The sequence below is a fragment of the Convolutriloba macropyga genome, unplaced genomic scaffold (assembly GCF_964194025.1).
Source record: "Convolutriloba macropyga unplaced genomic scaffold, txConMacr16.3 SCAFFOLD_768, whole genome shotgun sequence".
In the NCBI taxonomy this organism is placed as follows: domain Eukaryota; kingdom Metazoa; phylum Xenacoelomorpha; order Acoela; family Convolutidae; genus Convolutriloba; species Convolutriloba macropyga.
This window is the reverse complement of record NW_027453432.1, coordinates 1-72089: the sequence shown is the minus strand read 5'-3', so window position 1 is coordinate 72089 and position 72089 is coordinate 1. Positions and strand designations below refer to the sequence as shown.

The following is a 72089-nucleotide window of genomic DNA, read 5'->3' as shown; positions in this document are numbered from 1 at the left end:
TCATATCAAATTTTTGATTAAAAAGGAAAACTTTTGAAGTCCATTGTACATGGATCTCCCAAAACTTTTGAAAAAGACGGCAACAAAGAGATAGTTTCTTAGATTACAACAATTTGCATTGCACTAAAATTTGTAAGGAAGTAAGTTTAGCAAAACTTAGACACTCTGGGAATGAGTATTGTGAAAGAGTTCTTCATGATAAGAGATAGTGCACTATCTCTACCATGGTCAAGCAATGAAATGGGCACAATTTTTATTTAAACTAAGTGGAACTTCATCAATGTCAGTTGCTCGTCTCGTATTTGGATTCCATATCAATGTTTATACCTGAAATACTCTCAATCATATGAAAAAAGTTCTGTCATCGACTGGCATAATTATATTGCGGCAACTATGAATAGACGAAAAAAAATCACTGAACTTCATATAATCATTAAAAAATGCGAGGTTGACTTGAGCAACGGCTCAGCACCTGACCGAGTTTTTGTCCCCTAAGTTTTATTAAGTTGCTAAGGAATAATCTCTATTAAGTGAAATATTGAGTCTTTTGTTAGTTTAAAGTTCTTTCTTTTTATATTTGACGGTATTGAAAATATCAATCCGTAACCGGGCATATTAACAAAGTTTCAGTTCTTTTGAACACGCTTTGAAAGATTGTACTCCAAAACAACTCATCCCATTTTCAAGAATCTTATCAAATCATTAACTAGACTGACTTAGAGTTGCTTTCTTTCATTATCATTTTGAATTCAGTGAAGAAAATTGAAATAGAGTCGGTTAAAGTTCAAAACTTTAGTTTTGTTTCAATTGTTCCTAAAAATTAACTCAATGTAGTAGTGTTTCTAAAGAACAACAAAGGTGCCTCTTGATGCTCGGAAGGCAATTTTTTTCTGGCCATGGAAAGTGAAATCTATGGTACAAAAAACGGAAATTTCAATATTTTCAATGGAACAGTTCATGTTTTTTAAGCGTTCATTACAAAAGACATGTTCAAAATGAGTTTTTGAGTTTTTTGAGTTGTTAGTTTGCACATTGGACTAGTCCATTTTGGGATATAATAGCTTTATAATCCAAAACTAGGTTTTCTGTTTGTAAAATTTATGCATTGAAATTGCTTTTATTTAGACTTGGATAGCTATATATGCTTGTTATTAGTCAGATCTTTCATGAAATTAAAATGCACAATCTACGCCAGGTATACTAGACTGTTCATAAACACTTGCTACTATACAATTATAAATTTGGAAACAATTTACCGTTTTTACCTACATATGCATTGTCTTTCCTCAATCCCGTTAAATGAAATACTGTTGTGAATATCTAAAGCACCTCCGTTATATTTGCTGATAATGCTTGATTTATAAATATGAAAATACTGGTTGTTTCCTATTATACTCCACCCCAAACCACCAGATTAGTGGTCAGATAACCGACAGCCCCCCCCCCCCCCCCCCCCCCCCCAATTGAGGTAAACATACCATAATTGCGGTGGCTGTAATGGGAAAGACCCAAAATATGTTCTAGTGGGGTCTGTAATTAAACCTTAAGTAATATGTCTATCAAAGACTTGGCTTTCTATAGATCTACAAGAATCTTAGGTTTGGCTAGAATCTTTGGTTTGGCCGTTTTTAATCGGCCGCTTCCCGGGCCGAGGAATTTGGCCAAAATTATGTAAGATCAGCGGCAACTAGCGTTGACAAGTCGGAAAATTCACCGCAATTTTCTTACATAATTTTGCGTTGATTGCGTTGAATTTTTGTATTTAAATTCAATGCATTCAACGCAAAATTATGTAAGAATTGACGGTGAATTTTCCAACTTGTCAACGCTAGTTGCCGCTGATCTTACATTATTAGCGTTGAATTTAGCGTAGATCTTACATATTTAGCGTAGAATTTAGCGTAGATCTTACACAATTAGCGTTGAATTTAGCGTAGATCTTACATATTTTTGCGTTGAATTTTAGCGTAGATCTTACATATTTAGCGTAGAAATTAGCGTAGATCTTACACAATTAGCGTTGAATTTAGCGTAGATCTTACATATTTTTGCGTTGAATTTTAGCGTAGATCTTACAAAAAATCAACGCGTACAGGGTATGGGACTCGAACCACTGACCTCCTGTTTACTTGTCGCCTCTTCTACCATTGCGCCACCGCACCTTGGTTTTGTTAAGAGCCGCAATCCTTATAAAGAGTAGATCTTACATATTTTGCGTTGAATTTAGCGTAGCTCTTACATATTTTGCGTTGAATTTAGCGTCGAACTTGCATATATTTCATTGAATTTAGCACAGATCTTAGCTATTCCGAAAAAAAACTTGAAAAAATTTTAAATCATACACTGGTCTGAATTGGATTTTGAACTATAAAAGGGCACGAAAAAAAAAGATTTTTCTCTGACTTCATGTTACTCACCTTTTCTGTATAGGGTTCGAAACAGTGAAAAAAATTGATTTTTCGAAAAAAAGAATTTGAAAAACTTGAAATCGTAAAATGGTCTGAATTGGATTTTGCACTATAAAAGAGCACTTAAAAATGACTTTTTTCTGACTTCATGTTTCTCACATTTGCTGTATAGGGTTCGAAACAGTGAAAAAAATTGATTTTTCGAAAAAAAAAATTTGAAAAACTTGAAATCGTAAAATGGTCTGAATTGGATTTTGCACTATAAAAGAGGACTAAACATTTTTTTTTCTGACTTCATATTTCTCACCTTTGCTGTAAAGGGTTCAAAACAGTGAAAAAAATTGATTTTTCGAAAAAAAATTTGAAAAACTTGAAATCGTAAAATGGTCTGAATTGGATTTTGCACTATAAAAGAGCACTAAAAAATGACTTTTTTCTGACTTCAAATTTCTCACCTTTGCTGCATAGGGTTCGAAACAGTGAAAAAAAATTCATTTTTTGAAAAAATGAAAAAATTTTGAAATCGTAAAATGATCTGAACCGAATTTTGCACTATAAAAGGGCACTAAAATATGTTTTTTGCTGTCTTCGTTTTTCAAATCTGTGAAGGATAGGTATTCAAACAGTGAAAAAATTGACTTTTTGAAAAAAAAACCAAATCTACGCCAAAATTCAACGCAAATTTATGTCAGATTAGCGTTGAATGCGTTGAATTTATGTAAGATCTACGCCAAATTCAACGCTAATTATGTAAGATCTACGCTAAAATTCAACGCTAAATATGTAAGATCTACGCCAGAATTCAACGCAAAATTATGTAAGATTAGCGTTGAATGCGTTGATTTTATGTAAGATCTACGCTAAAATTCAACGCTAAATATGTAAGATCTACGCCAAAATTCAACGCAAAATTATGTAAGATTAGCGTTGAATGCGTTGAATTTATGTAAGATCTACGCTAAATTCAACGCTAAATATGTAAGATCTACGCTAAAATTCAACGCTAAATATGTAAGATCTACGCCAAAATTCAACGCAAAATTATGTAAGATTAGCGTTGAATGCGTTGAATTTATGTAAGATCTACGCTAAATTCAACGCTAAATATGTAAGATCTACGCTAAAATTCAACGCTAAATATGTAAGATCTACGCAAGAATTCAACGCAAAATTATGTAAGATTAGCGTTGAATGCGTTGAATTTATGTAAGATCTACGCTAAAATTCAACGCTAAATATGTAATATCTACGCCAAAATTCAACGCAAAATTATGTAAGAGAAGCGTTGAATGCGTTGAATTTATGTAAGATCTACGCTAAAATTCAACGCTAAATATGTAAGATCTACGCCTAAATTCAACGCAAAATTATGTAAGATTAGCGTTGAATGCGTTGAATTTATGTAAGATCTACGCTAAATATGTAAGATCTACGCTAAAATTCAACGCTAAAAATGTAAGATCTACGCCAAAATTCACTGCAAAATTATGTAAGATTAGCGTTGAATGCGTTGAATATATGTAAGATCTACGCTAAAATTCAACGCTAAATATGTAAGATCTATGCCAAAATTCAACGCAAAATTATGTAAGATTAGCGTTGAATGCGTTGATTTTATGTAAGATCTACGCTAAACTCAACGCTAAATATGTAAGATCTACGCTAAAATTCAACGCTAAATATGTAAGATCTACGCCAAAATTCAACGCAAAATTATGTAAGATTAGCGTTGAAGGCGTTGAATTTATGTAAGATCTACGCTCAAGCGTAGATCTTACATAAATTCTACGCATTCAACGCCAATCTTACATAATTTTGCGTTTTTTAGCGTTGACACCTCGACCCGGGTTCATTGATTTGGCGCAGCACATAATTTCAAGAATGAGAGCACACTTGTTGGTAAATTATGATGAAGAAGTGCTTTCCCATTTTTATTTTTTATTCTTTGGTGGGCCAACTCTATAATCGGTGATTTAAGTTATATCAAGCAGGGACTTACCTCTATTGATAAACTCTAAACCAATTATCAAATACTTTTGGGAGTTATCATTGAAATGTAGTAGAAGTAGTAGTAGTAGTAGTAGTAGTAGTAGTAGTAGTAGTAGTAGTAGTAGTAGTAGTAGTAGTAGTAGTAGTAGTAGTAGTAGTAGTAGTAGTAGTAGTAGTAGTAGTAGTAGTAGTAGTAGTAGTAGTAGTAGTAGTAGTAGTAGTAGTAGTAGTAGTAGTAGTAGTAGTAGTAGTAGTAGTAGTAGTAGTAGTAGTAGTAGTAGTAGTAGTAGTAGTAGTAGTAGTAGTAGTAGTAGTAGTAGTAGTAGTAGTAGTAGTAGTAGTAGTAGTAGTAGTAGTAGTAGTAGTAGTAGTAGTAGTAGTAGTAGTAGTAGTAGTAGTAGTAGTAGTAGTAGTAGTAGTAGTAGTAGTAGTAGTAGTAGTAGTAGTAGTAGTAGTAGTAGTAGTAGTAGTAGTAGTAGTAGTAGTAGTAGTAGTAGTAGTAGCAGTAGTAGTAGCAGTAGTAGTAGTAGACCTAGTTTCCAGCTTCAAACATAGGGAGCGTATTTGTGTCATCGGTGACCTCAATGCAGAGCCTGGACACCAGTTGAATGACACCATGAGCTGCAGAGGCCCGTTTGGAATGGGCGAAGAAAATGAAAACTCGGAAAATTTGTTATCATTTTGCACTTCACACAAATTGCTCGTAGGTGGTACATGGTTCCAGCATCGACAAGTGCATCGGTACACCTACAACCCTCCCGATCCGAGTTGTCGAAAAAAGATGCTGGATCACATTCTGTTTGCAGAGAGATACAGAGGATGTCTGACGAATTTGAGGACCAGAAGAGGGAAAACCACAATTACCGATCATGAACTGGTCATTGCGGAAGTATCTATGAAACTTTTGTCTAAAAAGCCATGTTTCACGCCCAGAATCAGTTCTGCAAAGCTGCAAGATGAAACAACGCGTGACTTATTCACGCAGGAGGTCAAGTTACATCTTGATAAGAGCGGCGATTTCGAGAATACAGAGCAGTCTTGGGATTATTTTCGAAAAGCCCTGAACCAAGCAGCAGTGAAATGCCTCCTTCCGGACAAGCGAGTGAACAAACCTTGGATTTCTCCAGATTCTCTGGAACTTATCCGAAAACGAGCTGATCTACAGTTGAAGAAACACAGCAGCGCGGTGGCGTTGTTAGAGTTCACAAACTGCTGTAAGGAAGTCAGAAAAGCTCTACGTGCAGACAAACGGGCATGGCTTGAACGCAAAGGCCAAGAAGTGCAGAGCTTTGCGGACAGAGGCAACTTGAAGGAGGTTTTTGGGGCATCACAGCAGATTTGCCGAAACTGGAGTCCCCAGTTGACCAAATTAGTTTCAAGCACTGGCGTCAACTTACGGACGAAAGAGGAACGACTTGAACGCTGGACGGAACATTTTAGTCAACTCCTGAATACCTCAACATCCAGTTGCAGTACGAGATTGGATCCCGAAGAAGCAGCTGAAAGCTTGTCGATTGACCTGAGCCCAATTCGATTTGAAGAAGTGCTTGAAGCTGTCCGCAGGTTGAAGAATGGCAAGGCAAGTGGACCCGATAACATTTCCTGTGAGATGTTGAAAGCACACAAGGGTATTGTCGAGTGGCTCTGGGACATCATAGATAAGTGTTGGTCGACGGAAATTCTGCCCGATGACTGGAAGGTAGCAGAAATTGTCCCATTATACAAGAGTAAAGGAAAGAGGTCAGAGTGTTCGAACCACCGAGGGATCTTTCTATTGTCAGTACCAGGCAAAGTGTTCGCTTCCGTTATTCTCAATCGATGCAAAGATTCAGTGGATCGCGTCTTAAGGGAAGAACAGTGCGGCTTCAGAAAAAGCAGAGGATGCGCCGATCAACTCTTTGCCCTGCGTCAAATAATAGAGAAATCAATGGCGTTTCAATTGGATATTAGCTTTTGTTTCATAGACTTTCGAGCGGCATTCGATTCTGTCGATCGTGAGCAGATGTACCAGATAATGAAACACTATGGTCTTCCGCAAAAAGTGATAAACATCATAAGAAACAGCTATGATGGATTCAAATGTCGAGTCAAAGCCGAAGGTGAGAAAGGACGCTTATTTGATGTCAGAACGGGCGTTAGGCAGGGTGATGTGTGGTCCCCAATCCTATTCGGCCTTGTCATCAACTACATTTTGGCTAACTCGGTGCATGGAGGATTAGACATTGGGAGATTGGTGGCTGACTTAGATTTTGCTGATGATGTTGCTCTCGTGGGGGTCTCAGACAGTGAGGTGCAAGAAAACCTACATCGAATCGGGGCCCTTGCGGAAGCCGCTGGTCTGAAGATTAATGTGGCCAAAACAAAGAATATGGGCGTAAAATAAGACAGCCCAAATGTTGTTGCAGTGCCTAGTTTCCAACAGAACGTGGAGATACTCACTGGAACACATAAAGGCAAACTAGGACTCCTGGCAGAGACATCTAGCCAGTCACGACTAACCATCAGCACGGAGGTGCTGCTGGGAACGAAAAAGAAAGCGGGCTGGTTCGAAACACAAGATGGCCGGAAGCTAAGATTGAAAAGCTTAGCGGTGGCTAAGCCAGCGTTGGTAGCTTCACAACAACAATCTGCGGTAGCCGATTCAGAGTCGCTAGAAAATGAGAGTCGGTCTGTGGTGAACCAAGAGTCTTTAAGATGTCAGAATTGTCAGCGGCAATTCAGTACAGTTACCGGACGCAAAGTGCCCCAAACAAGATTCTGCAAAGCCGGTTTGTCAAAGAATGTCGTCGACAAGTCAAAGTTCGAGCAACTAGAGGCGAGCCTTACCTGTGACAAGTGTGAAAGAAAGTTCAAAACAGTCAATGGCCGAAAAGTTCACCAATCGAGATACTGTGGCAAACCTAAAGCAGTTGCCACACGCGTGTTTTCCTGCAAAATACAAGATGTTCTCGGAAACGAGTTTGAAAACATAGAAGCGTTCAAGTATCCCGGATCATATGTCAGCCTCAAGCATGGAGACCTGCAGGAAGTCAATTGCAAACTTGCAGAAGGTAGACAACGGTTTGCTAACTTCCAAAATCTCTGGAAGAGCAAGCAGCTCAGCGTGCACCTCAAGTGCAATTTGTACAAAGCACTCGTTTTATCAGCCGTGCTGTACAGCTCAGAGACTTGGACTCTTTCGAAATTAATGGAGAGAAAACTTGAGAGTTTCCACTGTGGTTGTCTTCGGAGAATTCTACGTGTGTCATATCTGGAGAAGGCAACGAACGAAGAAATTATGTCAAGATCACGAATGCCCCAACTATCCACGATGATCATGCTCAAACAGATAAAATGGTACGGACACATCCAGAGAATGGAACCAGGAAGATTAGCCCGCAGTGCCTTCGATTGGGACCCGCCCGATCAATACGTCCATGCTAGACGCGCTCCTGGGGGGCAGCGGAAAACGTGGATGAGTCAAATCGAAGGAGACTGTGTACGAAACAAAGTATCGTTCACCAGATTGCAGGAGAAAGCAGCAACCGGGTCAAAGAATGCCTTCAACAATTTCGTCGTACAGCACTTCACAGAATAACCAAACAAATAACTCTTCTTGTTTTGTTTGTATTTCTTGCCAACCGTGCCTTTATTTCATATTTGGAATTAAAGTGTTGAAACAGTAGTAGTAGTAGTAGTAGTAGTAGTAGTAGTAGTAGTAGTAGTAGTAGTAGTAGTAGTAGTAGTAGTAGTAGTAGTAGTAGTAGCAGTAGTAGTAGCAGCAGTAGTAGTAGTAGTGGTAGCAGTAGTAGTAGTAGTAGTAGTAGTAGTAGTAGTAGTAGTGGTAGTAGTAGTAGTAGTAGTAGTAGTAGTAGTAGTAGTAGTATTAGTAGTAGTAGTAGTAGTAGTAGTAGTAGTAGTAGTAGTAGTAGTAGTAGTAGTAGTAGTAGTAGTAGTAGTAGTAGTAGTAGTAGTAGTAGTGGGGGGCAAAATCCAACCTCCCTCCCCGCGGTGTCCCCTGGGGTAAGTGGTGCAGCAGCTGCCCGTAGGGCAGATGCATAGTACCACCGAGCTAACGAGGCAACGGTCCTCTAGTTGGTGGCGCGACTAGTTGTATATTAGCCTTAAAACCCAATGCAATGAGTTCAAACACAAATGTTCCCGAGTCCCGGGTGAGGGGTGCGAAGAATCTCCCGTGAAATAATCTCAGAATTGGAACCCTCAATGTCAGGACACTGGCTCAATCAGGTTCACTGGAAAGCCTGAAAATGGACCTGAAGAAGTACAAGTTGGACGTTCTGGGAGTGCAAGAAACGAGACTGGAGGAGCAGGAAATAGATCTTGGCGACCACAAGCTCTTCCTCACTGACTCCTGGCTATCGACTGCAAAAGCGAGACAAGGAGGAGTTGGTATTGCAGTGACGAAAAGACTTGTCGGTAGCTTAATTGAGCAAGTTGCTGTTAGTGAGCGAATGGCTTATGTGAAGTTTGCAGCTCAGAGACGAGCTAACCTTGTTGTGATTGTGTGTTATGCGCCCACAAATAAAGCTGACGACTTAGCGAAAGACAATTTTTGGAATCAGTTGAGCAGCTTGGTATCCAGTTTCAAACAAAGGGAGAGAGTCTGCCTCGTCGGAGACTTCAATGCGGAACCTGGTCAACAATCAGATGTCAACATGCCTTGCCGAGGCCCCTTTGGAATGGGCGAGGAGAATGATAACTCAGAAAAATTGTTGTCCTTTTGTGTCTCTCATGACCTGTTGATTGGTGGAACCTGGTTTCGACACCGGTTAGTGCACCGGTATACATTTAACCCACCTGACCAACAGATGCGAAAGAAGATGTTAGATCATATCTTATTCGGTTCGAGGCACAGGAGTTGTTTGCACAACGTTAGGACAAGGAGGGGAAAGATCACTCTCACCGATCACGAAATGGTCATTGCCGAAGTGCGATCCAAAGTAGTGGCACATAAGCCACGCAGTCAACCGAAAGTCTGCTCTACCAAGTTGCGCGATGAAGTCACGCGTGAAGCTTTCTGCGCAGAAGTGAAACGCTATCTTGATGAGAGCGATATTGTTGAAGGCGTAGAACAATCTTGGGCAAATTTTCGAACGGCTCTTAATGCAGCGGCAACAAAACTACTCATCCCCAAAAAGCGTGTTCACAAACCCTGGATTAGAGTTGAAACGCTGGCTTTGATTAGGAAACGGGCCGAGTTACAGTTGAGGAAGCATAGTAGCGCGGAGACGCTGCTAGTGTTCTCTAACTGCTGCAAAGAAGTACGAAAAGCGTTAAGATCTGACAAAAGACAGTGGCTGAAAGACAAAGGTGAAACAATACAAGATCACTCAGACAAAGGTGACCTGAAAGAAGTGTTTGGGTAGTCAAAACAGTTATGCCGGAAGTGGAGTCCTCATATAAATAAACTAGTTTCAACCACAGGCGAGCCTCTGAAAACAAAAGAAGAAAGGTTGGAACGTTGGACCGAGCACTTTAAGCATCTGTTAAATCCAACCACGACAAGCGGCAATTCTGTATTGAGCATAGTGGAAGCATCCGAGAGTCTTGAAATAGACCTCGGTCCAATTCGGTTTGATGAGGTTCTAAATGCCGTGCGTAAACAGAAAAACGGTAAAGCAAGTGGACCAGACGATATTTCTGCCGAAATGCTAAAGTCGCATATTGGAATCGCTGAATGGCTTTGGGACATTGTCAACAAGTGCTGGACTGAAGAAAATCTTCCACAAGACTGGAAGTTAGCAGAAGTTGTCCCGCTATACAAAAGCAAAGGAAAAAGATCTGAGTGTGGGAACTATCGCGGAATCTCACTGCTCTCGGTACCTAGAAAAGTTTTTGCGTCAATCATCCTGAATAGATGCAAAGATGCACTTGATCAAGTGCTCAGAGAAGAACAATGCGGATTCCGAAAAAGCAGGGGCTGCACTGACCAACTGTTTGCGTTGAGGCAAATACTAGAGAAATGCATGGCCTTCCAATTGGACGTCAGTTTTTGTTTCATTGACTTCCGCGCTGCATTCGATTCGGTGGACCGCGAGATGATTTACAAGATAATGAAACATTACGGGCTCCCACAAAAACTTGTGAATGTCATCCGCAACAGTTACGAAGGCTTCAAGTGCTGCGTCAAGACAGAGGGCGAGGAGGGCCAGATGTTCGACGTAAAAACTGGTCTTCGCCAGGGTGATGTATGGTCGCCTATTCTCTTTGGCCTTGTGATAAACTATGTGTTCGCTAATTCAGTTCAAGGAGGAATCGACATTGGACGCTGTGTTGCTGATCTCGAATTCGCCGATGATGTTGCCCTATTGGGCGTCTCTGATTCCGAAGTTCAAGCAAATCTACATAGAATTGAATCTTTAGCCGAGGCTGTTGGCCTAATGATCAATGTTGGCAAGACAAAGAATATGGGTGTTAAATGCGAAAAACCCGCAGCCAGTGTACCCATTGCTCAAAGGAACGTGGAAGTTCTTACAGGAAACCGCAAAGGCTGTTTTGGGACTCTCATTGAGGCCGAAAACCAATCCCGACTACTCATTGGCAGAGAGGTGCTGGCGGGCAAAAAGAAGAATGCGGGCTGGTTCGAGACACTAGCTGGTGAGAAACTGAGACTGAAGAGTTCAGCGGAGGCTGAGCTTGTGACAGTTAGCAGCGACGAGAGGTCAGTGGTTGCTGATCTAGTGTCTACGGCGAATAAAAGATCATCTGCGGTCTCTGATGACGATAGTTGTGTATGTTCAGGTTGTAAACGTCGCTTCGACACTGCAAGAGGCTGCAAAGTGCATGACGCCAGATTCTGCAAGTCTAAGAATTCGAAGAGGGTCGAAGACAGCGCGTCAAAGTTTGTTGGGCTAGAGAAAAGCCTAACTTGTCAGAAGTGCACTAGGAAATTCGCAACTGTGAAAGGCCGACGAATTCACGAGTCACGATACTGCGGCAGAGAAAAGGCTGGAAGATCTCGCATTTTCTCCTGCAATGTCCATGATCGAGATGGAGTGGAGTTCGAAAATGTAGAAGGTTTCAGGTATCTCGGTTCCTTCGTGAGCTTGCAACATGGTGACCTAAAGGAAATCAGTGTCAAGCTGGCGGAAGGGAGACAGCGATTTGCGAGCTTTCAGAAGCTTTGGAAGAGCAAACAACTTAGTATTCCCCTCAAATGCAAGTTATACAGAGCTCTCGTGTTATCAGTGGTCTTATATAGCTCTGAAACGTGGACCATGAATAAATCAACGCAAAGGAAACTTGAGAGTTTTCACACCAGTTGTCTGCGAAGGATACTATGTTTTTCATATCTGGAGAGGGTGACAAATGAAGAAGTACTGGCTAGATCACGTATGTCAACACTTTCTGCAATGATCATGATTAAACGGTTGAAAGTGTTTGGCCATATCCTGAGGATGAATGACGATCGTCTAGCGCTCCGAGCCTTCACCTGGGAGCCAGAAATTATCGATATGCTAAACGAGCTCCAGAGGGTCAACGCAAGACGTGGATGGATCAACTTGAAGAAGATTGCTCAAGGAACAACATGAGCTACATCACCTTACGACAGAAAGCGAAAAGAGAGTCTAAATCCCGCTTCAACAGTTTTGTCGAACAGCATTTCCTGGATTAAATAAACCCAGATAAGCTCAAACTTATATGCATTCTATTAACTTGTTTGTACTTATTGTCATTGTTCCTTTATTTCTTTATGGAATTTAAGTGTTCAAACAGTAGTAGTAGTAGTAGTAGTAGTAGTAGTAGTAGTAGTAGTAGTAGTAGTAGTAGTAGTAGTAGTAGTAGTAGTAGTAGTAGTAGTAGTAGTAGTAGTAGTAGTAGTAGTAGTAGTAGTAGTAGTAGTAGTAGTAGTAGTAGGAAGCTGACGACTTAGCGAAAGACAATTTTTGGAATCAGTTGAGCAGCTTGGTATCCAGCTTCAAACAAAGGGAGAGAGTCTGCCTCGTCGGAGACTTCAATGCGGAACCTGGCCAACAAACTGATGTCAACGTGCCTTGCCGAGGCCCCTTTGGAATGGGCGAGGAGAATGGTAACTCAAAAAAATTGTTGTCCTTTTGTGTCTCTCATGACCTGTTGATTGGTGGAACCTGGTTTCGACACCGGTTAGTGCACCGGTATACATTTAACCAACCTGACAAACAGATGCGAAAGAAGATGTTAGATCATATCTTAATCGGTTCGAGGCACAAGAGTTGTTTGCACAACGTTAGGACAAGGAGGGGAACGATCACTCTCACCGGTCACAAAATGGTCATTGCTGGAGTGCGATTCAAAGTAGTGGCACATAAGCCACGCAGTCAACCGAAAGTCTGCTCTACCAAGTTGCGTGATGAAGTCACGCGTGAAGCTTTCTGCGCAGAAGTGAAACGCAATCTTGATGAGAGCGATATTTTTGAAGCCGTAGAACAATCTCGGGCAAATTTTCGAACGGCTCTTAATGCAGCGGCAACACAACTACTCATCCCCGAAAAGCGTGTGCACAAACCCTGGATTACAGTTGAAACGCTGGCTTTGATTAAGAAACGGGCCGAGTTACAGTTGAAGAAGCATAGTAGCGCGGAGGTGCTGCTAGTTTTCTCTAATTGCTGCAAAGAAGTACGAAAAGCGTTAAGATCTGACAAAAGACAGTGGCTGAAAGACAGAGGTGAAAAGGCGACCTGAAAGAAGTGTTTGGGGAGTCCAAATAGTTATGCCGGAAGTGGAGTCCTCATATAAGTAAATTAGTTTCAACCACAGGCGAGCCTCTGAAAACAAAAGAAGAAAGGTTGGAACGCTGGACCGAGCACTTTAAGCAACTCTTAAATCCAGCCACGACAAGCGGCAATTCTGTATTAAGCATAGTGGAAGCATCCTAGAGTCTTGAAATAGACCTAGGTTCAATTCGGTTTGATGAAGTTCTATATGCCGTCCGTAAACTGAAAAACGGTTCGTAAACTGAAAAACGCATAATGGAATCACTGAATGGCTGTTGGACATTGCCAACAAGTGCTGGACTGAAGAAAATTTTCCACAAGACTGGAAGTTAGCAGAAGTTGTCCCGCTATACAAAAACAAAGGAAAAAGATCTGAGTGTGGGAACTATCACGGAATTTCACTGCTCTCGGTACCTGGAAAAGTTTTTGCATCAATCATCCTGATTAGATGCAAAGATGCACTTGATCAAGTGCTAAGAGAATATCAATGCGGATTCCGAAAGAGCAGGGGCTGCACTGACCAATTGTTTGCGTTGAGGAAAATACTAGAGAAATGCACGGCCCTCCAACTGGGTGTCAGTTTTTGTTTCATTGATTTCCGCGCTGCATTCGATTCGGTGGACCGCGAGAAGATGTACAAGATAATGAAACATTACGGGCTCCCACAAAAAGTTGTGAATGTTATCCGCAATAGTTACGAAGGCTTCAAGTGCTGCGTCAAGGCAGAGGGCGAGAAGGGCCAGATGTTCAACGTAAAAACTGGTGTTCACAAGGGCGATGTATGTCGCCTATTCTCTTTGGCCTTGTGATAAACTATGTGTTTGCTAATTCAGTTCAAGGAGGAATCGACATTGGACGCTGTGTTGCTGATCTTGACTTCGCCGATGATGTTGCCCTTTTGGCGTCTCTGATTCCGAAGTTCAAGCAAATCTACACAGAATTGAATCTTCAGCCGAGAATGTTGGCCTAATGATCAATGTTGGGAAGACAAAGAATATGGGTGTTAAATGCAAAAAACCCGCAGCCAGTGTACCCATTGCTCAAAAAAACGTGGAAGTTCTTACAGTACGGGCTGGTTCGAGACACTAGCTGGCGAGAAACTGAGATTGAAATGTTCAGCGGAGGCTGAGCTTGTGACAGTTAGCAGTGAGGAGAGGTCAGTGGTTGCTGATCTAGTGTCTAAGGCGGGTAACAGATCATCTGCGGTCTCTGATGACGAGAGGTGGTTATGTTCAGGTTGTAAACGTCGCTTCGACACTTCAAGAGGCTGCAAAGTGCATGAAGCCAGATTCTGCAAGTCTAAGAATTCGAGGAGTGTCAAAGACAGTGCATCAAAGTTTGTTGGGCTACAGAAAAGTCTCACTTGTCAGAAGTGCACTAGGAATTTCGCGACTGTGGAAGGCCGACGAATTCACGATTCACGATTCTGCGGCAGAGAAAAGGCTGGAAGATCTCGCATTTTCTCCCGCAATGTCCACGATCGAGATGGAGTGGAGTTCGAAATTGTAGAAGCTTTCAAGTACCTCGGTTTTTTCGTGAGCTTGCGACATGATGATCTAAAGGAAATCAGTGTCAGGCTGGCGGAAGGGAGACAGCGATTTGCGAGCTTTCAGAAGCTTTGGAAAAGCAAACAACTTAGTATTCCCCTCAAATGCAAGTTATACAGAGCTCTTGTGCTATCAGTGGTCTTATATAGCTCTGAAACGTGGACCATGAATAAATCAACGCAACGGAAACTCGAGAGCTTTCACACCAGTTGTCTGCGAAGGATACTATGTTTATCATTTATGGAGAGGGTCACAAATGAAGAAGTACTGGCTAGATCACGTATGTCGACACTTTCTGCAATGATCATGATTAAACGGTTGAAATGGTTTGGCCATGTCCTGAGGATGAATGACGATCGTTTAGCGCTTCAAGCCTTCACCTGGGAGCCGACAGAAAAAAATCGTAATGCTAAACGAGCTCCAGGGTGTCAACGCAAGACGTGGCTGGGCCAACTTGAAGAAGATTGCTCAAGGAACAACATGAGCTACATCACATTACGAAAGAAAACGAAAAGAGAGTCTAAATCCCGCTTCAACAGTTTTGTCGAACAGCATTTCCTGGATTAAATAAACGCATATAGGCTCAACTTATATACATTTTATTAACTTGTTTGTACTTATTGTCTTTGTTCCTTTATTTTTTTATGGAATTTAAGTGTTCAAACAGTAGTAGTAGTAGTAGTAGTAGTAGTAGTAGTAGTAGTAGTAGTAGTAGTAGTAGTAGCAGTAGTAGTAGTAGTAGTAGTAGTAGTAGTAGTAGAAGTAGTAGTAGTAGTAGTAGTAGTAGTAGTAGTAGTAGTAGTAGTAGTAGTAGTAGTAGTAATAGTAGTAGTAGTAGAAGTAGTAGTAGTAGTAGTAGTAGTAGTAGTAGTAGTAGTAGTAATAGTAGTAGTAGTAGTAGTAGTAGTAGTAGTAGTAGTAGTAGTAGTAGTAGTAGTCTCCAAGAGAAGGATTTGTTTTGGAGTCAAGTTTCCAGTTTCAAACATAGGGAGCGTATTTGTGTCATCGGTGACCTCAATGCAGAGCCTGGACACCAGTTGAATGACACCATGAGCTGCAGAGGCCCGTTTGGAATGGGTGAAGAAAATGAAAACTCTGAAAAGTTGTTATCATTTTGCACTTCACACAAATTGCTCGTAGGTGGTACATGGTTCCAGCATCGACAAGTGCATCGGTACACCTTCAACCCTCCCGATCCGAGTTGTCGAAAAAAGATGCTGGATCACATTCTGTTTGCAGAGAGATACAGAGGATGTCTGACGAATGTGAGGTCCAGAAGAGGGAAAACCACAATTACCGATCACGAACTGGTCATTGCGGAAGTATCTATGAAACTTTTGTCTAAAAAGTCATGCTTCACGCCCAGAATCAGTTCTGCAAAGCTGCAAGATGAAACAACGCGTGACTTATTCACGCAGGAGGTCAAGTTACATCTTGATAAGAGCGGCGATTTCGAGAATACAGAGCAGTCTTGGGACAATTTTCGAAAAGCCCTGAACCAAGCAGCAGTGAAATGCCTCCTTCCGGACAAGCGAGTGAACAAACCTTGGATTTCTCCAGATTCTCTGGAACTTATCCGGAAACGAGCCGATCTACAGTTAAAGAAACACAGCAGCGCGGAGGTGCTGTTAGAGTTCACAAACTGCTGTAAGGAAGTCAGAAAAGCTCTACGTGCAGACAAACGGGCATGGCTTGAACGCAAAGGCCAAGAAGTGCAGAGCTTCGCGGACAGAGGCAACTTAAAGGAGGTTTTTGAGGCATCACAGCAGATTTGCCGAAACTGGAGGCCCCAGTTGACCAAATTAGTTTCAAGCACTGGCGTCAACTTACGGACGAAAGAGGAACGACTTGAACGCTGGACGGAACATTTTAGTCAACTCCTGAATCCCTCAACATTCAGTTGCAGTACGAGATTGGATCCCGAAGAAGCAGCTGAAAGCTTGCCGATTGACCTGAGCCCAATTCGATTTGAAGAAGTGCTTGAAGCTGTCCGCAGGTTGAAGAATGGCAAGGCAAGTGGACCCGATAACATTTCCTGTGAGATGTTGAAAGCACACAAGGGTATTGTCGAGTGGCTCTGGGACATCATAGATAAATGTTGGTCGACGGAAGTTCTGCCCGATGACTGGAAGGTAGCAGAAATTGTCCCATTATACAAGAGTAAAGGAAAGAGGTCAGAGTGTTCGAACCACCGAGGGATCTCTCTATTGTCAGTACCAGGCAAAGTGTTCGCTTCCGTTACTCTCAATCGATGCAAAGATTCAGTGGATCGCGTCTTAAGGGAAGAGCAGTGTGGCTTCAGAAAAAGCAGAGGATGCGCCGATCAACTCTTTGCCCTGCGTCAAATAATAGAGAAATCAATGGCGTTTCAATTGGATATTAGCTTTTGTTTCATAGACTTTCGAGCGGCATTCGATTCTGTCGATCGTGAGCAGATGTACTAGGACTCCTGGCAGAGACATCTAGCCAGTCACGACTAACCATCGGCACGGAGGTGCTGCTGGGAACGAAAAAGAAAGCGGGCTGGTTCGAAACACAAGATGGCCGGAAGCTCAGATTGAAAAGCTTAGCGGAGGCTAAGCCAGCGTTGGTAGCTTCACAACAACAATCTGCAGTAGCGGATTTAGAGTCGCTAGAAAATGAGAGTGGGTCAGCGGTGGCTGATCAAGAGTCTTTAAGATGTCAGAACTGTCAGCGGCAATTCAGTACAGTTACCGGACGCAAAGTGCACCAAACAAGATTCTGCAAAGCCGGTTCGTCAAAGAATGTCGTCGACAAGTCAAAGTTCGAGCAACTAGAGGCGAGCCTCACCTGTGACAAGTGTGAAAGGAAGTTCAAAACAGTCAATGGCCGAAAAGTTCACCAATCGAGATACTGTGGCAAACCTAAAGCAGCTGCCACACGCGTGTTTTCCTGCAAAGTACAAGATGTTATCGGAAACGAGTTTGAAAACATAGAAGCGTTCAAGTATCTCGGATCATATGTCAGCCTCAAGCATGGAGACCTCCAGGAAGTCAATTGCAAACTTGCAGAAGGTAGACAACGGTTTGCTAACTTCCAAAATCTCTGGAAGAGCAAGCAGCTCAGCGTGCACCTCAAGTGCAATTTGTACAAAGCACTCGTTTTATCAGCCGTGCTGTACAGCTCAGAGACTTGGACTCTTTCGAAATTAATGGAGAGAAAACTTGAGAGTTTCCACTGTGGTTGTCTTCGGAGAATTCTACGTGTGTCATATCTGGAGAAAGCAACGAACGATGAAATTATGTCAAGATCGCGAATGCCCCAACTATCCACGATGATCATGCTCAAACGGATAAAATGGTACGGTCACATCCAGAGAATGGAACCAGGAAGATTAGCCCGCAGTGCCTTCGATTGGGACCCGCCCGATCAATACGCCCATGCCAGACGCGCTCCTGGGGGGCAACGGAAAACGTGGATGAGTCAAATCGAAGGAGACTGTGTACGAAACAAAGTATCGTTCACCAGATTGCAGGAGAAAGCAGCAACCGGGTCAAAGAATGCCTTCAACAATTTCGTCGTACAGCACTTCACAGAATAACCAAACAAATAACTCTTCTTGTTTTGTTTGTATTTGTATTTGTATTTGTTGCCAACCGTGCCTTTATTTCATATTTGGAATTAAAGTGTTGAAACAGTAGTAGTAGTAGCAGTAGGGGGGCAAAATCCAACCTGTCCTCCCCGTGGTGTCCCCTGGGGTAAGTGGTGCAGCAGCTGCCCGTAGGACAGATGCATAGTACCACTGAGCTAACGAGGCAAGGGTCCTGCAGTTGGCCCCGATTCCCGGATAAGGGCTGCAAAGAATCTCCCGTGGAATAGAAATCTCAGATTTGGAGCACTCAATGTCAGGACACTGACTCAATCAGGTTCAATAGAAAGCCTGAAAATAGACTTGAAGAAGTACAATTTGGACGTTCTGGGAGTGCAAGAAACAAGACTGGAGGAGCAGGAAAAGATCTTGGCGCCCACAAGCTCTTCCTCACTGACTTTTTACTATCGACCGCAAAAGCGAGACAAGGAGGAGTTGGTATTGCAGTGACGAAAAGACTTGCCGGTAGCATAATTGAGCAAGTTGCTGTTAGTGAGCGAATGTCTTATGTTAATTTTGCAGCTCAGAGACGAGCTAACCTTGTTGTGATTGTGTGCTATGCGCCCATAAATGAAGCTGACGACTTAGCGAAAGACACTTTTTGGAATCAGTTGAGCAACTTGGAATCCAGTTTCAAACAAAGGGAGAGAGTCTGCCTCGTCGGAGACTTCAATGCGGAACCTGGCCAACAAACTGATGTCAACGTGCCTTGCCGAGGCCCCTTTGGAATGGGCGAGGAGAATGATAACTCAAAAAAATTGTTGTCCTTTTGTGTCTCTCATGACCTGTTGATTGGTGGAACCTGGTTTCGACACCAGTTAGTGCACCGGTATACATTTAACCAACCTGACAAACAGATGCGAAAGAAGATGTTAGATCATATCTTAATCGGTTCGAGGCACAAGAGTTGTTTGCACAACATTAGGACAAGGAGGGGAACGATCACTCTCACCAATCACAAAATGGTCATTGCTGGAGTGCGATTCAAAGTAGTGGCACATAGGCCACGCAGCCAACCGAAAGTCTGCTCTACCAAGTTGCGCGATGAAGTCACGCGTGAAATTTTCTGCCAAGAAGTGAAACGCTATCTTGATGAGGAGAGTTGTGTATGTTCAGGTTTTAAACGTCGCTTTGACACTGCAAGAGTCTGCAAAGTGCATGAAGCCAGATTCTGCAAGTCTAAGAATTCGAAGAGTGTCAAAGACAGTGCGTCAAAGTTTGTCGGGCTAGAGAAAAAACTCACTTTTCAGAAGTGCACTAAGAAATTCGCGACTGTGAAAGGCCGACGAATGCACGAGTCACGATACTGCGGCAGAGAAAAGGCTGCAAGGTCTCGCATTTTCTCCTGCAAAGTCCACGATCGAGATGGAGTGGAGTTCGAAATTGTAGAAGCTTTCAAGTACCTCGGTTTTTTCGTGAGCTTGCGACATGATGATCTAAAGGAAATCAGTGTCAGGCTGGCGGAAGGGAGACAGCGATTTGCGAGCTTTCAGAAGCTTTGGAAAAGCAAACAACTTAGTATTCCCCTCAAATGCAAGTTATACAGAGCTCTTGTGTTATCAGTGGTCTTATATAGCTCTGAAACGTGGACCATGAATAAATCAACGCAACGGAAACTCGAGAGCTTTCACACCAGTTGTCTGCGAAGGATACTATGTTTATCATATATGGAGAGGGTCACAAATGAAGAAGTACTGGCTAGATCACGTATGTCGACACTTTCTGCAATGATCATGATTAAACGGTTGAAATGGTTTGGCCATATCCTGAGGATGAATGACGATCGTTTAGCGCTTCAAGCCTTCACCCGGGAGCCGAGAGAAAAAAATTGTAATGCTAAACGAGCTCCAGGGTGTCAACGCAAGACGTGGCTGGACCAACTTGAAGAAGATTGCTCAAGGAACAACATGAGCTACATCACATTACGAAAGAAAACGAAAAGAGTGTCTAAATCCCGCTTCAACAGTTTTGTCGAACAGCATTTCCTGGGTTAAATAAACCCAAATGAGCTCAAACTTATATGCATTTTTTTAACTTGTTTTACTTATTGTCATTGTTTCTTTATTTCTTTATGGAATTTAAGTGTTCAAACAGTAGTAGTAGTAGTAGTAGTAGTAGTAGTAGTAGTAGTAGTAGTAGTAGTAGTAGTAGTAGTAGTAGCAGTAGTAGTAGTAGTAGTAGTAGTGGTAGTAGTAGTAGTAGTAGTAGTAGTAGTAGTAGTAGTAGTAGTAGTAGTAGTAGTAGTAGTAGTAGTAGATTCTCAATCGATGCAAAGATTCAGTGGATCGCGTCTTAAGGGAAGAGCAGTGCGGCTTCAGAAAAAGCAGAGGATGCGCCGATCAACTCTTTGCCCTGCGTCAAATAATAGAGAAATCAATGGCGTTTCAAACATCATAAGAAACAGCTATGATGGATTCAAATGTCGAGTCAAAGCCGAAGGTGAGAAAGGACGCTTATTTGATGTCAGAACGGGCGTTAGGCAGGGTGATGTGTGGTCCCCAATCCTATTCGGCCTTGTCATCAACTACATTTTGGCTAACTCGGTGCATGGAGGATTAGACATTGGGAGATTGGTGGCTGACTTAGATTTTGCTGATGATGTTGCTCTCGTGGGGGTCTCAGACAGTGAGGTGCAAGAAAACCTACATCGAATCGGGGCCCTTGCGGAAGCCGCTGGTCTGAAGATTAATGTGGCCAAAACAAAGAATATGGGCGTAAAATAAGACAGCCCAAATGTTGTTGCAGTGCCTAGTTTCCAACAGAACGTGGAGATACTCACTGGAACACATAAAGGCAAACTAGGACTCCTGGCAGAGACATCTAGCCAGTCACGACTAACCATCAGCACGGAGGTGCTGCTGGGAACGAAAAAGAAAGCGGGCTGGTTCGAAACACAAGATGGCCGGAAGCTAAGATTGAAAAGCTTAGCGGTGGCTAAGCCAGCGTTGGTAGCTTCACAACAACAATCTGCGGTAGCAGATTCAGAGTCGCTAGAAAATGAGAGTCGGTCTGTGGTGGCTGACCAAGAGTCTTTAAGATGTCAGAATTGTCAGCGGCAATTCAGTACAGTTACCGGACGCAAAGTGCCCCAAACAAGATTCTGCAAAGCCGGTTTGTCAAAGAATGTCGTCGACAAGTCAAAGTTCGAGCAACTAGAGGCGAGCCTTACCTGTGACAAGTGTGAAAGAAAGTTCAAAACAGTCAATGGCCGAAAAGTTCACCAATCGAGATACTGTGGCAAACCTAAAGCAGTTGCCACACGCGTGTTTTCCTGCAAAGTACAAGATGTTCTCGGAAACGAGTTTGAAAACATAGAAGCGTTCAAGTATCTCGGATCATATGTCAGCCTCAAGCATGGAGACCTGCAGGAAGTCAATTGCAAACTTGCAGAAGGTAGACAACGGTTTGCTAACTTCCAAAATCTCTGGAAGAGCAAGCAGCTCAGCGTGCACCTCAAGTGCAATTTGTACAAAGCACTCGTTTTATCAGCCGTGCTGTACAGCTCAGAGACTTGGACTCTTTCGAAATTAAAGGAGAGAAATCCTGAGAGTTTCCACTGTGGTTGTCTTCGGAGAATTCTACGTGTGTCATATCTGGAGAAAGCAACGAACGAAGAAATTATGTCAAGATCACGAATGCCCCAACTATCCACGATGATCATGCTCAAACGGATAAAATGGTACGGACACATCCAGAGAATGGAACCAGGAAGATTAGCCCGCAGTGCCTTCGATTGGGACCCGCCCGATCAATACGCCCATGCTAGACGCGCTCCTGGGGGGCAACGGAAAACGTGGATGAGTCAAATCGAAAGAGACTGTGTACGAAACAAAGTATCGTTCACCAGATTGCAGGAGAAAGCAGCAACCGGGTCAAAGAATGCCTTCAACAATTTCGTCGTACAGCACTTCACAGAATAACCAAACAAATAACTCTTCTTGTTTTGTTTGTATTTGTTGCCAAGTGTGCCTTTATTTCATATTTGGAATTAAAGTGTTGAAACAGTAGTAGTAGTAGTAGTGGTAGTAATAGTAATGGTAGTAGTAGTAGTAGTAGTAGTAGTAGAAGTAGTAGTAGTAGTAGTAGTAGTAGTAGTAGTAGTAGTAGTAGTAGTAGTAGTAGTAGTAGTAGTAGTAGTAGTAGTAGTAGTAGTAGTAGTAGTAGTAGTAGTAGTAATAGTAATAGTAGTAGTAGTAGTAGTAGTAGTAGTAGTAGCAGCAGTAGTAGTAGTAGTAGTAGTAGTAGTAGTAGTAGTAGTAGTAGTAGTAGTAGTAGTAGTTTAGACTTCAGTGTCGTGGCACTAGAGTTGACATCCCTTTATTGGTTGGCTAATTTGACCTTCTGTACTGGATTGCAGTTGTTGCAGTTGCACAAAGAGGTCCACGTATAAGAATTGTCTTCAGAGTAATGTCTAGCGAAATAATTCCAGTATAACTCGGTTAATAGTTTTTTGCATAAACTTTCAATAGCTAAATTTGTGATTTTACAGATAATAATTAAAAGTTGACTAGAACGCCTCCAGAAATTTTCATCTGCTTTTTTGTTCTTGTTTGATTTATTTTTATTTGCTCAAATTGTCTGGTATTTGGTTAATCATCACAGTTTTGGTTTCTAGTGATCGGAATTTTGATATTGTATTTTCCTGAGAGAAAAGCAATTAAAAGAACTAGATTGTGTAGTTCTTTATATAAGGAGAGAGGAAGTGATCTTTCCAAACCTCTTCTTGTAATTCAATTCCCAGTTGTTTAGGATCCAACTGGTAACTTTCTTTTGAACACGATCAATCTCTTCCGTCTCCATTTTGTTAGCGAACCAGGCTTGAGTTGCACATGTAACAATTCGTGCGACATATCCTGCGTACGCATTGAGTTTTGCGCTTAGTTTCGTGGACGTTGAAGTGTTTCTCTCTAAGAAGTAGAACGCTTTCAGTGCCTTTGAGCACCTTTTTTCGACCTTAGGTTTGCAATTCATTGGCGCCAATGTAATGCCTAGATCTTTTTACTCGTTCTGGTAAAGTAAAAATCTGTTGTTTAAACTTAACTTGGATTGGTCTTTACTTTTGATTGTTATGATATAACACTTATTTTCATTAAATGTCATTCTATTGTTTAAACACCATTCTTCTATTCTATCTATACAACAGCATTATATCGTATTTCATGTTTTCACTATTCGTTGCAACAAGCCTGAAATCGTCTGCATAACCAAAGTCTTCACACTTAGTTACTTGTAGAGGAAGATCATTAACAAAAGTGATGAAAAGAAGTGGACCTACTAGTGATCCTTGTGGAACAGCACTTGTTACTTGCACTGTTTCAGAGTTAAAATCCTTAAGCTTTACATATTGTTTTCTTTTACTTAAGTAGCTGGCAATAATTCTCAAGAAGTTACCGCCAATGCCTAGCATTTCAATTTTCTGTAGCAGGATGGCATGTGGAACGCTATCGAAGGCTTTTTTGAAGTCGATACAAAAGTTCTTCATTACCGTCAAATTTGTTGTAGAGATGATTTAGGAATAGCAACGTCTGTTTTACCACCGACCTGTGTCTTCGAAAACCATGTTGTGCATTGGGTAGTGTGGTTTTTACAATGTCATATAGTTCTTTAAATATAGCTTTTTCGAAAACATTTGATGTGTTGCAGAGAAGGCTTATAGGTCTGTATTGCTTCACGTCTGCTATGTCTTCGTCTCTAAAGACGGGAATAACTTCACGTATTTTCCAAAACGATGGAAAACAACCTTTTGATAGCGCAGCCTTAAACACTATCAGTAAGCATTTCGAGAGGGCAGGGAGGTTTTTGAGCACAAGATTACCTATGTTGTCCGGGCCGCATGCTTTTTCTAAGTCATTATCTCAGGGTGGCTAAGATGATTGTTCCTTTATATTAAAAAAAAATGATGTTCGTTGTCATCAATTTGTTCTGTTAATAAGTTATTATTTAGAGCATTATCACAGGAAATCTCTGTGCAATCGTAAGGCGTTTTGTTCAATGCGTCAAAGTGAAGGTGTCGAGAAGATTTATACTATGTATTGCTCCGTCACTGTAACACTTTCACTAATGACATCTTTGATTAGTTGTAGAGAGGAAGACGTGGGTCATAAAGAGTTTCAATTATTGCTGTCGAAGAGTTTTTGAAGCATTTTTAAGTCTTTTTACCTAATGGACGGAACAGTGAACACACTACGAAACATAACAACAGCGTTTTCAAATTTACCGCAAAAACATTGTATTTTAAAGTTACCTCAACATGCTAGGCTCTAGGAGCCGCGTCCGAAGGTTTAAATAATACTATGCTAATTAGGAATGTAGTCTCCCCTTCCGCACAGCACTATAGGTTTTATTACCCTCAGTTACACATTTAGTACCACGGCAGCCTCTGAGACAGGTAATTGCGCTGCATAGGAGTGCGAAAATTATCTTCGTTCGAATTAATGTTTTTGCGTCCAAGTATGTGTCGTCTTTTATTTCTAGAGATTTTTGTTGCCAATTGCTTTTTACTGCGTGTTGCAGAGGGCCCTACCCCTTCCATGCAGTAAAACACGAGGGGAACAAAAATACTTTTTATTTCCAAATTTCGTTGTTCATATTTTAGATTTTTAATTGCCTCGTGTTATTTGTAGGCTTCCTTGGCTTCTTTTGGGCATGACTCTGCAAACGGATTAAAAAATTTTCACGTCGAAGTCAGTCCTGGTGAATCTAGACCCGTTTGCTTTGATATCAAGTCGAGCGTTTCTGATTGCCTTTTTTAGCCTTTGGTTCGACTCATGGGGATTTGAGTGATGCCAATTGCTATCTCATTCTCAATTCTAATAAGCTGAACTCAATTGACAGTAGATAGTCGTGTACACTGGCATGTACTTATGAGGACAAACAAAGGACAATGATATCTGGAAAACACTTTAATGATGATGAACTGGCGGCAGTTTAGTTTATTTGGAGAATATTAAATTTGCTTGTATATTAGGGAAATTGCAGCAAATGGCGAAGGACGGCGTACGCTTGTAAGACGGAAGGGCCATCACCTCTATTACATTGACTTGCATAGACACAAATTATGGTCTCTGAAAGGTTCTGTGAACGGTTCATTCTTGTCTTCCAGCGAAAATTATAATTCAGCAGTTTAAATTTGCAGACGAACATTTTCTGCTACCGCATATCTGTATTCATAGTTGAAAGATGATCTATTATTGTCGACTGACTTGTAATGCTTTGTATATGATTGCTACTATTTTGTCATAGTTAAAAATAGTTACTTAGATTGATGATCATTTGCGTGATATGATACTGGTTTTCAGATAATTTAGATGGCTAAAACTTATGATCAGTTATATAAGCTGCTTTTGATCGGTGACTCAGGAGTAGGGAAAACATCTTTGCTCTTTAGATTCGCAGAGGATGCGTTTAATGCGACTTTCATTTCGACCATTGGTGAGTATATATAATATTTTTTGGCTATGACAGTTTTCTTTGTACACTTCAATGAAAACGACAAAACTGGCTAGTGTAAATACGGATTATAATTGTTTTAATCCAGGACTTTAAAAGGGTGCAAACCCCAGGCAAATTGCTTCAATTCTATCCTAAGACTACTAAAGATCGTTTAAATTTTTAACATTGTTTCTTTGCTAGGGATTGATTTCAAAATCAGAACAATAGAAATAGAAGGCAAGAAGATCAAACTACAAGTATGGTAAGTAAATTAAATTCATTTACAGCCAAATTACGGTTTTCAATTGTTTTACGCAAACAAAAGTTAATTTGGAACATTTGAAGGGATACGGCTGGACAGGAGAGATTCCGCACTATTACCACTGCTTACTACCGGGGTGCTATGGGGATCATATTGGTCTATGACGTCACCTGTCAGGCGTCTTTTGACAACATCAGCAACTGGATCAAAAACACAGAAGAGGTCAGTTAATGTAGATTAGATTCACTTGTATTGAAAGAAGGCAAACTTGTTTAGATGCTTTGACACAAAAGACCCAGAAGCCGACTTTGTTACCAGTATTAGTACTTTAAGTTGATATGTAGATATAGTTAAGAGTGATATACTGAGTTAGATTGTCAAATACTCATTTGGTATCATGTATTTTATAGCGTGATAGTATCAGAAATGTGATGAACATATATTTATGCGTCGTATCCCCGTAAAAACGAGGGTTTGAGACGAAAATCTTAATATTTTGTCAAAAAACTATCTGCTGATGCCAGATGAACGTCAGCAGCGTGAATTGTTTTCTAAAAAGTGAAGTAGATTAGGTGGAAGCCTGCCTGAAAACAGCTTCATTTGCTCAAAAAGAACCAAAACTGCATGGTGAACTAAAGATAAGCTGATATGCTGATGGTGTTAAATGCTATATTCAAGTTTTTTCAAACCATGAGCTTGAATTAATCAGCGGTTAGCTGATTTTTTTGAAAGGTGGAAATGAGTAGTGGTTAAAACTTGTATGCAAATATAATTTGTCACCTAAATTTAGCCAAAGTTTGTGGTTTCCGCCTAGTTTTGGTCCAGCTGGTGCTCTTTGATAAGTATCAGAGGATTGTTGTTTAGTTGGTTGTTCTTTTAGCACGCCTCAGCAGATGTTGAGAAGATGATTCTGGGAAACAAATGCGACATGGAGCCGAAGCGAATGATCACAACAGAGAAGGGCCAGCGGCTAGCCGACAACTATGGTGTCAAGTTTTTCGAAACGAGCGCCCGCGACAGTGTCAACGTCGAGCAGGCCTTTTTCGAGTTCGCGAAAGCCATCAAAGCGAAAGAAGACAAAAAGAATCTGGACAACCAAGCGAATGGAGCCAGCAAAAAGCAGCCTGGAAAGAGCGGTGGCGTGAACATCAATGTCCCCGGCACAAAGGGCCCAAATTCATTTTTCAAAAATCTTTGCAACATTTTATAATTAATCCGACGAATGAACATGCATTGTTAGATGAGTTAGTTATTTACTGATCGCAAAAATGCTCGATTGAATGCACTCAATGTGTTCTGTGCTGTGTGAACTTGGACTTGAAACAATTCGAGCAACAACCGGTGTCATGCTTATGTTAATGTTTTATAGTTCGATTACAACACATTGTCTCATCCGATCTCTGAACTCATGTAAATCTGAATTATTGTCTCCATTTTCTACCAGGAAAGTCGATATCATTCAATAAAAAATTTCATTCTAATCAATTCTGGTGGAAATGATAAATGTAGGTTACTCGCCAAAGTAAAGTTAGCAAAGCTGGAACTCTTTCAAACTTTAATGACTCAAAAAGAGATTGATGCTGATTTGAAAGAGCTATGCTAATTTGTGGTGTTTGATACTTGTTTGAAAGTACTGCTAGTTATTTCCATGTTCTATTATTTAAAATTAATGCTGTAATTGATCAAATCAAGCTGGAATTTGCGTTAATCAAATCTTTGTTATGCCGAAAATTTAATCGTATAATTTATAACTCAGAGGGCTATATCTACCGTGGCTTCCGTGCGTGTGTGGAACAGAAAGCAATGGACTGATAGAGAGCCAATGTATCAATAAAATCGAATTGTTGTATTCATTTTTTACAGTGTTTCAATTGTTTATTTCCAATTCGAATTTCTCTCGGCGCGGTATATGTAGAAATGCTTTTGATTAACTGCAGAGAAATTATTTTGATTTGAACAATATCCAGTTGTTCAGAATTAGAAAGTTTTATTTATCACTCAAACTTTTTACATTTGATATTTTCTCAATAACACTTTTATAGAGGAAATGAGAAAGGTCAATCTGGTTTAAGGTAGTGTTGAGTATTTGATACGTAATGTCTTTACTTGCCTCAAAAGTTTCTCAGCACCAATCAACATTCTTTTTAACTTCAATCATTTGAGAGCGCTTATTTCACGTTTCAGCCTTACATAGCATAAATTATATGCAATCCCTTCAATGACTTTTGATGCCAATGGACAATTATTCGATCCCGTCAAATTTTTTGGGTGAAGAATCGTTTTCTTATAAACGCTGAAATATTGAATTTCATTTCATCTCTTTAATCAAGCAGAAGACGGATACCTCGAGTTTCTCATACTTTTCCAACATGCATCCTTACAAGACTTTCAATAATTTTAACGGCTTTTGCACAAGTCAATTCTCTCCTGGAATTTTTCTATCGTGTACCAAATTATTACTTTTCTGAGAGTGAAACACATTTCCTTGATCCTTTCGAAGTTGACCTGTATAATTGCTCTTGAACGAAGCAATTATTTTAAACGTGTTGGTCTTTTTTATGTAAAATTTTTGCTTGACCGATTTGACTTTTTTTTGAAGTGACTTCTGCACTCTTGCTTTTTTCGTTATGCGTGATATAAACTTCTCTCATTCAGAATTTTAAGCAGCTGAACTGAAGCGGCAGAATTTCACTACTAGAAGTTAAATTGAAAGGGAGCTGAAAAACCAACTTTGCGAAAAACCAACGTTTGTTCATAAATTTGTTGCATATTAAATTGCTTTCCTGGTTTTTTGTTATACACGTGTTGTGTCATTCGAGGTAAAATTTAGTGCTCTGAAAACGTCTTCGCATTCCGTTTGTTCTTTTTTATTGACTAATTCATCCTGTCTTTCTGAAGCCCAAATTTGTGAAATTCTGCGTAATCATCTGTCCGATTGTTTCAACGAAGTTGTTGTATTGAGGTAACAAGCTAGCTGTTCAGACAAACTACATTTTGTTATCACTTAGTTTTCTCATAATTTAATTTATTTTATTTTGTTAAAATATTTTGAATTATGTATTTTCCATTTTCAAGTTATAATTGTGATAGATTTTTATCAAGTAAGTGAGAGTCTGCAAAACTTATTTTTGTCAAAGTAGCTATAGTTTTGGTCGAAAAAAGAAACGATCTGTCATTAGGGTTTTTGCTCGTTATCCCAAACCGTATAAATAATGGCCAAATTTTTCACGTATATCTGCGTCAAAAAATGTGAAAAAACTTGATCCGAGTTGGTTCTTGCAATATAAGTGTTTTCTTTATTTTCAGACTGTGAGAATTCAAAGATTGTTATCTCGAAAAAAAATATTTATCAATTTTTAATCAGGCCTTGGCTCAACTTCATAGCTCAAAAAACAGATTGAAAAAAAGAATCATTAAAAATTTTCTTCTCAAAAAAGATAGAACTCAAAAGCGAGCAAACTCCTCAGACATCTCAAAAACAGCAGTAAACTTGTAATTATTTTTTTGTTAACAAATTCAAGACCAGTGATTACTTTCTAAAATTCCATTGCAAATAACAGACAAATGGTTTTCTGCTTCCGTGGAAAAGGTAACTGGCTCCACAAGTTTAAACAACCGGGCAGAATAAATTCAGGAAAAACATGCCCTTTCTCTGTCATAATAACATGCGAATTTAACACACGCACTTGAATTTATCTTATAAGCTTAGCATTAGAAGTTCTATCCATAAAAGTCAGGTCGTTACAATTGAGTGATAACAAAAGAAAACTGGTTGCATTCAGGCGCCATTTCTGCTTAAATGTCAAATTGACTAAAATAAAGCGATTTTTGTACAATTGGTCAAAAAGGCAAAAATACTAAATTTTATTTGACAAAAGGAAAAAAATAATTGCGATAAAAATAATTCCACATTATTTATCGTATAGCGGATGAGAACGTGAAAGAGATACTATGTTTTTGCTGGCCCTCTTTTTTAGCTTTAAATTTTTTAGACAGTGATATGTCGGAACTTGTGAGAACAGGAAAGTAGTCCAGGTTCTCTAACGCTAATGATAGAAGAGTGTTGCTGAACTGTTTGATCCATTCTCTTCGAGTACAATTTTCGCAAAGTTTTAAGCAAGTGTTTTTCATCAAAATTGCCAAGAAATAAGCTTCTTTAGTCCACTTAAATTTTCCGGATTGACACACTAAAAGTTGCTGACACAATTTGTGTTTGCTCCAAAGAGGGCGAGATCTACTTGTGCTTACTTTGAGAGTGTTCTTGCCATTATGATCATTGTTAAATGCTCTCGAAGGATATTTGAAGAAATTCCGGTAAACGTGTGTCTTTTAATGTAAATTGTTGGTTTGACCGTCTTCACTCTAAAACTTTCCTTCGATTTCACTTTCCATTGATTTGAGTTGCGCTCATTTAGAAAGTTAAGAAAGTTGCGCTCTAGAACTTTCCTTTGATTTGAGTTGCGCTCATTTAGAAATTAGTTCTGCTGTTAAAATGAAAGCGATTGAGACGAGACTTTATGTAGCCCGTGTAATGTAATGGTTAATGTACGCGACGCTTATCTGAAAGTTGGCGTGTTCGAATCCCTCCTTGGTCAGAACTTTTCACCATAAGTTTCTTTAGCCTGTGCCCCCTTCTAATTTGTTTGCCTCAGCAATCGTTCGAGCGCAATTCTTCGACGCTAGTTGGTTTATTTGCGTTTTTGGTTCTTTGATACAGTTTTAGTCTGTATATGTAGTCCAACACGCACATCTGTGGTTCGGTTTTGGAAGAAATACGTTATTGATGAGGCGAAAAAACACCGTTTGTTCATAAGTTTGTTGCATCTTGAAATACTTTTCTGGTTTGTTTTTTATACACGTGTTTGTCATTCGACGAAAAATTTAGCGCTCAGAAAACGTCTTCGCATTCCGTTTGTTTTTTTTTGACCAATTCATCCTGATGTCATTTTGGTGCCCAAATTTGTGAAATTCTTGTGAGGTAACAAGCTAGCTGTTCAGACGAACTACATTTTTTTATCACTTAGTTTCCTCATAATTTAATTTTCAGTTTATTTTGTTAAAATATTTGAATTATGTATTTTCTAGTTGTTGTAAAGTTTAACATATTTTTGATAGATTTTTACAACGTAAGTGAGAGTCTGTAAAACTTATTTTTGTCAAAATAGCTATAGTTTTGGTCAAAAAAAGATTTGACATTAGGGTTTTTGCTCGTTATCATACGCCCTTGAATTTATCTTATGAGCTTAAAATTAGAAGTTTTTTTTATTGAAATCAAAAATTATAAAAGTTAAGTCGTTATAACTGAATGAAAACAAAAAAACCTGGCTGCATTCAGGCGCGATTTTGCTTAAATGTCAAATTGACTAAAATAAAGCGAGTTTTGTACCATTGGTTAAAAAGGCAAAAATACTGAATTCTATTTGATAATAGAAAAAAAATAATCGCGATGAAAGATACTAATTTTTAGCTTTAATTTTTTTAGACGCTGATATATGTCGGAACCTATGATAACAGGAAAGTAGTCTAGCTCCTCTAACTCTGCCGATAGAAGAGTGTTGCTGAACTGTTTGATCCATTCTCCTCGAGTACAATTTTCGCAAAGTTTTTAGGAATTGTTTTTCATCAAAATTGCCACAAAATTATCTTCTTTAGTCCACTTAAATTTTCCGGATTAAAACACCAAAAACTGCTAAAAAACAATTTTCGTTAGCTCCAAAGAGGGCTAGTTCTACTTGTGCTTAATTTGAGAGTGTTCTTGGATTAAAATTTCACTCAATAATTATCCAAAATGCATTATTTGGTTTTAGTATATTGACTTTTTCTTCAAATTATCCATATCCAAAATATTTGGAACAAATACTTGTTTCTAATGGACGAACAGTAATAGCGTGGCTAGTTTTGGTTTTATCGTTGTTTTTTATAGTCGAAAAATAGTTCGGGTTGTAATCAGTCTTTTTAAATTTTTTAAGCATTATTGCTTTTTTCATGTTACTTACAGAACACAGAATAGAAAAGTTCAAATCTAGGCTTACTAGTGATAGTTCTATAGGCTTATTTAGGAATTTCGAGGAAACCTATCTAGTTTTGAAGTCGAACTCTTATGGTAGTTCTTACTTGTTTTCAAAGTTTCCCTTTTTTTGGTCAACTTATAGCTCATGGTCAACAAAGACAGTTCGCATCGTCTTGCTAATTGACATTGACTTTGAAATCAATTGTTTTAAATAAAATGGACGTGTTTTGTAACTTTTCTTAGTGTTCCTTTTGTCTACTTGTTGCCTAGTCTCACTAATTACAGGTCGCATATCACATTATTGGCGTTGAAAAGGCATAATTGAACTTGTCTAATGTTTTAGTGCAATGCTCATTGTTAGATCAAGGAGCTAAGATCAAGGAAATGAAATGTAACGACAAATTTATCAATAGATGTAATTTTTCGTTCTAGAGACAACCTGCGGTTAAAATTAATTCCCATTCTTCCAGAGCCTGATTTTGTTGTTTTGCTTCTACGATGTTTAAACATAATCTCATTGTTATTGGTCAATAATTTTTGAACAAGCTCAAAACTCGGAGGGAGAGATCTGAAAAAGAGTTTTTGCTATTTTTCAAATTCTTTTTTTGTGCTAATACGAACAATGGTTACAAACGAAACAGATTTTGATTAATTGGTTTAAAAAAATAAGGGTACGCATAGAAACAGTTGGTACAAAGGATCGTAAAATTATTGGAATTTTATTAATTTTCTGAATGCGCTTTGGTGACAGTTGAGCTGAAATATAATGACTAGTTTTCTGAATAAAAACGTTTTTTCACTATTATTGATTAAAATTTGAATTGAGGCTAAAAGCCTGCGACAACTCATTCTTAGCCAAATCATTTGAATCAGAAAGTCTAATAATTCTTTTGTTGGTCCAATAAAATTGTCGAGGTGGTTTTGAAAGTTAAATCTGGGTACACATTGGCTTCTCATTTTGGTAAATTTTTAAAAATAGCCCCCCGTTGTAAGAACTGGATTGTCGAAAAGTGAAGAAATTGAAGTCTGTTAAAATAGTAATGGACAATTTTTTATAAAGTTGCCGAAATGGGCGATTCCATGAATTCAAAATTAAACTAGTTGTGCCTTTACAATGTAGGCGCACTTCTTTTCTGTCGGTATTAAAAACCGTTACTCAAATTTAATACTCAGATGGGTTTTTTAATAGAACGATGTTGGAATCTGTTAGTTTGTGTTAAACAATCCTCCAGTTTTTTTATTCCGACCCCCTCTTTACTGGGGAGGGAGGAACTATATACTCAATTGGTTCTTTTTTGTTCAGATAATTTTGGCCGATCAATATACTCCTCGTAGAAAGCTGTGAGTGGTATCATTGAAAAGCTCGTATATCCCAGAATTGGAATTTAAAAGATTTTTTCGAATTTTGTTTTTTACAGGGAGTTACCGAGCTTTTAAGTTTTGTGAATATTCGACTGTTTTTATTCACATTTTCAGTAGTTTTTGCTGAAATTTTGCACAATTTTGCTAATATAATATAAAGTGAGTTAAAGATTTTTAACGGCAGAATGTTATTGTTACAGTTGCAGATAAAAGAGCGTTGCTCAATTGTTCGATTGGTATTTCTTTGGCTAATCATTCTTGATAAATTTTTCAAAATTCACGACTTTTTTAATCAAAAATCGCACAAAATATGCTTTTTTGGTCCACTTTGTTTAATTTTGCCGAAAATGAAGACATAGAAACCGCTGACACAATCTCTTTAAACTCCCTCAAACAACTAGTTGCAACTGGGTACACATTGGCCTCTAGTTTTGGTAAATTTTTAAAATTATCCCTCTGTTGTGAGAACTGGATCGTCGAAAAGTGAAGAAATTGTTGAAGTCTGTTAAAATAGTAATAGACAATTTTTTTATGAAGTTGCCGAAATGGGAGATTCCACGAATTCAAAATCAAACTTTTTGTGCCTTTATACTGTAGGCGCACATCTTTTTTTATCTTGTCGGTATTAAAAACCGTTACGCAAATTTTATAACTGATGTGTTTTTTAATAAAACACTCTTGGAATCTGTTAGTTTGTGTTTAGCAATCCTCCAGTTTTTTTGTTCCGACCCCCACTTTACTGGGGAGGAACTATATACTAAACGGGTTCTTTTTTTGTTCAGATAATTTTGGCCGATCGATATAATCATCGTAGAATGTTGTGAGTGGTATCATTAAAAAGCACGTACATCTTAGATTTTGGAATATAAGATTTTTTCGAATTTCGTTTTTTACAGGGAGTTATCGAGGTTCTAAATTTTGTGAAAAGTCGACTGTTTTTTTCACATTTTCAGTTGTTTTTGCTGAAATTTTGCACAATTTTGCTAATATAACTCAAAGTGAGTTAACGATTTTTAGCGGCAGAATGTTTTTGTTGCAGTTGGAGATAGAAGAGCGTTGCTCAATTTTTTGATTGGTGTTTCTTTGGCTAAAAATTTTTGATACATTTTGCAAAATTCGGACTTTTTCATCAAAAATTGCACAAAATGCGTATTTGGTCGGCTTTGTTTAATTTTGCGAAAGTGAAGACACAGAAACCGCTGACACAATCTCTTTAAACTCCCTATAACAGTACTAGTTGAAACTGGGTACACATTGGCTTTTCATTTTGGTTAAATTTTTAAAATTAGCCCTCAGTTATAAACTGGATCGTCGAAAATTGAAGAAATTGTTGAAGTCTGTTTAAATAGTAATGGGCAATTTTTTATGAAGTTGCCGAAATGGGAGATTCCACGAATTCAAAATTAAACTTGTGTCTTTATACTGTAGGAGAACATCTTTTATCTTGTCGGTATTAAAAACCGTTACTTCAAATTTTCCACTCAGATGTGTTTTTTTAATAAAACACGGTTGGTATCTGTTAGTTTGTGTTAAACAATCCTTCATTTCTTTTGTTCCGACCCCCACTTTACTGGGGAGGGGGAACTATATACTCAATTGGTTCTTTTTTGGTCAGATAATTTTGGCCGATCAATATATTCATCGTGGAAAGTTGTGAGTGGTATCATTAAAAAGCACGTACATCTTAGATTTTGGAATATAAGATTTTTTCGAATTTCGTTTTTTACAGGGAGTTATTGAGATTCTAAATTTTGTGAATAGTCGACTGTTTTTTTTTCACTTTTTCAGTTGATTTTGCTGAAATTTTGCACAATTTTGCTAATATAACTCAAAGTGAGTTAAGGATTTTTAGCGGCAGAATGTTTTTGTTGCAGTTGGAGATAGAAGAGCGTTGTTCAATTTTTTGATTGGTGTTTCTTTGGCTAAAAATTTTTGATACATTTTGCAAAATTCGGACTTTTTCATCAAAAATTGCACAAAATGCGTATTTGGTCGGCTTTGTTTAATTTTGCGAAAGTGAAGACACAGAAACCGCTGACACAATCTCTTTAAACTCACTAAAGCATTGCTAGTTGAAACTGGGTACACATTGGCTTCTCATTTTGGTTAAATTTTTAAAATTAGCCCTCAGTTATAAACTGGATAGTCGAAAAGTGAAGAAATTGTTGAAGTCTGTTTAAATAGTAATGGGTAATTTTTTATGAAGTTGCCGAAATGGGAGGTTCCACGAATTCAAAATTAAACTTGTGTCTTTATACTGTAGGATCACATCTTTTATCTTGTCTGTATTAAAAACCGTTACTCAAATTTTCCACTCAGATGTGTTTTTTAATAAAACACTGTTGGAATCTGTTAGTTTGTTAAACAATCCATCGTTTCTTTTGTTCCGACCCCCACTTTACTGGGGAGGGGGAACTATATACTCAATTGGTTCTTTTTTGTTCAGACAATTTTGGCCCATCGATATATTCACCGTAGAAAGTTGTGATTGGTATCACTGAAAAGCACGTACATCCTAGAATTTGGAATTTAAAAGATTGTGAATTTCGTTTTTTACAGGGAGTTATCGAGGTTTTAAGTTTTGTGAATATTCGACACTTTTTATTCACATTTTCAGTAGGTTTTGCTAAAATTTTGCACAATTTTCCTAATATAATTTTAAGTGGGTTAAAGATTTTTAACGGCAGAATGTTATTGTTACAGTTGGAGATAGAAGAGCGTTGCTCAATTGTTTGATTGGTGTTTCTTTGGCTAAAAATTTTTGATAAATTTTTCAAAATTCAGACTTTTTCATCAAAAATTGCACAAAATATGCTTTTTCGGTCCATTTTGCCGAAAATGGAGACATAGAAACCGCTGACACAATCTCTCTAACTTCCCTAAAACTAAAACAGAACTGTTAGTAACTGGGTACACATTGGCTTCTCTTTTTGGTTAAATTTTTAAAATTAGCCCTCAGTTATAAACTGGATCTTCGAAAAGTGAAGAAATTCTTGAAGTCTGTTAAAATAGTAATGGACATTTTTTTTATGAAGTTGCCGAAATGGGAGATTCCACGATTTCGAAATTAAACTTGTTGTGCCTTTTTACTGTAGGAGCACATATTTTATTTATCTTGTCGGTGTTAAAAACCGTTACTAAAATTTTCCACTCAGATGTGTTTTTTATTAAAACAATGTTGGAATCTGTTAGTTTGTGTTAAACAATCCTTCAGTTTTTTTTGTTCCGACCCCCAATTTACTGGGGAGGGAGGAACTATATACTCAATTGGTTCTTTTTTTTTGTTCAGATAATTTTGGCGGATCGATATATTCACCGTAGAAAGTTGTGAGTGGTATCATTGAAAAGCACGTACATCCTAGAATTTGGAATTTAAAAGATTTTGAATTCCGTTTTTTACAGGGAGTTATCGAGTTTTTAAGTTTTGGGAAACTCTAACATAATCTCTTTAAACTCCCTAAAACAGAACTGTTAGTAACTGGGTACACATTGGCTTCTCATTGTGGTAAATTTTTAAAATTAGCCCTCAGTTTTAAGAACTGGATCGTCGAAATGTGAAGAAATTGTTGAAGTCTGTTAAAATAGTAATGACAACTTTTTTTATAAAGTTGTCGAAATTCGAGATTCCACAAATTCAAAATTAAACTTTTTGTGCCTGTATACTGTAGGCGAACATCTTTTGTTGATCTTGTCGGTATTAAAAACCGTTACTCAAATTTTATACTGAGATGTGTTTTTTATTAAAACACTGTTGGAATCTGTTGGTTAGTGTTGAACAATCTTCCAATTGTTTTGTTCCGTCATCCACTTTACTGGGGAGGGAGGAACTATATACTCAAATGGTACTTTTTTGTTCAGATAATTTTTGCCGATCGATATATGCATCGTAGAAAGTTATGAGTGGTATCATTAAAAAGCACGTACATCCTAGAATTTGGAGTATATAAGATTTTTTCGAATTTCCTTTTCTGCGGAGTTATCGAGGTTTTAAGTTTTGTGAATATTCGACTGTTTTTCACATTTTCAGTTGTTTTTGCTGAAATTTTGCTAATATAATTCAACGTGAGTTAAAGATTTTTAACGGCAGAATGTTATTGTTACAGTTAGAAATAGAAGAGCGTCGCTCAATTGTTTGATTGCTGTTTCTTTGTCTAAATTTTTTAAAATTCAGACTTTTAAATTTTTTAAAATTCAGACTTTCAAAAATTGCACAAAATATGCTTCTTTGGTCCACTTTGTTTAATTTTGCCGAAAGTGAAGACATAGAAACCGCTGACACAATTTCTTTAAACTTCCTAAAACAGAACTAGTTGAAACTGGGTACACTTTGGCTTCTCGTTTTGGTAATTTTTTAAAATTAGCCCTCAGTTGTGAGGACTGGATCGTCGAAAATTGAAGAATTTGTTGAAGTCTGTTAAAATAGTAATGGACAATTTTTTATGAATTTGCCGAAATGGGAGATTCCACGAATTCAAAATTAAACCTGTTGTGTCTTTATACTGTAGGAGCACATCTTTTATTTATCTTGTCGGTATTAAAAACCGTTACTCAAATTTTATACTCAGATGTGTTTTTTAATAAAACTCTGTTGGAATCTGTTATTTTTTGTTAAACAATCCTCCATTTTTTGTTTTGACTCCCACTTTACTGGGGAGGGAGGAACTATATACTCAATTGGTTCTTTTTTGTTCAGATAATTTTGGCCGATCGATATATTCACCGTAGAAAGTTGTGAGTGTTATCATTGAAAAGCACGTACATCCTAGAATTTGGAATTTAAAAGATTTAGAATTTCGTTTTTTACAGGGAGTCATCGAGGTTTTAAGTTTTGTGGAATTCTAACACAATCTCTTTAAACTCCCTAAAACATAACTGTTAGTAACTGGGTACACATTGGCTTCTCATTGTGGTAAATTTTCAAAATTAGCCCTCAGTTTTAAGAACTGGATCGTCGAAATGTGAAGAAATTGTTGAAGTCTGTTAAAATAGTAATGACAACTTTTTTTATAAAGTTGTCGAATTCGAGATTCCACAAATTCAAACTTAAACTTTTTGTGCCTTTATACTGTAGGCGAACATCTTTTGTTGATCTTGTCGGTATTAATAACCGTTACTCAAATTTTATACAGATGTGTTTTTTATTAAAACACTTTTGGAATCTGTTGGTTAGTGTTTAACAATCTTCTAATTGTTTTGTTCCGTCATCCACTTTACTGGGGAGGGAGAAACTATTTACTCAAATGATTCTTTTTTGTTCAGATAATTTTGGCCGATCGATATATGCATCGTAGAAAGTTATGAGTGGTATCATTAAAAAGCACGTACATCCTAGAATTTGGAATATAAAAGTTTTTTTCAAATTTTGTTTTTTGTGGGGAGTTATCGAGTTTTTAAGTTTTGTGAAAGTTCGGTTGTTTTTATTCACATGTTCAGTAAATTTTGCTGAAATGTTGCACAATTTTACTAATATAATATAAAGTGAGTTAAAGATTTTTAACGGCAGAAATTTAGTGTTACAGTTAGAGATAGAAGAGCGTTGCTCAATTGTCTGATTGGTATTTCTTAGGCTGAAAATTATTCATACATTTTGTAAATTTCAGACTTTTTCATCAAAAATTGCACAAAATATGCTTTTTTGGTCCACTTTGTTTAAGTTTGCCGAGAGTGGAGACATAGAAACCGCTGACACAATCTCTTCAAACTCCCTAAAACAGAACTAGTTAAAACTCGGTGCCCTATAAAAGTCTTCTGGGATTAAAATTTTGCCTTCTTCTGGAATTAAAATTGTGCCGCAAATTCAACTCGATAATTATACACAATGCTTCATTTTAATATTTGAAGTATTTCACTCAACAATTGGCCTAATTTGCAAACATTTGGAACACTGGGGCAGTTTTTTTGGGCGCGCGGCAATATCAGAGATAGATTTGATATTATCATGGATTCTAACAATCATAAATTTTTTAATTTTTGTTTTGGTAATGCCTTTTTCAATATTTCGCTTGTTTTTTTGGTGTTAATTACTGAAAAATTTTTTATTCGTGGCTCCATTTGGGAAAGCTCACATTTACGTAAGAATGAGTCAGAATGTAGATATAGTTTGTTTTCAGAGAACATAAATTTTTGTGTGGGTTTAAAGACTTGTTTTAGTAAACTTTAACTAAATTATTGTTTTGCTTTTAGTTGTTATTCTTTTTTGTAGTCTTTTTGTAGTTTGTTACTTAATGTCTCTTATGTCATTGAATTTTTAATATTTCTGTCAACTTTTAGATTATTCTCAGTAAATGTTGGTCAAGCTTTCTTATAGAGTGAAAATTAATTTTGTGGCGGATTGTTTAAAAAGAACGGTTTCCTGGTTTCGGTGCTACGAGTTTTCTTATAAAATTTTGTGATTTTTGTGCATAATTGCTGTTTTTGTTTGTTTGGTAAATTGTCATTTTACTTAACAATCTAACTGAAAAAAGGTTTACAAAATTCGTAACTGAAAAGATTTATTGTTTTCATAACATATAGTTTTTAGGGCTGCGACACAGTTCTGTTTCAGAATTTGGTAGTTTTTTTCGCCCTCTGTTTATTTTTAATTTTTGTTGCCGTATGCCAAATATTGGGTAATTAAAGGTCTCAGTGACCAACTATAAATACATAAATGAACTTAATAACTGATATTGGTATATATAGCTAATGCTTTTATTGACTTTCAAACTAAATTTTTTCAAAGTTTAGTTTTTCAAAGGATAAGTATTCTTCAACTTATCCCTTTTTGATCTGGTTTGCGTTTTTTCAAGTCTTTTTCGTTTTTTGCAAGTTTGTAACATTTTGTTAACTTATTCTCATAATTGAGAGATCTCTTGAATGTTTTTTTGAACCAAACAATAATTTTACTGTTGGTTAAACGTTTTAACTGATGTCTTCAGGGCTTAGACAATTTGTTTCTGAAAAATTTTGTGAAATTTAGATACTGTTCGTTTTTTGTGCTTCTTTTCGCTTTCATTTGAAGATGGTCTGTTTTTTAGGTTCGCCCTGATATTAAAAGGAGATGCAAATGAAGATTTAATTTTCTTGCGGTTATTTTATCAATTGAATGGCTTCAACACTGTGGTTTTGTAAAGTTGTTTGAAATTTTTTAGTTCAGTTTGTATTATATGTTATTTTGTAGTCTTATGACCTAGTCTCACTAATAACACGCGCAAATAGTTTTCGAAGAAGTTGCAAAAGAAACTATCTACTCTTCAAGTCGAAAGCTTATGTTGGCCATGAGTTTTGAAATTTTTTGTTTAAAAAAGGACAGTTTTGCTAATCTTATTTTTGTTAACTTGTACATTAGCATCTCTATAGACAAGTCACCAAGTCACATCCCTTATATTTTGAACTGCAAGTTGCTCTGAATAACGGTTTTATCTTCCACAAATAGTCTTTGTTCTTGGTACAACCAGGTTTCATTAAATATTCAGGATTTTTGCCTATTTGTCTTTCTTTGTAGGTTTTTGTTTTCTTTTCACTGTATCACAATAATGGGAGAATCAAACAATGAAAAAATTTTAATGCTTTCAGTGAAGAGTTTACTGTTTAGGTGGCTGGGACATCGTTTTCCTGCAATTTTTCTAGTGCAATTTTCGTGCAATTTTCTTTTTTTCTGTTTTTGTTCTTTTTGTTGTGTGACATATCCTGGATAATAAAAGGTCTCAATGGCTCTCTGTGGAGGTAGAAAAGAGTCTCTCATTGATTTTGATTTGATGCATAATGTTTCTAATTAGTTTTACCATGATTATTTTCAAAAAAGTAATGTTTTATTAAACTTTCGCCTTTAGCTTATTTGTCAACTTGTTACCAAGTCGCATTGAGGAAAAGTCCCGTATTTTTTCTCATGAAGTAGAGTTTAATCTACTTGAGTACAATTTTTATCTGATGCCATTTTGATTTGGTTATTAACGGTTTTCAGAAAATGGACAACGAGTTTTGGTCGTAACTAATATTTGTAATCATTTGATTTTTATCGCCGTCTTTTCTGGTAGTCATATTATGGTAGTCGCAGGTGTCATGGGCACCCTAAAGTAGATTGTTTTATTCATTTAGTAGTTTGGTGAACGATATGTTGGTATGTTCATTTTTTTAATCTCTTCTCCATTTGGTACACAATTAAGTGAAAAATGTAGATGAGCGGGGTCGGAACTTTGTGCGACCGCACATTACCGAGCCTCCTCGTTGCTTTTGAAGTTTTGTATAGTTTAAAATTTCCTTGTTAGCGTTTTCGTTTTGCTCTTTGTTTGGTTTCGTTAACACCTTTTCGATTTTTTTTCTGCATGCTTAAATATTGAAATATTTGTAGCACAAGGGTTTTCCTAATAAATCATTATATCTTGATTTTTTTAAAACGTCAAATGATATCCTTTGAGAGAAAAACAATTGAGAAGGTTTTTCTGTTGCTAGTAGTTACGGTTAAGAAAGTTGGAAGGCAGCACGAAAACTTTCTGCTGGTAATCTGGATTCATGAAGCAATTTTTTAAATCTAAATTTTTGTTCGGGAATTGTCCTAAATTTTTATTCGTTAACATTTGTCAGCTCACGATTAACTGAGATCCTAGTTTCGATTTTAGAGAATCTATTTATTGTTTATGTTAAAAAAAGCTTTTAAAAGGTTATTGTAACCACTAAAGAAAGTTATGGAGGAGTTCTGTATAATAAGATTATCTTGTCATAGCGCAGCGGACTAGAAACAAATTAACAGTTGTGCTTGCCCCCAAACGTGTCCTATTTTTCTGCTATTTCACAATAATTGCAAGTCGGTCTGTTGCAAGTAGCTCAATATCACTCAATCAGGAAATGTTTTTTACAGCAAGATATCTTGAATACACTTTTTGCAGAAAAAAATAGGGGGCAACATACTGGTCTAGAAAAAGAAACAGAAAATTGATTTTATAAATTTGTTGTGTTTTATTTATTTTTCATAGAATTCAATTATTTTCAGATATTAAATAGAAATAAAAGTTATCAGGTTGCGTCTAAATAAATAGAACATCAGATGTGCTCACTGTTGATTAAAAAATTGATTATCACCGGTTCTGATGTAAAAATACATTATTTTTCTTTGCATAAAAAGTAGAAGGTTTTCTAGTTCTGTTGAATTTGACTCCTTTGTGGTCAACATGTTTCATGTGACATAAAACTTAAATTTGTAACGGGGAGCAAGTGCACAAATTCTTAAATAAACTCAAACTCTTAAATATACTTAGTCTTAAAACTCTTAAAAACATATTTCGTGTTTTCGTATTACTCGAATTTGCTTATCAGTTCTCAAGAAACTATTTATTGAACCTGCGCAGTGTTAATTAGGGCTTAGGACCTTGTTTATCGTCCTCTCTGATGTGATGATCATTTATAATTTTTTACAATTGTGTGATTTGCATAACAATTATACTTAAAGAATAATATTGTAACATAATTTGTCAGAGAAATTAATTCTTTCTTTCTTAAAGCATGCAAAACGAAATTTTTAAATTGCTTTGCTGAAAATTTTAGTTTCTCTGTTTTCTCAAACCAAAGAGGCGTTCTCCTTTTTGTGGGTCTAGGAAATAAACCCCCACGGAAAAAAAGCCTACTTAACTTTAGATAGGAAATAAACCCCAACGGAAATAAATCCCCATTTGAAAATTGAATTTTGGACGTGATAATTTGTTCGGTTGTGATAGTTTCGTATCAAGTCACATGTGCCGCGAGGCATGGCCAAACGCGCTAAACGCTCTAATTGTAAAGTGGGGGTTTATTTCCGTGGGGGTTTATTTCCTATCTAAAATGAAGTAGGTTTTTTCCGCAACCCCCTTATTGTTTGTACGCAACTGAAAATTTACATGTTCAGTTCAACAAAAAAATTCGTTTACGACGTATCCGAGGTAAAAAAATATTTGAAATTTTAACTTTCGCGGGATCTTAGCATATCTTTTTAAGAAAATTTTATCTTCCTCTTTAGTTGGTTGCTGGAGATGCCGATTCCTTGGCAATAAAATTTGAAATTTCTCATGCATTTTATGAAATAATTTTTTTTGGAAAATACAAAACAGTTTACTGCGGATAAATCTTAAGTAGCCTTTAATGGAGCCGTCTAGTTGTTACTTGTTTTCTTTTAAAGACTTTCTGTTTCTCTATGTTTCAATCAATGGAAGTTTTTGCAGTTCGAAAATTGTTTTGTAAATTTATTCGCATGAAGCTTGCAGCGTGCCAGAGCAGTTTTTGGAATAGCTGTATCAAAAACCTCAAAGATTGTTTGATAGTATCAAAATGCCCGATACTTGAAAGCGAATAAGAACAGTTGGAAACCTAATGTTAATTCTTCTAGTCTCAATTGGAGACATTAAATTAAATAGAACAATCCTAATTTCTAGCCTTGTAATGTGGTTGTTTTCCCTTCAGTGTGGCCATGTGTGACAGGTGATTGTTGGTAACGAAAAGGAAGAAGCGCGAGTTGGTCAAATGTTTGTTTCTCATAACTGAAAGAGTACAGCTAATGCAGGAATTCTGGAACACATGCGATGGTTTGGCCAGAGTTGTTCTATTTCTCGTGCCACTGCTACCTTGTGCATAGTATTAGCAGGATTTGATTATTATGTGGACCATTAATGTACAGAATGATATGCCAATTACGAGCCAAAAGTCATAACTGAAAGCGTCTGTTGGTAAATGTCTGCCTCTAATGACGTTAGTGAACACTTGATCGAAACTAGCACTGCTGCTGCGGCTGTCACTGTTTCTGGTGCTACAGAAACAACTGAGGCGGTATCAGATTTCACTGCTAAAGAGTTGGCGCCCGAAAACAGCAGCACTCAGCACAACAACCAGGTGCAACCTTCCTGTTCGAAGAACTTCGCGGCGGACAATCAAAGGAATCTTATTTATGACAAGTTATAAATTAATGAATTATACAACTTTAATTTATCCGGATTTTGTTGAACTCTGAGCATTTTAACTGAGATCTGCTCATTTGCGCCTTATTTGGCTCTGACTTGGTGACGTTTTTTGGGAAATACAGCGGATAAAATTTTAAGGTGAAAACAGTGGATGTTGATAGAAATTTTCTCCACTTCTAACCAACCCGTATGACCTGACTGGATGAATAACCGTCATTTGTTATCTAAATTAGTATTGGTGTTTCTGTTTAAGTTGGGCTTTTCAATGTATGCAGACTGCTTTCATGACTAGCATTACATTGTTGCAATGAATGCAGAGGCAATTTAGGCAATCATTGTTTAGCTACAATGAACATTATTTTGTCTAGCCTTTACGTCAAATTTTGTCTGCCGAGGTTAGGTGAAATTATGTCTAGCGGTTTTCATGTGATTCTAAATTTGTGTAGTGTCCTATTTCATTACTATTAGATTTTATATTAAGCTGTTACGTGACCTCATCATGTTTCTAAACAAAGTAGTTATAACTAGATAACCGTTTAGATTAACATTGTTTTGTTCGGCGTGGGGGTTGTTATCGATTTTGAATTGAACTTACGTTTCAGTTTTCCCCGTACAAGCCAAGCAATTGTTTTTAAGCGGCAGTTATTCCATTTCAAGTGTACATGGTTTGAGAGCTTCGAGTTTATTCAAACGGCATTTTGTTAGGAAATTAGTTCATTCTGACGTTGCTGCTGGCAATTTAATACACGTTGCTGAAGCGTATTTTGTAAAGATAAAAGAATAGAGCTTATGTATTAATTAGAATAAGATTCCCTTCTTATGCATCTTAATTGTGCAGTGAAGCAATGACAGTCCCGGTAGTGGAGGGATCTTTAGCTGTGGAGAATCAGCCCAGCCTACCAGTTGGGGTAGGAGTGGGAACAAGTGTGGGAGGTGCTACAACTAGTGGGAACAGTAGCACTGCTATGGGATCTCCCGTTACTTCAGGTGAGATAAATATTTTGAGGTTTCATAGAAACAATTAATGTTCTAAACTGTCGCAAATTAACAGGACGCTAAAAAGACCCAGAACTGAAATATTAGTAAAGGAAGCTGAGAAATTAGAGTTTTCAGGACAAGAATGATAAGATTAAGTTAATAATTGCAAAACGAGACGTTGAGTAATTTCGCCCATTCAAGAGAACCGATAAGATTTAATTTTCTGTAACATTAGTTTAAGTTTTCTGGCATTTTGGCATCATTTTGACTAGTTTAATTGCTCTCGAAATTTGTTTCCATTATATTAAATCCGTCCATCTTTTTTGCGAATTTTTGTACTACCGACTTTACTTGCTGATAGTATTCTTCTAACCTTTTGATTTTTCGTCCTCAAAAATGGTTAAAACAGGCAAAACCAGAAGGGCATTAAAGCGCTGGGAAGTTATTTTAGAGCTTTACTAGTCTCAAATCATGGTGTAATCTGCATTTTTTTGTCGATTTAGACCCCCTTTCACCCCACCTCATTCCACTCCTAACATTGCAAACTCTGCCACCCCTCAATTACAATAGCTTACACCTTTCTCTTTTGCTTATCGAACCCTCTGGTTTAAGTTTGTAATAGTCTGTATTTTGTTTCGTTTTGCGAGATGAATGCTGTAAGTATAGTTCGTACCCCATGAGCGTCTGATTGATTTGGCGTCAGCTTCTATAATTATAATTTATATTAGTCTTGTCGGTCTTTCCTTATTTAATAGCCGCACAGCGATAGCTGGGGCAATTATTGGCCTTCTCTTGTTTTTTTCCAATTCAAAGAAATTTATTTGTATTGGGGCGCTGTCTTTTTTTTAAGATCTGTTCTTACTTTTTCATGATTTTTGGAATCAAATTGGAGTAGAAAAAGCGAGTAATTATGCGGCGTGAATTTTTTGCGCTCTAATTTTAAAGTAGAGTGAGAAAACGGTGTTTGAACAAAAATTCGCTTTCTCGGTAGTGGTTTTTTGTTCACATGCGGCAAATTCACTTTGATTTTTACTGTTTTTTTCAATTTTTTGGATTGGATTTTTTTCTAAATGGTTTTCTGAATCCATTAACAGTACCTTCTATGTATAGTTTTCTGTTTAGTCAATGAAAGTTCTTTGAGTTGTACGTCAGGACTTGTCCTGCTATGTTTTTTATTTCGTCGTCAAGATTTTTGTTACGACCATATGACGTAACAACCACTTCAAATCTGCTTTTTGTTCATTCTGTCATGCAATTTCAACTGAAGTACGTGCGTGACGTCATTTTTTGCTCTTAGTGGAGCGAGTTTTTTTGTTGATTCGCGTGATTAAATTTTTGGTCTCATGTGACTTACCTCACTATCAAATATGACTTCCTGACTGAAATTGACTTTTATTTACTTAAATCCAAAGAGATAAGGTCAAGTGATTGTGTCACTCGAAATGAAGGTTATTTGAGAGCTGCTAATAGAGGCAGCAATAACGGGGCAATAACTTTTACAGATTCTCAATCAAAATATAACATCTCAGCCCTTAATGAAAAGAATATCTTTTTCTGGTCTGTCTTACTGATTTTTTGAGACTGCAGATCTACAAAGTTATTGCGGCTATTTTCTGACAATCTGCCAGCTATGTTATGCAAATTTTTGTAATACCGACTGATGGCTTTCTTCGTCCTTTTCACTTTTCGTCCTCAAAGTGGTATAAACAGGTAAAGTCCAGAAGCCAGTAAGTTGCTGAGCAGTTACCTGAGCAGTTTTAGGATCTTCCGTTTGTGCCCTCCCTGTATGTTATGCACCCTCCAGGTACTCAATACGTGCCCTTAAATAGTAAATCAGTATTTAAAAATATGGCACGTGCGTCTTGGGGGTGCAAATAATGTACACCCCCTGAGTTGGGATGGGGCACAAACGAAGAAGATCCGAGCTATACTAGTCTCTTAGTGAATATGTGATACATCGCGAAGATCAAAACATAAGTTAAAACTTCGAAATAAACAAAACTTTTTAAACTGATGTTGGTGAAGTAAATTTAATTAATGGCTACTAATTTGAACTGAATCGTGGACCAATATCAGTTTATCTTTATCTAGACGGTTCTTTAACTTTTCATACTGATAACAACTATAAAAACTTGTGAATTTTTGTACTTTTAGGCCATTTTGAGTTCAATTTTAAAAAAAAAATAAAATTCTTGTTACACGTGCTCGAGACCTCGACAATGGTGTCCAGACCACCGACTGACCGACAATTTTTGGATCTGCAAAATGCTGAATGCTGCGTGGATTGTCTTCTGTAGCGAAATGTCGCACAGAGAAGTAAGAAGAGCTACAGGTAACAAATCTCTTCCTTAGTATGTGCGGACAAGACGCACTTCTGAAATTTAGGAGTCTTATGAGCCCCAGGAAACTACTAGACACTCCTTTTAAGGAGATCAGACTAGTAATTCAAAACTATGGTTCTCCCAAAGAGAGGGTAATAACGGCAGAAATGACTAAATTTCTGTCCGTTGTCCATGGCGTCGGAGAATCCGACGATGATTTCTTAACGCGCCTAAGAGGCACGCTATTGTGACTTCCAGAAACTAAAAACAGTGACCAATCCCGAGGAAGAGTTGGTAAAAGTAAAGTTTATTTCAGGTTTGAGAGACCTTGAGGCAAAATTAGGACTATTAGACGGCATCAAAGCTAAGCCAACGAGGACTTTCTGAAATGACAGAAAGCCTACAGTTCAGAAAAAAAAGCAATGGCTTTTGCGGTTTCTTCAACAGGTAATAAACCGGTTATGCTGAAAGAAGTGGGATACAACTTCCAAAAGACCTTCAGGAAACCGAGTGAAAAGTTCACTTGTAGCAAAGGCAACTTTGCAAAAATGTGCAAAAGTTAAACCCAGCCTAGGTCAAGTAAATCCGACCAGCACAACATCTGCGAGGAAGAGGGTAATTTGTCGTGAAAACGTGTTTAACTTGTCAGCGAAATGGGAGTACATTACAGTAAAAGACCAGCAAATATAAATGCAAGTTGATACCGGTGCTGATAGTACTGTGATATCATCTTTCATCTGGAATGAGTTTGTTAAACCTCATTTAGATGGGAAAATCAGACGTCTTGAGGCCTATGATGGTCATCAACTGACGCTTTTGGGATCATTACCATGTGATGTTGAGTGAAACGGAATTAAGTATATGCAACAAGTTGCATTTGTGCAATCCGACAAAGAATTTGGACTACTCGGGAAAAACATATTACCCCAAGAAGGCATCAACAGTGTGTGATGAAAACTACCTGCAGTCAAAGGATACAAAACGCTTGTGAAAATCATACCGGGATCACAGCCGATGTTCTGCAAGGCTGGAAAGATACCTCTACCTCTACAAGACAGGGTCAAGGAAAAACTTGAGACTATGGTGCGACAGGGCATCCTGAAGCCAGTGCAACCAGATGGGGTCACAAATGCATCCCCAGTATTTTGGAAGCGGAAGAAAAATGGAGCTCTAAGACTATGCGTGTACCTTGAAGTTCACATTAACGGCCCGACATGGAAAGCATATTCCATAATCTGTATGGGGCCTCTTACTTTGACAAAATTGACGTATCAGACGCATATTATCAAATGAAATTGGACGAGGACGCAAAACAAATATGTACAATCAACACATCGCAAGGATTGTTTTAGATGTGCAGGCTTCCTCCGGGCTTGAAGAATTCCTCATCAATCTTCCAGAATTCCATTGAGTCAACTCTCAAAAGAATCAAGAGCGTGGTCATCTTTCAAGGGTGTGATCAGCATACTTGTATATGGAACGACAAAAGAGCAATACGAGAAACGAATGCTTGCGGTCAACTGTCGACTACTTGAAGAATTTCGCCTTCATTGAAATCCAACTCTAAACCATTCTCAATTGTTAGTTTTCTTGAATACTCAGTTTTAAAGGAAGGACTAGCACCCGATTCTAAAATTGTTGAGCAAATCAAAAATGCAAAACCATTATCAAATATGAAACAACTAGAGTCTTTTGTCGGCCTAGCAAATTTTTATGGACGGGTGGTTCCAGATTTTGCTACAACAATGTTACCTTTGGATGAAATGCGAAAAACAAAAATGACGTCTTCAGATGGGAAAAAGAACAGAACGTTTTCGAAAACATAAAAAATGAGTTATGTGCTTACCCACTCGTTCAGCTTTACAGCTTGCCGAAAGAAGCAACCGTGACAACAGACGCCTCTGAAAAAGCAATAGGCGGGGTCATCTCACAGGGAGGACATCCTGTGATCTATGTCTCAAGGAAGTTGTCACAAGCGGAACAAATTTACTCCAATATTGAGCGAGATGCACTTGCAATCGTCTTTGTGGTCACAAGACTGAAACAACTCCTGCGCGAAAGGAGGTTCGCTTTACAAACTGACCACAGACCTCTCAAATATCTCTTTGCACCAGACAAGGAAATTCCTATAACAGCATCAGCAAGAATCACGAGGTGGGCTATATCGCTGATGGGATTTGACTTCGGATTGAAATATACACCCGGAGAGCAGATCTCCCACGTTGATGCCTTGAGCAGACTAGGTTTTGATGATAACGACAATGATTGGGTCTGCTTTGATCTCGACAATATCTAATTTGTCCAATCCGACCTGGTGACGCAGTCAGAGGTTGCAACTGAACACGGATCAAGTCGACTCTTCCAAGATGTCATCAGAAGCATAAAAAGTGGAAACTGGAAACAGTACTCAGAAGCAGAGAAAGGTTTCGGACAACAGAAAGACGCATGTGGTGATGGCCAAAGCCCATGAGACAAACTTAGGCAAAAATGCACCTGAAACAGCAGTCCGAGTAATAACATGGTGGCCCGGCATCAGTCAAGAAGTTCTTCGATATTTTAAGTAAATGTAAGGAATGCCAAGAAAACAGGCCTAGCCTGGGGAAAACAGTATCTACTTGGCCAGAAGCAGAAGTTTGGGAAAGACTCCATATGGACTGCGGTTACGTTAAGGACGAAGGTAGTATCTTAGTAAAAGTAGACGCGGGATCATGCTGGATAGAAGCTTTCCCTGCGGGAAATAGAACCTCACAAACAGTGAAGGCGTACTTGAGGCAAATCTTTGCAAGATTTGGGATACCAAAAACGTTAGTATCAAACTATGGTACCGAGTTTGTAAGCGGTGACCTAAAATGGGGTGAATCACTTGTTCATTCTTGGAAAAAACTTGTTCATTCTTAAGTTGTAAATTAACCAATATCAGTTTATCTATATCTAGACGGTTCTGTAAATTTTCATACTGATAGCAACTATGAAAACCTGTGAATTTTCACATGTAGGCCATTTTGGGTTCAATTATTAAAATAATAAAATTCTTATTACTCGTGCTCGGGACCACGACAGCAAAAATTTCCGAATCTAATGAGAGTGAAAAATCATTGCGTGGGGGTTGTCCGCCTTAGTTATTTCTACCTTGCTGCTATGAAGCGAGTGGTGGTGCTGCTTACAAAGGCTGATATTATAGTTCCTTTCGGCTCGATATGCCTGGACTGCCCTTTGCCAAATGTTGTTCTTCGGCAACAGTTTCGAACTTCGTGAGATTTGCTTCACAAATTTTCGTTCGCTACCATGAAAAAGAACCATTTCTGATTCCATTTCTGGTTCTGATTAAGAACCAGTTCTAAATTTGTACATAGAAATCAACATTATCCTTTTGTTTCAACAAAATTGACAGTTTTGAATATTGCTCGTGTCCTCAAGGTGTGGGTGGCTTACATTTGCCAACAGCTTGCCTGATGTTGGCGAAGAATTCGCCCGACCTTTCGTTTTATCTTGTGAGGAAGGTTACTGGATTTGAATTATATTTAACTTGGCGTCCCAAAACTGTAATATAACTTTTAATTCCAAAGAGATTCTCTGGATATTATTTAGGCTGTCTGAGCCCGATGAAACTTTGACCAAAATACAGCAGACAGGTGGTACATTCCAGAAAATCAAGAGGTTTTTGAAAAATACAAGAAAAATTGAGAACTCTGTGAGCTTTTTATGTATTTTGGCAGCAGATTGTTCTCTATACCGCCGTGAATTTTTATTCTCTATTCACACTCAATTTTATAATTCAATATTTTTCTGATATCTTTTTTTTCTGATGTGAAATTTTACGTGTAAGGTAGCTTTTATGTTCGAAGCTTCACGAGGTCCGAATTGTTGAAGTCAGAGCCGTTCATAATTAGTCTGTGTTTATTATTTGCAAGGTTTGATTTTAAAAAACATTCTACAGAAGTTCTGGTTGGCAGATTAACGATCTGTACATTGAGATAGGTTTTAGCGATCATTTGAGCACTTAGCGATCGTTCTATCAAAAGCCCGTATCTGCCGCTCAAGAACGCATGGAACTCAGGAAGAAGTAAGTGATTGCGTGATGTCATTTGCTAAACTCTTGAGCACCCGTTTTCAGTCCATTTGAATGGTTATTTTAGCGATCATATGTGACTTGACTACAATAAGTAGACTGTTCTTGACCACACAAAATTTCTAATTGCATACCAGATGATTGCATCGAAAGTACTGCTCCTGTTTAACAAGACTCTTTCTGAAAAACTCGGCAAATTTTTTGTACCGCATCAAAACAATTAAGGTTGCTTGACTTTTTAAAAAAGAGGCTTTCAGATTCTTCGTTTCTTTGGCTGCTTGTCAATGAAAGTCAATCGGGGCTACTGCATTCTGCCAGGTATGCGTTTTGGTTTTGATTGTCGAGTTGCTTCCATAAGTGTCGCTTTCGAAATAAAGTCTAGCTGCTCTCCTTCAGCTCTTTGAATTTAATGATTCTGAATCTGTTGTTTTTGGAATTCTCATTCTTGAAAAATGGCAACCAGGGCTATTTGTGTACCTGTCAATTGTGTGACAAGATTGCTTTGATCAAATTCTTTGATTTTATCTATCGAGATAATATTACAGCATAACTTTCCTCATGTCCCAAAGCAGCTAATTTTTTTAAATAGCGGCCTTCTTCTCAGCCGGCTACTATAGCGGTCCTATTTTTTTCACAATCCAAGATAGTTGGATTGTATTCGTTGTATTGGTGCGCTCATTTTTTTAAATCACTTTTTTTTACTCTTGTCAACGAGAAAGCAAATTATAGGATTGATTTTTGTCGTGAACTAGTAAAAGAAGCGGAACGCGAGCGGTTTTAAGGCGTGATATTTGTTCTAACTGCTTTTGAAATGGAGTGAGAAAATAATGCTCGAACAAACGCAATTTTTGTCACGTGCGTGAGTTTGATTTCTGTGTTGAACGTTTTGTCTTAATTTCGGCACGAATGTCTTTAAAAGGTGACTCATTTGCTCTAGCAGAGCATAATTTTGCTTTTTGATTTCATCAAAGTGCAGCTAAGCTAATGAGTTACACGCCATTTTGTTCATAAAGTATTTATTATTTTTAGTTTTGTCCGTTTTTAATTGCTCTCAAACGAAGTTTGTAGCAATTATATTAGTCCTGTCGGTCTTTTTTATGCGATTTTTCGCTTGACCGATTTTTCGTCTGACGCTTTTGACTTTTTTTCCTCAAAAACGGGATAAAAAGGTAGCGCCCAGCGGGCATTAAGTGCTCTTGGAGCCTTTCTGCTCTGTTTCAGCTCAAACTGTTTGGGAGACTTATACTTATACTTATGGTGTGAAGGGCGGTTCTTAGAGGTTGAGACCCCCCCCCCCCCCGTGGCTAGCTACTGACGAAGCTAACCGCTCGCCGGTCGTTTGAGAGCAATTCGCCCGACATCAGTCGGTTATGTTTATAGTTCTTGTGATCCGATCACAATATCCCTAATCGCAGGTCTCTTTTTCTCTTCGATGATGCTAAATTGAAGAGATCTAACGATTTCAATTATCTGACATTTTATCTATTTTTTTCTACTTGTTTTCGTTTTTTTTTATTTTATGCCTTGTTTCAGTTATTTTATGCCTGGTTTCAGTTGTTTTTGTCCTATCACTTAATATCATTAATGGTGGGTCTCATTGGCTCTTTCACTACAACATTCGAAGCTTTAATGTGGTTATCTGTTGATATCTAACGTTTGTAATGACTTTGACACTACGCGTTTTCAAAAATAAGTAGTGTTTTTTTACGCGTTTTACAAATTTGTTATCCTATCATTTAAGTTCGTCAATGACAGTTCTCCTTAGCTCTCTCATTTTGTTAAAATAGATCTATTCTAAAATTCCATTTACTGCATCACGGATTTGACTACCTGGGCATGATGTGTTCATTATGCTTTGACTTGATATGTTAACTTTTTAAAGTTTTGCCTTGCTTGCTGGTTTCACTAGTGTCTCAGAAATGGAACGAGTTTGGTTGTTACTCTATTTGCTTTATAGTCTCTGGTCTCAGTTATGACAGCTCCTTCTGATTTCGACTAAATTACATCTATTATATGATTCCAGCCTGTCGCTAATGGTTTTTTAATTTTAGATTTTTCGTTGAAAAGTTATGAGTGAAATGTTTTTGATGCTTATTTTCTTCTTGCTTCTATCCACTGCTCGTATGTAAGCTTTTTATACCTTCTAATAAATGATAATTTTTGTTGTAAAGATTTGACATTTTAGTTACGTTTTTATATGACTATGATCTTGATTTTGTTCAAAGCCTGTTTTGATGTTCAATTTTCGCCGAGTTTCTTGTCTGTTGTCCTTTCTCTTCCTCTCATTTCAAAATCCACGATATTGGTTTTAACTTTCCAAGGTACTATAGCTTAAAGTTTTGCTTAATATGCTGCTATTGGTTTGAATGACTAGATAACTAATTTTCTGAAATATGGTAGGTGTGTTTTCGATATTTTTTTTTGTTTTAGTGTGAGCTCTTTAGAATTTTTTGGGCTTTTCTTAGATCTACTGAATAGATCCACCTTTTTTTTCATTTTATAAATGTCACCAATTTTACGTTTCACTTCTGATTTACCTCTCTCACTGTTTCAACTGAATGGAATATAGAATTCAATTTGTGAATACGGTGAAGGTCAGAAAGTGAAAGAACGAAAAACGCGATAAACTAATGAAGCCAGGGCAATAAGTTATTGTTTAAAGACAGTGCATTCAGCGATCGAAGTTCCTTACAGCATTCTTCATTAATAGTCTTTGATAGGCTTTCAGCGCGGTCGTTTGTTTTCTGTTCTCTCTGGTTTTGGTAAGTTAGTTCGAAATATTTACTCTCAAAGGGCTTTCGCGTATTTTTTCTTTGTACGTTTTGTTCAACTTCTGGAAAACTGGAAGCATGACAATTTTTAACTGTTTTGAGAAATCAAATTTAAAACTTATTGACTATTGTTTTGAGCACTAATAACTTGAATCTTTATAGATTAGTTTGATTCTCGACATCTGTAGCACTATGGCGTTTCCTGTCAAATGCTGTCGAATGGAAAATTTCTAGAAATGTTTATCAAAATCTACGCCCAATACACTATTTGAACCCTATAGATCATTTACATCACATGAACAGGCAAAGCAATGCTTTCTGCGGTTGCAACAGAAATCATCAAGAACAGTCGATTTTATATTCGCAACATGTGACTGAAAACTGATTAATTTTTATTTTTCCCGATAAAATTCAGCCGCGCTTTATTGCTGCTCAGATAAAATTCATATAAACAAAATCATGCCCTAATGAGTCATCTTTTAAAACAGACTATAAATTCCCAAAACTGACATGAACAGAACAAGTGTCAGGCAAAAAATCAGAATGAAAAATTTAATGTTACAGCGCTGGATTAGTCGTAGACCAAGGTACGGGTAATGAATCGTTATAATATCTCCGTTTTAATTTAAGTAATCAAATCGTTTTCTTTTCAGTGGTTCCGAACTCAGTCAAAGTAAGAGCTGTAGATCAGTTATTTTTCTGCCCTGGTCCTTTGTCAGCGCTATATCATATCTAATGCTGCTAATTTTTAAAACGCTCGGCTATTTTTGATTTTCAGTCACACTTTGTCAGTTAATGATTCATGTTCGCCAAGTATGTAATTAAAATCCACCCGAATTCACTCGATTTTTGTTTCTGCGGAACAACGAAGTTTTCAAAGTCCTTCAGCAATAAGTAGTAAGTCCTTCAATAATAAGTAATAAGTGGTAGAAATAAGGCTCTCTCAGCACAGTCTCTGATCTTAGCTGGACAACTCGGGAGTCTTTTTATTTGAAATTTTATTTGAAAAATGAACCTCTCACTGCAATTAATGTAAGAAACGAGACAGAAAGTGTCAGGAATGCGTTATCTCAAAGGTTTTTGGTGAGAATTTTATTCTTTATTTGTTCACATAAGTGGATCGTTAGCGACTGAAAAGAATTTTTGGAAAACAGAACTACTTTTGAACTTCAAATTTTATATTTTACAATTCTTTAATGCCAAGAGGAGAGAAATTGTTGAAAGGGGAGCAAAAGCTTATCGATTTGTAAGTTTGTTTTAATATTGTGATGTTTACAGAGAAGTTATTACATGGCAGTAAAGTTCATTTGATGTAGTTTATAAAAGTAATGTCCTTCAGTCTTTAATTATATATCGCCCTCTCACGTAGTTGTCTCGTTTCACCTGAAACAGAAAAGTGTTCTTTTAAACGTCTCTTGATAAGAATGGATTTGACCTGAAAAGCTCAGATACATCTGTGTGCATTTTTAAGGTCTTCCATTTCTGTCGGCCGTAGACTCACTGACGTCAGTGTCTCCCATCCTCCAGTCCCTCTTCTCACGCATCGAGGCGGAATTCCAGACATTGGTCCAAGAAAACGCCAGGCTGCACAGTGAAAACGCTAAGTGTGAGTTAACATTGCTTGCATCTGACAGCGAAATTAAGTAAATAAAAAATTTGACTGCAGTGCTTTAAAAGGCTCATTTTTAAGGTGACGACTAATTATCTGTTCACAATTAGGGTGTTAGCATGCCGTTAGTGATACGCAGTTCATTGCGTTCAAAAATTCGGTAATCTAAATAAAATATGTAGCCATTGTTGTACTGCTTCCTTGAAGCCGGTTTGTTTTTTTGAATCTGATAAGTTCATTTGCTGTGCTTTGAAATTGAGGTTACCTTTGTCTGTGTAGAGATATCTTGCCGAATTTATATTCACGGTGTTTAATTGCTCTCACATAAAGTTTGCAGCAATTATATTAGTTCTGTTGGGCTTTCCTTTTTATGCAATTTTTCGTGACACCGATTTCTCGTTTGATAATTTTCGTCTTCTAAGCTTTTAACTTTTGGTCGTCAAAAACGGTAAAAACAGATAAAGCCCGGAGGGTATTAGGTCGCTGAGCGGTTATTTTTGAGCTTTACGAGTCTCATTGAGGAGAAATCAAGGAAGATGCTCAAAAGACAAAATCATGGTGTAAGGGGTAGTTTGTTCTTTTTTGGCGATTTAGACCCCCAATTCACCCCACCTCATTTCACCCCTAACATTGCAAATTCGATCCGTTTGCAACAGTAGCATTGAAAGTTCCTTTGCATAGCATTGAAATTGAGGTTATCTTTATGTATAGAGATATCTGACTGGATCTATCTTCAAGGTGTTTAATTGCTCTCACACCAAGTTTGTAGCCATTATATTAGTCCTGTGGTCTTTTTTGTGCAATTTTTCGCTTGACCAATTTTTTATCTGAGCCATTTTGAGTTTTTGTCCTCAAAAAAGGGATAAACAGGTAACGCTTGGAGGGCATTAAGTTCTCTTAGCGCCTTACACCTAACCAGTCTCGTAAGACTGCGCTTCAGCAAAACTGTATTGAGGCGACAGTCTCATGGTATCACGGGCGGTTCTTTATCTTGCGAGTTTGTTTTGGCCTCGGCTTCCATAATTGTTTATTTCAAAATAAAGTTTAGCTGCAGTCTTCAGCTCTTTAAATGTACTGATTCTGAATCTGTTGCTTTTGAAATTTATTATCAAAATTTTTACCGAACAGGGTTATTTTTGTAACAGTCAATTGTGTGCGAAGACTGCTGTGATAAAATTATCGATTTAGGTAGTATTGCAACATAGCTTTCCTGATGTCCAAAAGCAGCTACATAATTTGTTTTAATTGCTATCATGTGCTTAAAATGTGTTTCTTTTTGTTCATCTGCTTTGATTGAGAAGTTTGATTGAAAAATATTGAAAGTATTTTTTATTATTTGCTCTCAAACAAAATTTGTAGCAATTATATTAGCCGTGTGGGTCTTTTTATGCAATTTTTCGCTTTACTGATTTTTTATCTGACTTTTTAACTTCTCGTTCTGAAAAACAGACCAAACAATTAAAGACAGGAGGGCAATAAATGGCTGAGAAGCTCTCTTAGCGCCTTACTCGTCTGTAAGTATGCAGTTCACGAATACTGTTTTGAGACAATGTCATGGTGTGAAAGGTGGCTCTTAATATTAAATGTTTGATGCTCCTCAGCTCAGTCACCTCCTCCCCTCAGTCACCTAAACCCACCCCCCCCCCCCCCCCCCCCACCAACAATCCCTCTGTCAACGCCCTCAACCTGCAGATTTGGGCCCCCTTTCGTTTAGCCAGCCCTTCCAGCCTCTAGCAATTCGCCCAACGTTAGTCTGTTAGGTTTTTAAAAGCTGCCCCCGTCTTTTCCAAATGCCTATTATAGCGGCTCTGTTGTTTACAATCGAAAAGTTTAAATTTTTTTGGTGCGCTCTTTTTCTCAAGATCTGTTCTTTTTGGTTTGTCAATGAAAAGTCAATCTGTCTTTTTTATTTCAATGAGAAGTCAATCAGACTGGTGATTTTAATCACGCTAGAGCAGTAATGGGAGCGGAAACGCGAATAGGTTTGAGGCGTGAATTTTTAATGTTAGTAATTGGTGTTTGAACCAATTTTTTGTTTTTGAAAGGAATTTTTTTCACATGCGGCAGTTTGACTTCTCTTTTTGCTGTTTTTCTGATTTAGCTAATGGTTTCAAAGGGTCATATTCGTGTTCCAATAATGCATAGTTGTTGTCTTTGAAATCAGAGAAGGGCATTTAATATTTATGATTTAGACGCTTTTTGTTTTAATAAAGTTCCAGTGATTTTTACGAATCGAAGAGGAAAATTGAGATTCTACATTTTTTTTAGCTGACGCCTGCTGGTTCACGACAACTTTTAACATTTGTTTTTGAACATTGACTTGTTTTAGAACGTTGACTTTTGTTTTTGAGCATTGGACTTTAACAGTGGCGTAGCTATTAAGATGTAGAGCTTAGGAACTGCTAGTAAAATTCAAGGTGAAGAGGTCATTCCGAGAATTTTTTGATCCGATCTTTCTAACCTAACTCCCACCCCAACCTACCCCAACCGTTTCCGTTGGTCTGTGTTTGTTCCTGTTTCATAAATGGTTGGTCTCATTGAGGGTATATTGAAGAGGGTAAATGTTTTTCTGATTTAGCTAATGGTTTCAAAGGGTCATATTCGTGTTCCAATAATGCATAGTTGTTGTCTTCGAAATCAGAGAAGGGCATTTAATATTTATGATTTAGACGCTTTTCGTTTTAATAAAGTTACAGTGATTTTTACGAATCGAAGAGGAATATTGAGTTTCTACAGTTTTTTTTAGCTGACGCCTGCTGGTTCACGACAACTTTTAACTTTTGTTTTTGAACATTGACTTGTTTTAGAACGTTGACTTTTGTTTTTGTCAGTGGCGTAGCTATTGTCATTGGCGTAACTTTAACAGTGGCGTAGCTATTAAGATGTAGAGCTTAGGAACTGCTAGTAAAATTCAAGGTGAAAAGGTCATTCCGAGAATTTTTTGACCCGATCTTTCTAACCTAACTCCCACCCCAACCTACCCCTGCCGTTTCCATCCGTTGGTCTGTGTTTGTTCCTGTTTCATAAATGGTTGGTCTCATTGAGGGTATATTGAAGAGGAATAGAAGCTTTGTTTGGTTTCATGTGACATCACAAAGTTTTTTAAATTTGTCAACACTTGTTTTCGGAAAGCATGTGATTTTTGGGTTCTGCAATTTTTTGATCTTTTTTTTCATTCAATCTCACTAAGGACAGTTCTCAAAGTTTGCCATCCTGGAATAAATTAATATTATTAATGATTTGAGTTCTTTTTTTCCATGATTTGGACAAATTTTGTTTCAAAAAAATTATTGAGTTAGGGAGTTTGCGTATTTTTTGTACTGTTTGCTGTACATCAGTCAATCATCTTCATTTCAAGTCTCGTGCGTTGCTAATGAAGCTGAAATGATTTGAATGACCTGTTTCAGTTCATACATATTGTTTCCTATTTGTTTGACCCAATTTATTTCAAAGTTGTTGGTGAATTTTTCAGGTTTTGCCCCATTTATTCTTTTAGTTGTCTAATAAATAATTGTCGTTAACAACCATTGTCATTGGTTGCTAATGAGACATAGTTGAACCTTCTTTTTGCCTGAGTTCCTATCAGTTGTTTTTGAATTTTAAACTATTTCCAAAAAAAACATTGGCGGATTTTTAGTCGTGCAGGTTTTTGTTGCCTTTCTTTTCGTCTTTTCAGTTACTCTCAAAAATTATAGTTGTCATTGTCCTCGTAGTGGGGCGTGATTAATGCCAACGTATAAACTTCAACTGTTAGATATCGTTTTCGTTGACTCAGATACCATTTTTTTCGGAGATTTTTTGAATTTTTGAATCTTGCTTGTTTGTCGTTTTTTCAGGGAATGGAGCTGCTAATGTTCTATGAGTTAGGTTATATGCAACGTTGACTGTCAGATTTGAGGTTGCGAGACAGTTGGTAATTGTCAGGTTTTACTTGAATCAGTTTTTTGTAATTCATTACATGTCCTGCTCTTCTTCTTCGTCGAACAAAAAATTTCGCTTTATTTTAGTTCATAGCTTGTTCAAAATTTTGCGTGTTCTTCTCTGTCTGCTTTGTTCTTCTCTCATTCTGCTCAAGGTGATTTCAAGCAATTGTTGCTCATCCAAATAATCTAGAATCAACATGTGAGTTTCGAAAACTAAATGAAAATAGAAGCGAGATAAAGAAATCCATGAAGCCCAATTTGAGATGACACCTATTTGAACTGTTCTTGTAAATCTTAGTAACCATCTCTAAATCTTACTCATACTAGTCACTGTATCTTTTCAATGAGAAGCAAGAGTATTCAACTACGAAATGACATTGCACTTAAAAAAGGTTTTGTGCTAAAAATTTCAATCCCAATCGGGGCTATGGGCGGCAATTCTTTGGCAATCTATCTTTCTTATATTGCGCCGAAACGTTGCTTGCAGCAGTTATATCAGTCTTGCGCTCTAATTCGTGAGATTTGTTACTCGACCGATTTGTCGTCTGACGCTTTCAACTTTGTCCTCAAAACGAGACAAACAGGTAAACATTGGGCCTTAAATTGCTGAGCAGCTCTTAATGCTTTACGAGTCTCTAATTATGCGATTCACTAAAACCTTCGGAAAGACCTGAAGTTATTGGATGAAGGACGTTTCTGAGGAGTTTGAACCCCCAGTTACCGAGTTTAGACGACCGCTATTTGAACTTAATCTTTTAATTCTTGTTTTCCTTTTCTGACTCTTATCGATAACAGCCACTATATCTTTTCAATAAGAAACCGAGAGAATAATCCCAACCGGGATTATGGGCGGCCATTCTTTCGCAATATGCCGGTTATTTTTTATTGCTGTTTATATATTGCGCTGAAATTGTGCTTGCAACAACTATAATACTCCTGCTCTCTATTTTATGCAATTGCTTTATGGACCAATTTTTCGTCTGACGCATTTAAGAGGTAAAGAACATAGAACCTTAAATTGCTGAGCAGCTCTCTTAGTGTTTTGCTGGTCTCTAATTACGCGATTCACTAAAAACTTTCGGGGAGCGTAAATTCACTGTATGAAGGGCGGTTCTTATTAAAACTCATTCACCCTCGTCTAGCGATCCACCATGCTAGTATACCTGAGCCCCATCTGACTAATACTGGAGCCAACAGCTCGTCGATCTTTTGAGAGCATTTTACGTTAGTCGATTATGTTAATTTTTGTTATATTTTGTTAGAGTAATTGTTGGCCTTCCCTTGTTTTATAGCAATTGCTGATTTTTATTTGTGCTGCAGTTTCTGATCAGAAGTAACTTTACTTTCAATTTTTTTTGTTCTCTGTGGGGCTTTTTTCATGTTCGACATGCACTCTCGCACCTCCCTCCCCCCCCCCCCCCCCACACCCACACATGCATGAAAAAATACGCACATGCAAGCATGCAGAACATCTTATAAAACAGCTTCCAAATCGGGCTGAACCAAAAGGAGCACTGTCGTCTTATCCGCTTTCTTATGATAGATCTCGTTTTCACATGCTTAGTAACGACCTAACCAAAGAACAAATTGAAGCCCTCATACCGACAATCTTGAAAACTTGAGTGGGCTTACACATTGAAAAATGCGCTTTTCTATACGGAGGTCATCGGAAATGAGAAAAATCGAATTGTTTTTGTCTGGTGGTGTGCTATTGCTCTTGATTCTGCTCTTATCTTGCTCTTAACGTTTATATCAGGGATCTTATTGCCATCAAATACTTATCGTCATAAGCATTTGAATTACATCCCATGCAGACAATGTGACTTTGACTGTGTACCTTAACGCTCATCTCGAAAGTTCGAGACCAAAACTGTAACTCCAACGAGACCAGAACTGGTCTGTTATTGTGTTCCCTAAGCTGTTTAATTGTATACTAATTCTAAGGACGCGTGATTTCAAAATTTAAAATAAGTATTGTTATTTCTATAGGTTTTTGAATTACTTTTTCTTTGAAAGAGATTTTTTTTGTGTCTGGTTTTTTTTGAACACATAGGGTTATATGCTATGTTGACTGTCAGATTTTGAGGCTGCGAGAAAGTTAGTAATTGTCAGGTTTATACGTTAATCAGTTTTTCATAATTCAGTACTTGTCCAGCTTTTTTCTTCGAACAAAAAATTTCGCTTTATATTGGTTCATAGCTTGTTCAACAATTTGCGTGAATGTCTTTTTGACTTCTCTGAATGTTTTGCTTTTCTCTCATTCTGCACAAGGTGACTTCAAGCAGCTGTTGATCATCGAAATAATTTAGAGTCAAAAGAGTCCGTTTCGAAAACGAAATGAAAAATAGAAGCGGGATAAACCCAAAAAGACCCAATTTTAGATGACCGCTACTTAAACTTTGTTATTATAAGCCTTAGTTACCATTTCTGATTCTTATTGATACTGGCCACTGTATCTTTTCAATAAGAAACGAGAGATTGATCAACTAAGAAATGAGATTGTACTTAAAAAATGTTTTGTGCGAAAAGTTTCAACCCCAATCGGGGTTATGGGTTGCCATTCTTTCGCAATATGCCGGTTATTTTTTAATTGCTGTTTAGATTTTGCGCTGAAACGGTGCTTGCAGCATCTATAATACTCCTGCTCTCTATTTTATGCGATTGGTTTATGGACCAATTTTTCGTCTGACGCTTTTAACGTTGTCCTCAAAAACAAGGCAAACTGGTAAAGAACATAGAGCCTCAAATTCCTGAGCAGCTCTCTTAGTGCTTTGCTGGTTTCGGATTATGCGATTCACTAAAAACTTTCTGGGAGACCTTAACTCACTGTATGAAGGGCGGTTCTGATTAAAACTCTGGCATCCACCCTCGTCGAGCGATCCACCATGCTAGTATACCTGAGCCCCATCTGACTAATACTGGAGCCAACAGCTCGTCGATCGTTTGAGAGCATTTTACGTTAGTGGATTATGTTAATTCTTGTTAAGTTTTGTTAGAGTAACTGTTGGCCTTCCCTTGTTTTATAGCAATTGCTGATTTTTATTTATGCTGCAGTTTCTCAGAAGTAACTTTACTTTCAATTTTTTTTATTTGTTCTCTAAGAGTACGGCTCATCAGATGTAACCATAACTGCTCTTTTTTCTTCGAACAAAAATTTTCGCTTTATATTGGTTCATAGCTTGTTCAACAATTTGCGTGAACGTCTTTTTGACTTCTCTGAATGTTTTGCTTTTCTCTCATTCTGCACAAGGTGACTTCAAGCAGCTGTTGATCATCGAAATAATTTAGAGTCAAAAGAGTCCGTTTCGAAAACGAAATGAAAAATAGAAGTGGGATAAACCCAAAAGGCCCAATTTTAGATGGCCGCTACTTGAACTTTGTTATTGTAAGTTTTAGTTACCATTTCTGATTCTTATTGATACTGGCCACTCTATCTTTTCATTCAGAAACACGAGTATGTTCAACTACGAAATGACACAAGTGCACTTAAAAAGTGTTCTATTCTAAAAGTTTCAGTCCCAATCGGGTTATGAGCAGCGATTCTTGGCAATCAGTCGGTTTTATGTGTTGCTGTTTTTATATTGCGCTGACACTGCGCTTGCAGCAATTGTATTAGTCATGCGCTCTATTTCTTCAGATTTGTTACTCGACCGATTTGTCGTCTGACGCTTTCAACTTTGTCCTCAAAACGAGACAAACAGGTAAACAACATTGGGCCTTAAATTGCTGAGCAGCTCCTAATGCTTTACGAGTCTCTAATTATGCGATTCACTAAAACTTTTGGGGAGACCTAAAGTCACTGTATGAAGGGCGTTTCTTAAGACTTTGAACCCCCCAGTTACCGAATTTAGATGACCGCTATTTGAACTTTTTTCTTTTAAGTCTTGTTTTTTTTCTGACTCTTATTGATGCTAGCCACTGTATCTTTTCAATAAGAAACGAGAGATTGATCAACTAAGAAATGAGATTGTACTTAAAAAATGTTTTGTGCGAAAAGTTTCAACCCCAATCGGGGTTATGGGTTGCCATTCTTTCGCAATATGCCGGTTATTTTTTAATTGCTGTTTAGATTTTGCGCTGAAACGGTGCTTGCAGCATCTATAATACTCCTGCTCTCTATTTTATGCGATTGGTTTATGGACCAATTTTTCGTCTGACGCTTTTAACGTTGTCCTCAAAAACAAGGCAAACTGGTAAAGAACATAGAGCCTCAAATTCCTGAGCAGCTCTCTTAGTGCTTTGCTGGTTTCGGATTATGCGATTCACTAAAAACTTTCTGGGAGACCTTAACTCACTGTATGAAGGGCGGTTCTTATTAAAACTCTGGCATCCACCCTCGTCGAGCGATCCACCATGCTAGTATACCTGAGCCCCATCTGACTAATACTGGAGCCAACAGCTCGTCGATCGTTTGAGAGCATTTTACGTTAGTGGATTATGTTAATTCTTGTTATATTTTGTTAGAGTAATTGTTGGCCTTCCCTTGTTTTATAGCAATTGCTGATTTTTATTTATGCTGCAGTTTCTCAGAAGTAACTTTACTTTCAATTTTTTTATTTGTTCTCTAAAAGTACGGTTCATCAGATGTACTCGTCCTGCTCTTTTTTCTTCGAACAAAAAATTTCGCTTTATATTGGTTCATAGCTTGTTCAACAATTTGCGTGAATGTCTTTTTGACTTCTCTGAATGTTTTGCTTTTCTCTCATTCTGCACAAGGTGACTCCAAGCAGCTGTTGATCATCGAAATAATTTAGAGTCAAAAGAGTCCGTTTGGAAAACGAAATGAAAAATAGAAGCGGGATAAACCCAAAAGGCCCAATTTTAGATGGCCGCTACTTGAACTTTTTTATTGTAAGTTTTAGTTACCATTTCTGATTCTTATTGATACTGGCCACTCTATCTTTTCATTCAGAAACACGAGTATGTTCAACTACGAAATGACACAAGTGCACTTAAAAAGTGTTCTATTCTAAAAGTTTCAGTCCCAATCGGGTTATGAGCAGCGATTCTTGGCAATCAGTCGGTTTTATGTGTTGCTGTTTTTATATTGCGCTGACACTGCGCTTGCAGCAATTGTATTAGTCATGCGCTCTATTTCTTCAGATTTGTTACTCGACCGATTTGTCGTCTGACGCTTTCAACTTTGTCCTCAAAACGAGACAAACAGGTAAACAACATTGGGCCTTAAATTGCTGAGCAGCTCCTAATGCTTTACGAGTCTCTAATTATGCGATTCACTAAAACTTTTGGGGAGACCTAAAGTCACTGTATGAAGGGCGTTTCTTAAGACTTTGAACCCCCCAGTTACCGAATTTAGATGACCGCTATTTGAACTTTTTTCTTTTAAGTCTTGTTTTTTTTCTGACTCTTATTGATGCTAGCCACTGTATCTTTTCAATAAGAAACGAGAGATTGATCAACTAAGAAATGAGATTGTACTTAAAAAATGTTTTGTGCGAAAAGTTTCAACCCCAATCGGGGTTATGGGTTGCCATTCTTTCGCAATATGCCGGTTATTTTTTAATTGCTGTTTAGATTTTGCGCTGAAACGGTGCTTGCAGCATCTATAATACTCCTGCTCTCTATTTTATGCGATTGGTTTATGGACCAATTTTTCGTCTGACGCTTTTAACGTTGTCCTCAAAAACAAGGCAAACTGGTAAAGAACATAGAGCCTCAAATTCCTGAGCAGTTCTCTTAGTGCTTTGCTGGTTTCGGATTATGCGATTCACTAAAAACTTTCTGGGAGACCTTAACTCACTGTATGAAGGGCGGTTCTTATTAAAACTCTGGCATCCACCCTCGTCGAGCGATCCACCATGCTAGTATACCTGAGCCCCATCTGACTAATACTGGAGCCAACAGCTCGTCGATCGTTTGAGAGCATTTTACGTTAGTGGATTATGTTAATTCTTGTTATATTTTGTTAGAGTAATTGTTGGCCTTCCCTTGTTTTATAGCAATTGCTGATTTTTATTTATGCTGCAGTTTCTCAGAAGTAACTTTACTTTCAATTTTTTTATTTGTTCTCTAAAAGTACGGTTCATCAGATGTACTCGTCCTGCTCTTTTTTCTTCGAACAAAAAATTTCGCTTTATATTGGTTCATAGCTTGTTCAACAATTTGCGTGAATGTCTTTTTGACTTCTCTGAATGTTTTGCTTTTCTCTCATTCTGCACAAGGTGACTCCAAGCAGCTGTTGATCATCGAAATAATTTAGAGTCAAAAGAGTCCGTTTGGAAAACGAAATGAAAAATAGAAGCGGGATAAACCCAAAAGGCCCAATTTTAGATGGCCGCTACTTGAACTTTTTTATTGTAAGTTTTAGTTACCATTTCTGATTCTTATTGATACTGGCCACTCTATCTTTTCATTCAGAAACACGAGTATGTTCAACTACAAAATGACACAAGTGCACTTGAAAAGTGTTCTATTCTGAAAGTTTCAGTCCCAATCGGGTTATGAGCAGCGATTCTTGGCAATTAGTCGGTTTTTTGTGTTGCTGTTTTTATATTGCGCTGACACGGCGCTTGCAGCAAGTGTATTAGTCATGCGCTCTATTTCTTCAGATTTGTTACTCGACCGATTTGTCGTCTGACGCTTTCAACTTTGTCCTCAAAACGAGACAAACAGGTAAACAACATTGGGCCTTAAATTGCTGAGCAGCTCCTAATGCTTTACGAGTCTCTAATTATGCGATTCACTAAAACTTTTGGGGAGACCTAAAGTCACTGTATGAAGGGCGTTTCTTAAGACTTTGAACCCCCCAGTTACCGAATTTAGATGACCGCTATTTGAACTTTTTTCTTTTAAGTCTTGTTTTTTTTCTGACTCTTATTGATGCTAGCCACTGTATCTTTTCAATAAGAAACGAGAGATTGATCAACTAAGAAATGAGATTGTACTTAAAAAATGTTTTGTGCGAAAAGTTTCAACCCCAATCGGGGTTATGGGTTGCCATTCTTTCGCAATATGCCGGTTATTTTTTAATTGCTGTTTAGATTTTGCGCTGAAACGGTGCTTGCAGCATCTATAATACTCCTGCTCTCTATTTTATGCGATTGGTTTATGGACCAATTTTTCGTCTGACGCTTTTAACGTTGTCCTCAAAAACAAGGCAAACTGGTAAAGAACATAGAGCCTCAAATTCCTGAGCAGTTCTCTTAGTGCTTTGCTGGTTTCGGATTATGCGATTCACTAAAAACTTTCTGGGAGACCTTAACTCACTGTATGAAGGGCGGTTCTTATTAAAACTCTGGCATCCACCCTCGTCGAGCGATCCACCATGCTAGTATACCTGAGCCCCATCTGACTAATACTGGAGCCAACAGCTCGTCGATCGTTTGAGAGCATTTTACGTTAGTGGATTATGTTAATTCTTGTTATATTTTGTTAGAGTAATTGTTGGCCTTCCCTTGTTTTATAGCAATTGCTGATTTTTATTTATGCTGCAGTTTCTCAGAAGTAACTTTACTTTCAATTTTTTTATTTGTTCTCTAAAAGTACGGTTCATCAGATGTACTCGTCCTGCTCTTTTTTCTTCGAACAAAAAATTTCGCTTTATATTGGTTCATAGCTTGTTCAACAATTTGCGTGAATGTCTTTTTGACTTCTCTGAATGTTTTGCTTTTCTCTCATTCTGCACAAGGTGACTCCAAGCAGCTGTTGATCATCGAAATAATTTAGAGTCAAAAGAGTCCGTTTGGAAAACGAAATGAAAAATAGAAGCGGGATAAACCCAAAAGGCCCAATTTTAGATGGCCGCTACTTGAACTTTTTTATTGTAAGTTTTAGTTACCATTTCTGATTCTTATTGATACTGGCCACTCTATCTTTTCATTCAGAAACACGAGTATGTTCAACTACAAAATGACACAAGTGCACTTGAAAAGTGTTCTATTCTGAAAGTTTCAGTCCCAATCGGGTTATGAGCAGCGATTCTTGGCAATTAGTCGGTTTTTTGTGTTGCTGTTTTTATATTGCGCTGACACGGCGCTTGCAGCAAGTGTATTAGTCATGCGCTCTATTTCTTCAGATTTGTTACTCGACCGATTTGTCGTCTGACGCTTTCAACTTTGTCCTCAAAACGAGACAAACAGGTAAACAACATTGGGCCTTAAGTTGCTGAGCAGCTCTTAATGCTTTACGAGTCTCAAATTATGCGATTAACTAAAACTTAAAAGCGGAGACCTAAATTCACTGTATGAAAGGCGGTTCTTAAAGAGTTTGAACCCTCCCCCTGGTTAACGAGTCCCCCATCTCCCTCTTAAAACTCTCACATCCACCGTCCTCGACCTAGAGATTGACACCCTCGTCTAGCGATCCACCATACTAGCATACCTGAGCCCCAGCTGACTAATACTGAAGCCAACAGCTCACCGATCGTTTGAGAGCAATTTTTGTTAGTCGGTTATATTAATTGTTGTAATAGTTTTGTTAGAGTTGTTGTTGGCCTCCCCTTAGTTTTATTGCAATTTCAGATTTTCGTTTATGCTGCAGTTTCTGATCAGAAATTACTTTACTTTCATTTTTTCTTATTTTTCACTGTTCTCTAACAGTACGGTTCACCAGAAGTACTGAGGAGGCAGAAATGCAAACATTTAGTGTGGGCGTTTTATAAGTTCGACATGCCCTTCTGCCCCCCTCCCCACACACACACACACACACACCACACGCACGCACACACACACACACACACAACGCACCACACACACACACACCCACACACACACACACGAGCGCGCGCACACACACACGGACACATACACACACACGTACGCACGCACGCAAAAAAAACGCACATGCAATCATTTTCTCACCATCCGCTCAAATATCACCATCATACAAAGAGCTTCCAAATTGGTCTGAACCAAAAGGAGCACTGTCGTCATATTCCCCTTTACTGATAGATCTCTTTTTTTCACATGGTTAATCGCGACTAAAGGACAAAATGAAACCCTCATACCGAAAATCACGAAAACTTGAGTAGACTTATACATTGAAAATGCGTTCTCTTATACGGAGGTTATCGAAAATGAGAAAAATCAAATTGCTATCTGGTGGTGTGCTATCGCGCTTGCTCTCCAACATCTATATGAGCGGGCTTATCGCCATCAAATGCTTATCGCCCTAAGCATTTGCAGTACATCCCATGCAGACGATGTGACTTTGACTACGTTACGTGTACCTTTGCGTTATTTTTGCGTTATTTTCTAGAAAATTCTCGGACTTCTCATGTGATTTTTTTCACGCTTCAATTTTAGAGTGATATCAATTGCTCTCATTGTTTGTCGGTAATGCAAAAGCGGCTGTGAGCGGTTCAAAGCCGTTATAGCTTAGTGATGAAAATGGTTCGAATACCTATGAGGTCGGAGTTTTTGTACCCATAAAAAATTTCTAAGCTATACCCTATCCAAATTCAATTGCCTCAGTCTGTCGTTCGAGAGCAATTCATCCAACCTTAGTCGGATTATGTTTGGTTTAAACCATTTTAGTACCTCTTTTTGTTTGATTGCTCTCGAACGAAGTTTGAAGCAATTATTGTATACCTTTTGGTCTTTTAATGCAAAATTTTTGCTTCACCAATCAGCAATGAGTTCATAAGTGATGAGCTTAATTTGGCCAATTTTTGACCGATTATTCTTCCTAATTGTTCTTAATATTTTGAAAGATTTGACCCTTCGCCGGTATTTGAAGGTTTTTGTAAATGATAATTTAAAATTTTTTAGACCAACTTTTTGAGTCTTAATTAAAAGTTAATTTGATTTGTTATTTTTACTTGCTCTCCAACAAAGTGTGTTGTCAATTGCTCTCCAACGAAGTTTGCAGCAGTTGTAATAGTCATGTGATCTTTCGCTTGACTAATTTTCGACTTTTCGTCCTCAGAAACGGGAGAAACAGGTAGCGCTCGAAGGGCACTAAATGGGTGATCATCTCTTTGAGATCTTCAAGGCTCAGTAGTCTCTATGTATGCGATTCACCGATACTGTTTTGAGAAGACGATTTCAGGGTGTGAAGGGTGGTTGTTAGTCTCCTTCAGTTTGACTCCTTCGGTCACCCCCCCCCCCCCCCTAGTCTTATTTTTTGCATGTTTTTTTTATATCTATGTTCTGGGTTGAAACTAATCTGACTGAGAAATCAACGCTCAATTTTTAATGCTTTATCTTCTCAGCTTTCGTTTTTTGGTGTTTTTCTTTAGGAACTACCGACGCTTCGGTCGTTTTCTAAATCCTTCAGCTATTCAATTTTTTTACGACCTGTGATGTCACTCTTTTGGAATTAGCCTTTGTTCGCTCTTACACGCTATTTTTGTTTTGATCTGCGTTGGTGACTTTGTTTTGACTCTTATTGGAGTGAGTTGTGAGGTCCGTCGTGTGAATAATTCTTTTTCGTGACATATCTCTTTAATTGAGGTCAGTTTTACAGAACATATGTCCAGATCAGTTGAAGACATCACATCAATGAGTAGAAAATCCGATTTATCTTTAAGTATTTTTGGATCTCGGTCGTCTCATCTGTATCTTCAGAGTAAATGTCAAGGAATCAATGATAACTTTTTCTACCAGCTATATTTTCTGTGCTAGAGTAATTTATCGAATGTTTTTTGACCCTCATTTGACGCTGAGAGGTAGTTAATATCGATTAGCATTCATTTGGGGATTGTCTGGACCGATTGGAATTCAAGGTTGTACTATAATGAAATCGGCGTCTCGGTATATCTTAAAAACTGCTCATAAATGTATTACAAATTATCATTAATTGTGTAGTCTCTCAGCTGAATATCTTGCTGACTAATGTGGTTTAAGCGAATTGGGTTTGACATTTTAATTTGTCACAGTATCGCAACGGATGGAGCAACTGCAACAATACATCTCTTCCAATACAAGCATGAACAACAACAACCCTAATTTTTGCATGTCCTCTACTGGCAGTACAATCAACAATAACAACATGGACGACAGTGGGTTGTTGGATCCCTCCCCATCATCACAAGCTAACATGCCTCGAGCCCCAGCAGTAATGGGAAGCGGTCCCAATTCCGAGACGTGCACTCCGGTGTCAAGTGTAATATTAAGCAATAATAATACAAATCTCTTGCCAATGTCTGCAGTTGGTGGTGCTGGTGGCGGTACTGCAATAGCCTCAATGCCAAATCAATCAGTGGCTGCTTCTTCAACGACTGATCAGAAAACCAGATTGAGAAGTAACCTCTTTTACCGCAAATAGTTTGTCCTATTCCGCTAGTGTAATAGATTCGCTTTTGACCAAACAGTGATTTATACGAGATTAATATATTGAGAGTAATGAAAATTGATAAATATTTCATAAGACTGACTATCAAATAGACGGAACTACTTATTTGGAGTTATTATTTATGTGGGCTGTAGCTGATTAATTGATTGAAATGTCATTAACTGACATAAAGGTTATGGTACAAGAGAAGTACTTGTTTTAGTGGCGCAGAGGACTAAGACAGGCTTGACTAAGATTGTATCGACATTCAAGGCTGGCACTTTAGACGCCGTCAACTCTGGAGCTATCGGGGCTATTTCCAGTCGCACTGGAGGTGGTTCAAATTCAACGGTAAGCGAAAATGCATTTAGATGGAGTTAAATGAGCAAATCTATATCGAAGCGATACCTGGGGTGGAACTATGCTGTGGGTATCTTCATTTTTCACGACGTGATAAGTTCGTTTTCGACTTTCCAGTATACCTATGCTCTTGTAATTTCACTGTTGATTTTCAAAATAGCTAGTATATTTGAGTGGGGGTTATTTATTAATAGCCGCGAAGCGATAGCGGCTATTATTGGGGACATCGTGGTTTTTTACGACTCGAAGAGGAGTATTGATATTCTACAGGTTTTTTTTTTAGCAGAAAGCAAGTTTGTTCATGACTTGAATTTTGACTTCTTTCTATTCGAGCTTTTACCTCCGTTTTCGATTGTTGACTTCTGTTTTCGAACATTAGATTTTAACAATAGCTTAGTTTGTAATGTATAGCAATTGGTAACAGTCTGTAATTCAAGGTGAGAAAGTTTGATCCCATTTAACCACCTACCCCCCCCCCCCAAAAAAACTACCCCCCCCCACGTACCTAACCCTCCCTCCCCCCCCCCCCCCCAAACGTACCTCCCCCCCCCCCCCCGTTTTTTTAATTCGTCGTCTCCATCGATGATTCTTACGACCTGACTTCTTGGAATTGACT

At 37.9% G+C, this 72089-nt stretch overlaps 2 protein-coding genes across 2 annotated transcripts; both read left to right on the top strand.

Annotated features, from left to right (window-relative positions):
• The first annotated feature begins 25514 nt into the window (after window positions 1-25514).
• Window positions 25515-27937, top strand: LOC142358283 (ras-related protein Rab-8A-like). The gene is made up of 4 exons (XM_075409713.1): window positions 25515-25678; window positions 25880-25940; window positions 26024-26162; window positions 26821-27937. Exons 1-4 carry the CDS (start codon window positions 25555-25557, stop codon window positions 27148-27150), a joined length of 654 nt encoding a protein of 217 aa, XP_075265828.1. The 5' UTR covers window positions 25515-25554; the 3' UTR covers window positions 27151-27937.
• A 15758-nt stretch (window positions 27938-43695) lies between these two features.
• LOC142358284 (uncharacterized) lies at window positions 43696-71509 on the top strand. Its single transcript, XM_075409714.1, has 5 exons — window positions 43696-44186; window positions 45049-45197; window positions 55821-55955; window positions 70719-71084; window positions 71337-71509. The coding sequence occupies exons 1-5, from the start codon at window positions 43984-43986 to the stop codon at window positions 71492-71494; spliced, it is 1011 nt and encodes a 336-aa protein (XP_075265829.1). The 5' UTR covers window positions 43696-43983; the 3' UTR covers window positions 71495-71509.
• The last annotated feature ends 580 nt before the right edge of the window (window positions 71510-72089 follow it).

Bases quoted from the DNA above. Each gene is read 5' to 3' on its own strand.
- LOC142358283 (XM_075409713.1), top strand. From the start codon at position 25,555: ATGGCTAAAACTTATGATCAGTTATATAAGCTGCTTTTGATCGGTGAC. The intron at 25,941-26,023 runs GTAAGTAAATTA...GAACATTTGAAG, and splicing joins AAGATCAAACTACAAGTATG to GGATACGGCTGGACAGGAGA. The intron at 26,163-26,820 runs GTCAGTTAATGT...TTGTTCTTTTAG, and splicing joins GGATCAAAAACACAGAAGAG to CACGCCTCAGCAGATGTTGA.
- LOC142358284 (XM_075409714.1), top strand. From the start codon at position 43,984: ATGTCTGCCTCTAATGACGTTAGTGAACACTTGATCGAAACTAGCACT. The intron at 44,187-45,048 runs GAATCTTATTTA...TTAATTGTGCAG, and splicing joins TTCGCGGCGGACAATCAAAG to TGAAGCAATGACAGTCCCGG. The intron at 45,198-55,820 runs GTGAGATAAATA...TGCATTTTTAAG, and splicing joins GGGATCTCCCGTTACTTCAG to GTCTTCCATTTCTGTCGGCC.